This window comes from Nomascus leucogenys, chromosome 10, assembly GCF_006542625.1.
Source record: "Nomascus leucogenys isolate Asia chromosome 10, Asia_NLE_v1, whole genome shotgun sequence".
Lineage (NCBI taxonomy): Eukaryota > Metazoa > Chordata > Mammalia > Primates > Hylobatidae > Nomascus > Nomascus leucogenys.
This window is the reverse complement of record NC_044390.1, coordinates 97,261,709-97,333,463: the sequence shown is the minus strand read 5'-3', so window position 1 is coordinate 97,333,463 and position 71,755 is coordinate 97,261,709. Positions and strand designations below refer to the sequence as shown.

Here is a 71,755-nt window from a genome sequence, read left to right as displayed (position 1 = left end):
AAGATAGTATCTTACAGAAGATAGGAATCTATTTCCCTCTCATGTGAAAGCAACCTGCAGGTGGGCAGCTCAGGTTAATATGGCATGTGGAGAGTTTCAGGGATCCGTGGACTTTGTGGCTTTTATATCTACTATTTCTAGGGTGTGGAGCTTGACTTCCTAGTCCAAGAAGGCTGCAGGACCTCCAGTCCTCTCTTCTGCATTCCATGTATTCCAAGCATGAGGAAGAGGCAAGGAAGAGGAGGTCAGGGGCCAGCAAAGTTGCCTTCTAAGACAGCTTCACGAAAGCAGCCTCATGTTTTCCACTTTTATCTCAATGGCCAGAACATAGTCACACAGATACCCCAAGCTCCAGTGAGAATGGGGAGTGGACTGTTCTCTTCTAGACAGCCAGGCACTGTCAAGGAACTGTCTCCAAGCTGCTGACCAAAAACAGTGAGAGATCTATTGATGAAACTCCTTAGGCAGCTCCAGGAGTCTTGGACAACTCAGAGCCCTCAGTTTCCATATACACACATGGAGTTATACATAGCAAATCTTATGTTTGTTGTTGATGTATGTTAATGAAAGAAAAAGACTTAAAATATTGCCACACAATTACCAAATACTATTTGAGAGGAAGCTTCTCTTTGTGGAGTTACTCCACTGAACAGATGAGGAAACAGGAGAACAGAGCATTAACATTTGGCAAGTCTTCTTAAAATAATGCATCCAGGCATTGAACACAGGTCTGTTAACATAACAAAATGAAAGACAATCAAGCATCGTATGCCTCCTTGTGAGACAACACCTCACGTAGATAGATTTCCTGTTTAAAAAAATCGAGTTTCATGAATCCCACTGCTCCAGCTTCCAATCCACAAAAAAACACAGAGGACAGAGAAAAGTATTACACAACGCCTCATAAGGACATGATTAGCAAAATCAAAACTAGGAAACAGGACAAAAGAAACTGGTTGCTTCCACAAATGTTGAAAAAAAAATGGCTGGGAACTCCAGAGATGAAAACAAAAGATAGTACAGCCAGTCAGCAGGTGTGGAGCTGTTCAGCTCCTGGTTCAAACTGACAAGTAGAACCTAAAATCAAAGAGACTTGGTTTGACCCCACATGACTTTTAGAAGACAACCAGAAATTTGAATACTGAGTGGATTTTTGATGATATTAAGGAATTACTATTTTAGGATAATGGCGTCATGGTTATATTAAAGAAAGTGTCCTTATCTGTTAGAGAAACATACTGAAATATTTATGAATAAAATATGATTTCTAGGATTTGCTTCAAGATAATAGAGGAGTGGGAAAGTGGATGGAGGTATAGATGAAGTCAGATTGGCTGTGAGCTGACAGTCATAAAGCTGAGTGACTCACTATTCTCTCTCGCTCTCTCTGAAGCTGGGAGTTCATTATACTACTCTATTCACTTGTGTAAGTTAAAATATTCCATAATAGGCTGGGTGCAGTGGCTCACGTCTGTAATCTCAGCACTTTGGGAAGCCAACATGGGAGGATTGCTTGAGTTCAGGGGTTTGAGACCAGTCTGGGCAACACAGTGAGGCCCTGTCTCTACAAAAAAATTAAAAATTAGGTGGACCTGGTAGTGCACCTGTAGTCCCACCTACTCTGGAGGGTGAGGTGGGAGGACCACCTGATCCTTGGAGGTGGAGGCTACAGTGGGTCTTAATTGTGCCACTGCACTCTAATCAGGGTGACTGAGCAAGGCCCTATCTCAAATAAAATAAAATAAATAAAATATTCCATAATAAATAAAAATACAACAAAGTAGAATGATTTATAATTCTTTGGGCATATACCCAGTAATGGGATTGCTAGGTAAAATGGTATTTCTGGTTCTAGATCCTTGAGGAATCGCCAAACTGTCTTCCACAATGGTTGAACTAATTTACACTCCCACCAATAGTGTAAAAGTGTTCCTATTTCTCCACAGCCTTGCCAGCATCTGTTGTTTCCTGACTTTTTAATAATCTCCATTCTAACTAGCACGAGATGGTATCTCATTGTGGTATGCACACGTATGTTTATTGCAGCACTATTTACAATAGCAAAGACTTAGAACCAACCCAAATGCCCATCAATGATAGACTGGATAAAGAAAATGTGGTGCATATACACCATGGGATACTATGCATCCATAAAAAAGAATGAGTTCATGTCCTTTGCAGGGATGTGGATGAAGCTGGAAGCCATCATTCTCTGCAAACTATCGCAAGGACAGAAAACCAAACACCGCATGTTCTCACTCATAAGTAGGAGTTGAACAATGAGAACACATGGATACAGAGAGGGAACATCACACACTGGGGCCTGTCAGGGGGTGGGGGGCAAGGGGAGGGAGAGCATTAGGACAAATACTGAATACAGGCAGGGCTTGAAACCTAGATGACGGGTTGATGGTTGCAGCAAATCACCACGGCACATGTATACCTATGTAACAAACCTGCACGTTCTGTACTTGCATCCCAGAACTTAAAGTAAAATAAAAAAATAAACTCAAGAAAAAAAAAAGTACAAGACAAAAACTATGAGTTCTTCCAAATGAGAAGCTCTAAGCCAACTTTCTCAGGTACTAGGTAAGGCTCAAGTCAAATACGTAGCCACCCTAGCTAGCCCCTGATGGACTCCCCCAGGCCGCCTCTGTGGACTTGAGAGGTCAAGCTGAAGACTCGTGGTTGCTGCTGCTGTTCAAGGAGAGAAGAGCCTGGGTCCAGCCAGGTTCATTGGCAAGTGTTTCTTCCACATTCACAGGAAAAACTGGGCAAGATAAGATGTTCCAAATACAAGCCCTGAGAAGTGATTGAGCTATAGAAATAATCTCAGAAAAATGTTCTCACTCATACTGGGAGAGTGGCAGGGAAGGAGGCAGGGGCCACATACAAAAGAGACTGTAGTTCCTTCTAACGGCAGTTAACAGATAGTGTCTAAAACTAATACTATATCATGATGTAATGCTAAAAACACCTTTTTAAAATGGAAATGGACCAGAGAGAGCTGCAATAATCCAGCATGCTTTCTCCTGGGAAAGCAAACAGGGAGTCGTGAGACTGTATGAGAGAGGAAAAGCGATGCTTCTTAAATTATAAGCACTGGATACTCTTAATTATGTGTATATTTTACACATATTCAAACTTTAAGATGAATGTTAAAAAAACAAAACAAAACAAGCAATAGCAATAACAACAAAAACCAGAATGTGGCCCAACCTGTAATAAGGGGAAAATTCCTGGACTGAACATCCTCTTACTATTAACAAAGTGGCTAAAAACAAATAAATTAAATATTTAACAGAAGAAGCTAAGAAAAAATAAGAAATTAATGAATAAAATAGGTGAAATGGAAAAAAATTAGTTGTATAGAAAAAAATTAAGGAATAAAAAACAGAATTGATAAAGTAGAGAACCATAGCTTTGAATAGATTAAGATAGATAAATCTCTCGGCAAACTTGAGCAAGAGCAAGAGTGAGAACAAGAGAGAGAGAGAGAAACTAAATTGTTCATGATAGAAATAAGACAAAATACTTAGTGATATGGCAGAGATTTATAAAACTTAGAGAATGCCATGTATACCCTCATACCAATAGACACTTATCTGGATGAAAGGAGTAATTACCAGAGTTAAATAAAGAAGTAGAAAATCTGGATAATAATTATTTAAAAATGAGAAGGATGTCAAAAATTTACCATCCGACCCTATAGGAACAGGTAAATCCTCTGTGATTTAAACTATCCTGAAGCCTAGAAAAAATACAGAAAATTTTCTAGTATATTCTACAAGACTGATAAAATTCTGACACCAAAATCTAATTAACAGTATTATATACATATTTAAAACATACAACTATAAATCCAAACTAATATTTTTAGAAATGTATCTAACAAATAGAGAAAAAAACCTTCCCTCAGAAATGAATTTGTTTACCATTAAGGGCTTGTTTTTACAATTGTTGAACTTCCCAGAACCTTTAATATATTAAGATAGAGTTTTAAAACTTTTGTGTGCATAAGAATCTCTGGTAAAGCTTGTTAAAATGCAGGTTTCCAGACCCAAATCACAGATTTTTATTGAATAAAGCCTGAATATCTGAATTTAACAGATACCTAGGTAATTTGGATTCAAGTGGTAAAAACACCGCACTGACAAGCATTGTAAATCTCCAAGAGGGGCATTCATTATACAGATGCTTCCCAGAGTGGTTTAATAGAATTGCCTTTGTCAGAGCTCCAACTAAACTTCCAGAATTATGGTTCTTGACAAACAGGTTAAGAAATACAGATTGAGTTTAATCACTTTTGCAAATAAGAATAAAAAAACTCAAAATTTACTATCAAGAAATTGAATCCATCAGTGTATTAAAGAATGATATACCATGACTAAACTACTTTTATTCCAATAATAAAAGGATGAAATAACATCGGAAAACTTATTTAAAAATAAATTAGTATGTGCATTAGTTATCTACCATTGCATAACAAATCACCTCAAACCTTAGCAGCTTAACACAATAGATATGTATTTTATCACAGTTTCTGTTATGTACCCAGAGCAGCTTAAGTGGCTGTAGCTTAGAGTGTCTTTCAAGAAGTTGCAGTCAAGAAGTTGATGGGGCTGCAGTCATCTGAAGGCTCAAATGGGGCAGAAGACTGGCTTCCAAGATAGCAGCCTTGGAAGGCACCCATGGCTGTTGGCCGGAGGCCTCAGTTCCTGGCCGTGTGGACCTTTTAGGACTCTTTGAAGGGTCCTCACAACATGGCAGCTGATTCCCCCGTAGCAAGTAATTCGAGATATTTTACAGCCTAGCTCTGGAAATCATGCTCTGTTATTCCACATCGTCTATTGATTACACAGGTCAGCCCTACATGATGAGGGAGAGGGCTTCATGGTGTGTGAATGCCAGGATTTGAGAATTATTGGGCATTTTATTGAAGGCTAACTACTACAATAGGTTAAAGGATAAAAACTATGATTCAATCATTAAATGGGAAAAATTCTGAGGAAACTTGATAATTATTACTGTTTTCTCTTGGCTATTGACAGACGGAAGTTCTAACAGTAAAAGATATATAACAATAACTAGTAAACATTAGATAAATTGGTGAAACGTGAAACGCAGTTACAATTAAAGATAGCAACAAGTGCTATCTGCTGGTACCAGGGTTTTTCAACATTGTTCTGGGCTTGCTAGGTAATTCAGTAAGGTAAGGAAGAAAGTAATAGTTAAAAACAGTGAAAAGAAGAAATAAAATTCTTACCTATGTATTTGATCTCTCTCTGAATGAAATTATAAGACTATACTGAAAAGGATAAAAGAAAACTCAATAGCATAAAGTTGTAAATTAATAAATTTAGGGTATATCCAATCAATATTTTAATGGAGCATTTAGTAATATGTCATATTTATTAAAGGTTACTTGAAGAGAAAACTGCAAGAGAATAGCTAAAAATATGTTCGAATAGGAAGTATTATAAGGAAGACATATTTTAGCAGATATTAAAAACACCCAAACAATAAATATATTGACAGATGCCCACACAGGTCACTTAACAGCACGAGAGAGTCTGCAATCAGGACAACGAACTTCGGTCTAGACCTCTTACTTCTGGAAGTGATTCTGTACCTAACCCCAGATTTACAGCTTTCTATGCCTAAGGATGTATGGGCAGAGTAGTCTCTAATAACAAAAATCAAAACAACCTTGGTGTTCACTGAATGAAATTAAAATACGGATCTATTAAAAAGAATGTAGTTGATTTGGCATATTCTGCCCTGGAAAAACAGTCACAGTATATTGTTAACTTTTCTTTTAAAGCATGTTGCAGAAAAATATGCATATTGTGTTGCCTTTTATTTAAATAAACAAAGGAAAAGTTCTGCAGGGACATAAAGAAATGTGTTAATGTGGGAAGAAATCTTTCACTTTCCACCCCATATAAATTTGTCCAAAAATGTGTAAACCTTGTTTTATTTCTCTGAACTCTGAAAATTGTTTCAAGGTAAGTTTCCAATTGAATTTTGTTTGGTCTTTTATATAGAACCTGGTTCCCTTACTGACTTGGGGGCTGTATTAGACTGTTCTCACACTGCTCATAAAGACATACCCGAGACTGGGTAATTTATAAAGAAAAAACGTTTAATGGACTCATGCTTCCACATGGCTGGGGAGGCCTCACAATCATGGCAGAAGGCGAATGAGGAGCAAAGTCACATCTTACATGGCAGCAGGAAAGAGAGCTTGTGCAGGGGAACTCCCATAGAACCACCAGATCTGAGACTTATTCACTACTACGAGAACAGTATGGGGGAAACCACCCACATGATTCACTTATCTCCACCTGGTCCTGCCCTTGACACATGGGGACTGTTACAATTCAAAGCAAGATTTGGGTGGGGACACAGCCAAATCATATCGGGGCCCTCTGTGATTTCTTCCCTAGTTTTCTGTTTGAGAACGAGGAACCCCAAGGTGTCCCTTCTTGTAGCATAGGACGTGAGAGCAAAATCGAGACAAAGATCTCGTCTCACAAGGAAGGCCCATGCAAATATTTGAACAGATGTGTTTCTTGCAAGAGACCTTTAATAGTTCCTGATGAAATGTATCAGATATGTGGCCTCCCCTCCCTGGGCCTCAGTTCCCTTGTCTGTTCAATAGAGGGGGCACTAAAAGACTTCCAAAGTAACTTCTCTATCCATCTAGCTCTTTTTGTTGCAAGTGAAAGAAGAAAGAAAGCACAACTCAAGTTGGTGTAAGGCGGCATGGGTAAGTTATCGATTACCAATGCACATAATCAATCAATCACACACTCACATGCACACCTTCTCTCTCCCTGCCTTCCTCTGTCTATTACACCCTCCTCTCATGGTGACCAGATGGCTTCCAGAAGTTCCTAACTTGCTGTTAGTCTCAGAGGTAGGTAGGTAAATCTTTCTCCCCCGTCATTCTAAGAAAAGTTCTGGACTGAACCTCACTGGGACAGACTGGGTCCTTGCCCATCTCAAAACCACTCACAGTGCATAGGGGACAGAATATGCTGATCAACTCGGGCCTGGGGCTTGGGCCTTTTTCTTGGCTACAGGTTGGGAGAATGCACTGATTTCCTGTCTTGCAGTACTGTGTGTGATAACATGAGTAACAGCATCATCCAAAACAAAACAAGGACTTCGTAAAAATTAAAACCTTTTATGCATCATCAAAGGTGCTTGCCAATACTGTGAAAAGACAACTCACAAAATGGGAGAAAATATTTGAAAGTCATATGTCTGATATAGGATTAATATCCAGAATATATAAAGAGCTCTTACAATTAAACAACAACAACAAACATTCCACGATCCAGGGACAGATCCATAAGGGAATATAGAGATGCACCCAGCTGAACCCTACTAGGGAGAGCTCTAGCTCCAGAATGCTCTGTGGCGTGGGTGAGGCTGACTTCTCCCTCTGCCTGCTCCCTGGCCCACCTCTCCTCTCTGCAGAGGTTCACCACAGGGATCCTCCTCACAGAAGTCAGGCCACACTCTACCTCCATCTCACCGTCTGCCTCCAGGGAAGCCACTCGGCAGCACTTTAAGCTTTCAGATGTTTAAGACTTTCAGAGGCCAGATGAGGTCCTTTGAGATTTAAAAACAAGAACTTCTTGAATCTGGCTTTACAGATGGGACTTCCTCTGGGGAACGCATTCAAGATGACATCACAGAAATGTCCCTGCCTACTTTGTGTTGCTGCTGATCTCCTGGCCCAAGATGCACCCTAGCCTGGCCTGACAGCACACACCTTCGCAAACAGCTTCCTGGCCTCACCCTGACTCTACAGCTGATGGCAGGCTGGGCGTGGGTGGAAGGAAGCATGAAGGTGACTGACAGACAGACCAACTTGTCCTTCACGCCAGCCAGCCATGTGTGGGCCTGGGTGTGGGATATCGGGAGAACCACAGCCTCTTCAAGCTCAGCAAGATCAAAGGATCTCAGAACGTTTTCATCAGCAGCTCCTTCTGGTTTCAAGCTCATCTCCTATGGCTGTAACCCAAAGACGAGGTTCGGCCCCTGTTGTCAGGGGCCTGTCCCCTTCTCAGGATGTGGCCATTGGACTAGACATGGCTCCGTGAGTGTTCTCCTGGTCACTGTAATTGATCTAGGGATGGTTGTGGGACTAGATTAGAACCAGTCAGCTGCCATGAGGCTTTTTCTGGGATGTCTGGGAAAAGGGTCCTGTCTTTCCTGCTGGGCTGGAGGCTTCAGGCTGTCAGGGCCGGAGCTTTGGGTATCTTGAGTCTTCCTGGAGCCCAAGAGAGCATCAGTGCTGGGGAGCAGAGCTGGGAAACGGGGAGACCCTCACTGCGGCAGCCTTCCCAGAGTGCTGGCCCCCAAGATAGCTCTGATGCTGCCCTGTGTGCTCACGCAAATGAATCACTTCCATCCCACCCTCTATAAACTTAGGTGATACAATGGCCATGGCCACTGGAAGAGGCCCTAAGGAATGCACTCCCCTCCTCGCTATTTCACCGGAGCTGAGCTGGCTGCTTCTGGGAGTGGGGAGGTTTCCACACTGGGCTTTGATCTGTCTGGAATTGATTTCTTCCTCGTAAGCATCTGAATTTGTCAGTAACCCTGGTCGCCACAGCCTTCACAGATGAACACCCTGCCATGGCAGGAACCCTTGTGTGTTCTCTGTCACACACGCCTGTCCCATCCTCACCCTCAGTAGAAGTTCAGACGAGGTCAGTTGATGAACTTTTTCCACCTTTCATTCTACAGACAAGGAAATCTGCTCCTACCGGGTTGCCAAGCTTATTGGAGGTCAGGAATAGTTACGAAATAAATGTTGCGGCATTTCACCAGAGGCCTCACCGCCCAGAGACCCTGATTTAATTGGTCTGGGGTGGGGCTCAAGCATTACTATTGCGTCAGTCTCCTACCCAGCCTGTAATAAGTCACCACAAATTTAGTCACTTAAAACAACCCGGGGCTGGGCCTGGAAAACAACCCGGGGCTGGGCCCGGTGGCTCACGCCTGTAATCCCAGCACTTGGGGAGGCCAAGGCGGGTGGATCACCTGAGGTCGGGAGCTCGAGACCAGCCTGGCCAACATGGTGAAACCCCATCTCTACTAAAAATACAAAAATTTGCTGGGTGTGGTGGCATACACCTGTGATCCCAGCTACTCAAGAGGCTGAGGCAGGAGAATCGCTTGAACCTGGGAGGTGGAGGTTGCAGTGAGCCGAGATTGCGCTATTGCACTCCAGGCTGGGTGACAAGATTGAAACTCCATCTCAAAACAAAAACAAAAACAAAAACAGAAACAAAAAACACACATACAAAAATGAAAACAACAGTAAATCCCCACAGATTCATTATCTCGCAGCTCTGAGGGCTGGAAGCCCAAAACAGGTCTTGCTGGTCTAAACTCAAAGTTTCAGCAGTCTGCATTCCTTTCGGGAGGAAAATCTGTTTCCTCAGCTTGTTCAGCTTCCAGAGACTTCCATAATTCCTTGGGTTGGAGCTCCTTCCTCAGTCTCAAGGCCAGCAAAGGCTGGTGGGTCCTTATATCACATCCTTCTGACATTTCTTCCCTAACCACCCTCCATCTTGCCTTCTTTTCCATTTAAAGACCCCGTGATGACATCAGGTCCACCTGGATAATCCCGGATCCTCTTCCTACTTTAGGTCAACCGATCCGCCGCCTTTGCCTGTGACCTAACATAGTCTTCAGTTCTGTGGATCAGGACCTGGATGGCTGCGGGGGTCATTATTTCATTATTCTTCCCATTACATGTGTATCTTAAAGCTCTCAAGTGGTGCCAGCGTGCAACAGAATAGAAGCTGCATCACAGATGCACAGATGAATGTTAACGTGTCTGTAATAAACCGGTTGCTTTCTCTTTCTGGTAGAATTCATTAAGCTGTTAGGGTTTGCAGAAGAATTATAGATTTGGGAACTATTGCAACGATAAGGTGAGGAGTAAAAGCCATAATGCGAAAAAACACTTTTTGTAAAAGAGAAGGAATCAGAAATGGCTGTGGAATGCTCCCTTGTCTGCCCATTTTTAAACTTGGAGAGTTTGGGACATGAAGGTGCCCTCATGGTCGGTCCCCTAAGCCAGGCTCTTGGATTCATGGATGGAGAGCTGCAGCCTCAGGAGATGAGGTCAGTCCCCTGGCTTCCACACGGGGCCATTTGTCCCGACTCCCAGTCCAGTGACAACAGGAGTTAGCCTTTCCCTTGGCCTCCACTGCCAATTCCGGACCAGCGCTCTTCCGCCCTCGTGTGAAATTTCATACTCCTTTGATGTTTGATTTTATCTTGGGGCGGAAAGTGTGCCTGGGGCTCTGCCAAGGGGATGCTGGGCTGGAGCTGTTTCTGGGTGATGATGGCCCAGGAATCAGGGAAGGTCAGAAGCACCACATCCATTGGAATGGGCAGAGGGCAGACTGGAGTGGACTCCAGGGCACCCAAGAGCTCCCAGGCACTGGAGGCCTAGAGGTTACCGGGGGATGGGACAAAAGTGCTGGGAGGGTGTTGGTTGGACATTGAGGACCACACCCATCAGCAGGGAGGCCCTGTGAGGTTGCCCCGCCCTCCTGCCCTGCGGCCCACAGGGTTTACTCCAGCCCCATCCTCCTCTCCTCACCCCTGCCATCAACCAGCCTCTTGTCCACCCCTCCCTATCCATGCATAACTCAGGGAGCTGGCTCAGTCTTCTTCTCTGTACTGGGTTAAATAGTGTGCCCCCAAACTATGTTCCCCTGTAACCTCAGAATGTGATCTTACTTGGAAACAATCTTTGCAAACATGTTAAAGTAAGCTGAATTCATGCTGGATTAGGGTCTGCCCTAAATCCAAATGACTGGCGTCTTTATAAGAAGCAAGGACACACAGAGACACACAGAGGAGAAGTCCACGTGGCAACAGAGGCAGAGCCTGGAGTGATGCCTACGCGAGCCACAGAACCTCGAGGATTGCCAGGGACCCCAGAAGCCAGGCCCACTGGGAGGAGCCAACCCTGCCACACTGGTTTCAGACTTCCGGCTTCCAGAATGCTGCGAGGACAAATTCCTGTTGTTCTAAGCCACCCAGTTTGTGGTGTTTTGTTACAGCAGCCCCAGGGCACTGCTGAAGTCTCCGTCCCATCTCCTGCCATAGTCCCGGGAGGTTTAAACATCCATACAGACTCGCTGCCAACAGCCACAGCTCAGAACTGGACCCTCCTTCACTCCACTGGTCGACATCTTACCTAACTCCAGTCACCCACACCTGAGACACATGCTGGGTCTTGGCACCACCTGGAATAATTCCACCTGGGAAAGTTGTCAGCCCAACTCCTTCCCCTGTCCTTTGGGCCTTTCATAATGTTATTCTGGGTATAAATTATCTCCAACTTCAAGGCAAAAGATTGGAATGATTCTCTCCTATGTCATTGGTTGCAAAACAGAGCGTTTAAATACGTCTTAACATTTCTGATATCAGGATGTGCCTGGCAACAGATCACATCCAGCAGCAATAGTGACATATTGACCTTCCCTAAGACATCAACAGAGATCAAGTATGCAGCAGCTTCAACAACGCAGAAGAGCCCTTGAGACGATGGTGGGGAACTCTTCCAGAGAAGGCAGACTTCCCTGTCGCTCCTGAGCACGTGTAGTTCCCAGGTGGATGGAAAACCTGAACATGGGTGATTCTAGTCTCAAAGTATTTCAGAGGAGTCAAACTCTGAATGTGAAGACATTTGCAAAATCTGAACCAATTAATTCTGTGCCTTTCTTTTCTGCATGCATGGAGAGATGTAGGGTATGAATCTCTATGTCTAAGTGTGGAAGGGCACCTTTAATATGCATGTAATATGCATAAAGGGCAAACTCTAAGTGACACAACTGTAACCCACCATAATGTAAGTCCTAACATAATTTCTTTCTTAGAAGAATACAAAATAATGACCGAATTTACAAGTGATGTCTTGGATGAATTGAAATATGGTATTCTCCCAGCAGCATCCCTGAGCCCTTGCATAGCTTCTGCCAGCCAGACCCGCCCAGAAAAACCCAAACTCTGGATGAGTGGATGCTTCAGGAGGAGGCTTCCTAGCTTCTTTGTGTGCACCCATCCCTGTCTGGTCTCATCCACCCCACACCCTTCCTTGGGGTCTCCAGGGGCTGGCAGCTCCCGGCACACACTCCATGATTACTTTGCTTTGCTACTGTCACTTGGTCTGCCTAGAATGAATTCTCATTTTCTCACCTCCTGCTGTGACCCCCTTTACAATGAGAGGGGAGATGGCAACTCCTGCCTTGTGCTGGCTTGGCCAAAAACCCTGGAGTCGTTCCTGACATCTCCCTTGCCTCAAGGTCCACCTCCTGTTGGCCGGTTAATCTTATCAGCTGTGTCTTCAAAAGACGGTCCCCATCCAATTACTTCCCACTCACACCATTGCTTGTACCTCAGTCTCATCCACCATTTTCCGCACCTGGTTGGGGCAGCCACCTCCTGGCTGGTGTCTGTCCTGCCACCACTGCTGCCCTTCAGTTTCATTCCCTGTCGCAGCCAGAGAGAGGCTATGAAAACATTAGTCAAGTCACACCCGTCTTCTGCTCATAAAACCTCGGTAGCTCCCATCTCACTCAAAGGAAACTCAGAGAGCCTTCAGTGGCCAAGAAGCCTCAGCATGGCGTGTTCCCTGTCCTCATCAGGACCTCATCTCCGTCCTCTCCCTCACATTCATTCTGCACTGGCCACACTGTGCTTGCTCACATTGAGCTTCCCAGGGAGCCCCTGCCCCAGGACTTTTGCATGTCTGGTCTTTGTCTGGAAAACCCTTCCCTGATGTGCCATAACTCATGTCATCACATCCTTTAGAGTTTTACTCCAATCCCACCTTCTCTGTGATGCCTTATCTTGCAATCCTCTGTAAAATTGCAATAACCCAACCATAGTTTTGCTATTCTCTCTCTTTATAGTTTTCACACTTATCACGAACATATCCTATATGTTAAAAGCACAAACTGTGCTTTTCCTGAAAGCCAGAAGCTGCCTGCTTGTCCCTGGGGCAATCTGAAATGCAGGCACATCACCCAAGACCAGCAGCTCCCAGAGTGTGGCTCACGGACCTGAGGCACCAACATCGTCTGGGCTCTTGTGGCAGGTGCACATTTCCGGGTCCCTCCCAGACCTCCCGACTTGGGCGCTCAGGACTGGGGCTGGCATGCTGTGTTCTAGCCAGCACCCCCGGGATGTTCTGATGCTCAAGCTTGGGGACCACTCAAAGCAAACCCATGTTACATCCCACACTGTTTATTGCTACCACCCCCTCCCCCAAGAACACAAACTCATGACAGCAGGTTGTGTTCAGTCGTTTATCCCGGGGCTAGGCCTGTGCCTGGCAGGGAGGGACACTCAGTAGCTGTCTGTATGCACGTCGGTGGGATGAATTTCCTCTTAGACCTGCATACTCCTTTCCATCCTCTGCTTCTTCACTCCAGCACCGTCTCCACTCAGCAGCCCATCCCACCCTCCCCGGCCTGGGCTAGGAATTCCTCTTTGATGTCTTCATAAGACCTCATTCATATTTCCAGCAGTCACAGACCTTGTGCTTTTGTAATGATCTGCTTCCATGACGGAACATAAGGAAACCACTCCCAGTGCAGCCTGGCCACAGCAGCCCTCGCTAGGAGGAGGCTCTTATCATCGTGACCGAGTGCCCGCCTCTCCGCTTCCCACAGGGGAAGCCACTGGGCAGTTGTGCTCAGCAGATGACCCTTCACACAGAGGGGCCTCTACATCCCTATGACATGATGGAAAAGTTGGTTATCTGATGTTCCTCTGACTCCGATCACTGACAGAGCCCCATGCACCTCAGAAGGTTTCTCTCCCATGTCTGTGCTTCGTAGAAAGTTAACACACAACAGACACCTGCTAAACTGAATTAAGTGCCCGCAAGTTTTCCGGGTCTGTGGCTACTGGCGCCGTCTTCCCAAAAGTCTGTTTAATACCATTGAACGGATAGCCCTCCTAGAAGTTTTTCCCCACACCTGAGCTGGCCACAAGTTCTCCATCCTCTTGGTGGCTTTGAAAATCCCTTCAGGATTCTGAATGAATACTTCAAGAGTGTATTATAAATTCAGACACGTCTACGGGGCTTTAAAGTGCCGCAGCGGGAACCTCTTACTGAGGCAACCTGGGGGTAAAAGGCTTTCCACCTTCCCAAAGTGGCTCCACCCGCAGCATTTTCCTAGCCTGAAGTTAAAGAGGAGGAGGAGGAGGAGGAAGAGAGACCACCTGGCTAAGCCTCTTACCACCCCTTCGTCTCTCAAGAGGCAGCTGTTTGATTGCTACACTGTCACGCAACAGAACACAGTCACCTGCCCGTCTCCTCCGTGGGATCAGCCTCAGGTCTCACTGTCACCACGACTTTGCCCAAAACACAGTGAGCTACAGACTTAATTAAATGCATATAGACACAGAGTGGAACGATGGCCTCAGGGACGGGATGGGAGGTGGGGTTGAGGGGTTGGCGCATACTGGGCACAGAGCTTTAGCTGTGCAACAGAAAGCGTGTGGGGGCAGCACGGCGGTGATGGTTGCACAGCCACGTGGCTGCACGGAACATGACTGAGCCGTAGACTCACAAGGGATAAGGTGGTAAAGTCTGTGTTACTGTGCTTTGGGTATTTTGCCACAATTTTTTAAAAACCTTAATTTCGTAGATGTGTTGCATACAAGCAGGAGATACAAAACCCAAACTGTGATTTTCCTGAAAGCCAGAAGCTGCCTGCTTGTCCCTGGGGTGATCTGAAATGCAGGCACATCTCTCGAGGCCAGCAGCTCCCAGAGTGTGGCTCCGGACCTGCGGCCGCAACATCGTCTGGGCTCTTGTGACAGGTGCACATTTCCGGGTCCCTCTCAGACCTCCTGACTGGGGCACTCCAGGCTGGGGCTGGCATCTCTGTTCTAGCCAGCACCCCCGGGATGTTCTGATGCTCACGCTTGGGAACCACTGTCTCAAAGCAAGCCCGAGGCACTCCCATGACATCCCAGCAGCTCCTGCATCTCACGCTATGCAGGGAGGAGGGGTGCAGAGAGCAGGGAACACACTTGGAAGCAAAAGAATCTTAATGGTGCATGAGACCCCCCAGCATCTTCCTCCCTGCACCGGGCCCAGGGCCCGGCTTACCTGTGTCAAGCTGTGCTGTGATTCCCCCGGCATCTGCTCAAGTTCCAGGTCTCTCTTGAAAATGAACACACCTTTCTCCTTCCAGGCCTTTCTGCATCTGAGGTTTACCCAGCACAGGCCTAGGTGCCTCAGGTCTGAAATTATATAAGGGGTGACAGAAGCGTTTCAATGTCGGGACTGTGCTCCCTGTCGATGCATATTAAATATGTATATATGTTTATTTAGACTTGCATCCGATTACGTGGTACAAACATGAGTAGCTCAAATATGGTGGGGGCCTCCACGGAAGGAAGAGTCACTTTCTGTTGAAAGAGGATATTTAAACAAGCAAAGAATGCCTTCTAAGAGACTTGAGATACAAACAACCCAACCTCAAGGTTATCTTGAGTGACTCTCCCTTGGCCTCTTGTTATGGGATCACTGGGTTCTGTTTCAAGCTCTGGACAGCCCTGAGCCCTCTGCGGCTGGGATCTCCTGCCAGGGGGGCTGGGGAAGACCCCTCACAGGGGCTCTTTCACATCAGAAATCACACAGATCACCACAGGCCCAACTGCCTTCAGATATGTTAGTCTTTACCACACACACACTCACATTCACATACACAAACATGCTCACACACACTGTTACACACATTCACACTCCATACACAAACACGCACCGTTCACAGAAACACATGTCCACACACTCTCACACTCACACACCCACACACACTCACATACATAGACACAGGCACACATATTTATACTCACATACACAAAAACATGCACGCGCATTCATATACACACACACCTGCATACACACTCATATACACACACATGCCCCCCCCACTTCCCACTTTCTCACATTCACATACACAGATGCACACACATTCATACTGGTATATAAAACACACACACACTCTCATACACACAAACACAGGCAAACACATTCATACTTATATACACACACATTCATATATGCAAATACATGCCCATACACACTCTCACTCTCACAGAGCCCCATACACACATACGCAAACAGACACACATGTTCATATCATACACACGGACACAGGCGCACACATTCGTATCACACACAGACACACTCACACAGCTGCATTAGTTGTCTGCATTTAAACACTAGGAGGCAGAGCCCTGCAGGGAGAGGCGAGCAGGAAGAGCAGGAATCCCAGGCGCCACGCATGAGGAAGGGTGCAGTGGGATCTGCAGACGGGGGTGACCCTCGCTCCGGGTTCCTCCCCACATTCTGCATCCAAGGCGCCCTCCATCTCCCCCACTCTCACCCAGTGTGTGGATGTCAAGTTTGAGAACTCGGAAGCTGCAGCCACACCTGGCTGGCCCTCCCACATGACCACAGGCTCGTCTTACTCCCCCCATAAAGAAACTATAGATTTTTGTTTGTTATTTGGTCATCTTAAAAAGTTACCTATTAAATCATTGCAAAATTAAGTTTTATATATGCATAGAATTTTTGAAAACATAATCCTATCATTTTACTTGTACATACATTAGTGTGTATTTATGACCTAAGAAGCCTTTTTGAAACATGCCACACTACCGTTGTCATGTTCAGAAAAGCATCAGTAATTCAGCAATGTCCTATAAGACCCAGACTGTATTCAGTTTTCCTCAGCTGCCTCAGAAGGTTTTTTTTGGTAAAATATGATTTCCGCGTTCCCCTCACTTATAAGCTGTTTATTTCTGTATTACAAAAGTGACAGATAAAAGAAAATACAGAGATTAAGATGCAAAGCCACATCCCTCAATCCCATGTCGATTGATCTTCACTGTCTGTCCTGGAAAATAACCATTCACAAGACTTCTAGGTGTGGCCTTTCATTTTGGAAAATACTCAGAATATTCTGAGTATTTGTACAAGTAAATGAGCGTATGGTTTTTTTGCACAAACAGTCATATTTATTTACATTCTGCTCCTTGCTCTTTGCCCCTTGCTGTGTGTCCTGGAGACCTTTCCACCAGCGTGCACACAGCCCCTTGCTATTACTTTTAATGGCTTCACCCTAATACAAAACAGTGTGCAAACCACTTGTGAAAGTCTGGTTTCTTTCCGATTCTTTGCTATTACAAAAACCAATGCAGTCAGCCTGTTTGTCCTCTCATCTTGGTGCAGATACGCAACCATGTGTGCAGGACAGGACGCAGGGACCCCTGCTGTGTGGACTGTGGTTCTGACGAAGAACTCCCGGTGTGACAAGGAAGGTGTCTGCCACAGAGCACAGGGTGACCGTCCTTCCCATGATGTGCAAATCCACCCTAGCCGTCTTCTCACCGCATCAGCACATCTGCCAAGGTCACGTTTACAAGAGTTTCCACACCTCCAGTGCTGGCCTGAATTAATCATTTATGATATTTAATAAAACACACATCAAAAGCATCAGCCTTCTCATTGATGATGATTTTTTAATCATAACACGAGGTGAGGAGGATTCCTTAGATGTCTACAGTAGCTCATTGATTGAAAAAGTTTGAGGCCGGGTGCAGTGGCTCATATCTGTAATCCCAACACTTTGGGAGGCCAAGGTGGGAGGATCACTGGACTCCAGGAGTTTTAGACCAGTCAGGGCAATACGGCAAAATCCCATCTCTACAGAGAATATAAAAATTAGCCAGGCATGCCTGTAGTCCCAGCTCCTCAGGAGGCTGAGTTGGGAGGATTGGCTGGGCCCGGGAAGTTGAAGCTGCAGTGGGCCGTGGTCATGCCACTGCATTCCAGCCTGAGCAACAGAGCAAAACCCTGTCTCAAAAAACAGAAAGAAAAAGTTTGAGAAAAAACTCATAGGAAGGATCTGGATGCCTAATAACCATCTTACAGCTGGTCAAATAACATATTAGGAAAGGTCCCTTGTTACCACTGATCATTAAAATTGAAACAAGGTGATATACATTTGGAAGGACTTATCAATAACATGAGCTCAAAACCCCGGAGCACATTGACCAAGATTAGTTATGGAGTTCTGTCTTTTGAGTATTTCTTGAAAGTGGCTGTGTTTAGAGGTTGGATACAGTCTTGTTCAGAGACAGCATCATGAACTACACCACATCCTCGGGCTCCTCCTGTTTTCCGGGGTTTATACTTTCTATGGATTCCTGAATAATCAGATTTCTATCAGAAAGTTAGCTTTTCCTGCATGCATAGGTTTCATGCTATATATCCGCTAAGATTGGCTGTTTAGAGAAGACAGCACCACACTGTTTCTTACCCACGCTTTCTTGTCTTCCTCTCCTCTTTTATTTTTCTTGAGATGGAGTCTCACGCTGTCTCCCAGGCTGGAGTGCAGTGGAGTGATCTCGGCTCACTGCAACCCCCATCTCCTGGGTTCAAGTGATTCTCCTGCCTCAGCCTCCCAAGTAGCTGGGATTACAGGCACCTGCCACCATGCCCGGCTCATTTTGTATTTTTAGTAGAGACGGGGTTTGACCATGTTGGTCAGACTGGTCTCGAACTCCTGACCTCAAGTGATCCACCTGCCTTGGCCTCCCAAAATGCTGGGATTACAGGCGTGAGCCACTGTGCCCGGCCCTCTCCTCTTTCTTAACACCTGAACTCCTTGTCCACAGTTATTCTGTGTCTTGCTAACTGAAATGAATATTGCATTGAAGGAGTTAAGCTGATGATAAGGACACAGATGGGGAAACATGATTTGGAGGTGACAGGAGTGTGAGCCTGCAGAAGCCGACAGATGGACATGGCATTCAGGTGTGGAGAATATCTGCAACGTGTCCTGAAATGCAAATGCAAAAATCCAGGCAGCCTCTCCCCCTGGACAGCCATGGGGAAGGGGGGAAGCAAGCTGGATGCTAATAGAAAATCCTTCCCAACGCTCTCTTCTGGCTGCGAGCACACTTGCGAGAAGGAAGTGGGTCAGGACAAAGCTGCTGCCTCCCGCGGATTCATTGTGACAAAAATAGCCCTACGGATCCCGTTGCATTGTGTGCACCTCACTATTCTTCCCCATAGGACCCCGGGAGCCACGGTCCCCAGAAAGCTCCTACATGTGAGATGCTGGTCAGTCCACATAATACATCAAAATAGGAGTCACCTCAGCCCCCAAGGATTTCAAATGGGACTGGCTAGGGTTTGGAGGGGATATTTTTTGTCTTGTATTGTTTGAGGTTTTGCTTGGCTTGGCTTTCAAAATGGCATGCTGTGTTGGTTTACAAGAAGTTGACTGCACCAGAATCGACATTTTAGCTACATCAGGTCAAAGGTCCCAGAGACCAAATAAGGAGACCAAAACGAATCCAAACAAAGCAGACCAAATAGGAATCCTTTGTCCATTGAGAAAACTTCTAGAAGATGCTTACTGAACAGCCAGATTTTTCTAGCTACTCCTGAGAAAGTCATCTAAAGAGGAATACTGCCAAGGAAATTAGTTGTCTCTCCAAAGACAGAGCGCCCATATCTTTTCACGCTTGCCTGCTCCAGGGCTAGTTGCCATGGACTCAGGGTAAAAAGGACGAAGATAGGTCAGGCATGGTGGCTCCCACCTGTAATCTCAGTGCTTTGGGAAGCTGAGGTGGTGGATCGCCTGAGGTCAGGAGCTCGAGACCAGGCTGGCCAACATGGTGAAACCCCGTCTCTACCAAAAATACAAAAAGTAGCTGGGTGTGGTGGCAGGTGCCTGTAACCCCAGCTACTCGGGAGGCTGAGGTAGGAGAATCACTTGAACCCAGGAGGCGGAGGTTGCAGTGAGCCGAAATTGCACCACTGCACTCCAGCCTGGGCGACAAAGTGAGACTCAGTCTCAAAAAAAAAAAAAAGACGAAGCTCATGGAATGACTAAGATGCAGAGGGTCCCAAGATGAGCCAGAGACTTTCCCAGAATTGGTCATTCCCATCTTTATGGAAATAGAACCTCCTGGGTGTAAGAGGAACACCTGGCTAGTGCCTGCAGCCACAATCTCCCTTGCAGCCTGGTGCGGGGACACACAGGGAGGCGAGCAACTCCCTGGAATCCTCCTTTAAGGAGGAGCTGGTCTGCCCTGCACCCTCTATTTCCCTTCCCCCTTCCTGCAGTTGTTATGCCTATGGGTGGTGGTGAACAGCTACCACAGGAGGGCGAGAGCGGCATGCCAGGGAATGGAGGGGCAACAACATGGCGGGAACCTGGTTCCCTGGATAGCCTCGTAGAGCAGAAGCACCTGCCAGCCCTGGCCGATGCACCTCTGTACATTACAAGTGGGGAAAACAATAAAGTCAGATATTTCTGTCCTTGTCCTGTGGTGTCTCCTTCAGCAGCTTCGCCTGTATCCTCACTGAAATACAGGAAAAAGTAAGAACAGCCCTGGATCCCGCTGCTCACTCCCGGGAGAGTGGAAAGAGTTGCGGGCCTGTCTGTGCTGGCTGGCCGCATGTGACTTGGGGTCTCCGCCAGGTCTTGCTTCATTTCTGAGCCATCAGTATGCATGTGACACCCCCACCCAGGCCCAGCTGCATGGCCGTGATGCCTCAGCCCCTCATGTTTATAAAAATCTGTCAGATTGTTGGCTGCTCCTACAGCAACACCAATATTATGTCAAAATAATTCTGAAAAAAATTTAAATATAAAAAATAAAAGAGGTTCTCAAAGGGTGAGCTGGGGACCCCTGGTGGTCCCCAAGACCATTTTGTGGGATGTTAGACGTGTTTTCACTCTCCTTCTTCCAGGAGTGCAGCAGAGTTTTCTAGAGCCCACATGACCTGAGATAACACCACAGACACAGAGATGAAATCCAGTTGTCCTTGATGATGCCAGACATGAGGGAGGCACGCACACATCGGCGACAATGCCACTCTTCTAATACTTTTGCTTTGGAAAGTATAATTCGTTTTCATGAAAAAGATGCTTTTGCAATTACATGCAAAGGTATCATTATTGTTATTTTTAAACAAATATTTTGAAAACTGTCACTGTTAAATTCTAACAAGGTAGGTGATATGTTCTCCAGGAACGAAAAACTCTTTAGGATCTCCAATAATTTCTACAACTGCAAAAGGGTCCCATGACCCAAAGTTTGAGAAGCGCCACTCTACACCTAGGGCTCCAGAAACCCTTTGATTCTATTTACTCTGCTTATAATACCACCACTACCAACCTCCATATACACATATGCACATAAACACACGCATACGCACACACACACATTCACACCAGATACATGCACACACACACATGCATATACATATGCACCATATACACACATGAACACATCACACATGAACGCATACACACACATTCACACACATATTTACACCTTATACATACATGCATACACACATGCATGTATATACGTATGTACCATATACACATAAATACATATAAACACACACACACATACATTCACACCTTATGCAAACACACACAGAAGCATACATATACATGTGTACTGTATACACATACATATAAAACACACATACACATTCAGTCCTTATACATGTGCACATACATATATGCATGCATTTACACATGCACCATATACATATACATAAACACACATGTAAATACATGTAAACACATACATACACCTATATACACATACATATACACAGCACTAGCACAGCACATACACCCATGCATGTATATATCACACACATACATGTACATACACACCACCCATATAAACACACACATACACCCATGCATACATACACATATACACATACATACCCATGCACACATGTCTACATACACACACACAATCAGCCATTTCTGACTCTCCTTTATAACAGGTGCAGATCTTGGTCCAGAGGATCCCCACGAGATGCCCCAGGGACAGGCACTGTCAGCCTCATCACATGGTCATCCCCTGGAAGGACAGCTCAGCATGGGTGCAGGTATTTAATTGGTGGTAGCTGCTCTGATGAGAATGGTAGGTGACTATTCTAGTGCTTTCACTCAAACTCCCTTGCTCCTGCCTCCCCATTTTCTCATTAAGGCACTGATGGGATGCATAGACCCATGCCACGGGCAAAGCCATTTCTGCTTCCTTCTGCTAAGCCTTTTGTTCAGAACGGTATCTGGCACAGCCCCCAGGGACTTTTCCAGACTTCCCTGTGGAGGACTAGGAGACAGGGGAAAGGAGAAAACACCCAGTCCTTAAAACTCAGCCTGACCACAGCCCATTGTCATAGCTTTGTACCCTCCAGCAAATAGATCCTTTATCAAGCCACTTGGGGACCAACTACAAAAACAATAGATTAGACACGAAGACAACCCTAATACGTTTTTTATCATTATACTTTAAGTTCTAGGGTACATGTGCACAACGTGCAGGTTTGTTACATATGTATACATTTGCCATGTTGGTGTGCTGCACCCATTAACTCGTCATTTACATTAGGTATATCTCCTAATGCTATCCCTCCCCCTTCCCCCACCCCACAACAGGCCCTGGTGTGTGATGTTCCCCTTCCTGTGTCCATGTGTTCTCATCATTCAATTCCCATCTATGAGTGAGAACATGCGGTGTTTGGTTTTTTGTCCTTGCGATAGTTTACTGAGAATGATGGTTTCCAGTTTCATCCATGTCCCTACAAAGAACATGAACTCATCATTTTTTATGGCTGCATAGTATTCCATGGTATATATGCACCACATTTTCTTAATCCAGTCTATCGTTGTTGGACATTTGGGTTGGTTCCAAGTCTTTGCTATTGTGAATAGTGCCACAATAAACATACGTGTGCATGTGCCTTTATAGCAGCATGATTTATAATCCTTTGGGTACATACTCAGTAATGGGATTGCTGGGTAAAATGGTATTTCTAGTTCTAGATCCTTGAGGAATCGCCACACTGACTTCCACAATGGTTGTAAACTAGTTAAACCCTAATACCTTTCAACAGGCTTAAGGCCAGGGGCATGCTTTCTGACCACGGCAGAAGCACACTTATGAAAGTTTAAATGAGAAACTCAGTTTTCTAACATTAAAAACTCGCCTTCTAAAGGTCTCCTAAGTAAACAGGAAATGGATATTTCAATTGCAAATATCAGAAAAAGAATTACAGAATACTAAAACTTATAGGATATGCTATTTCTCATAAACATTTTTATCACCCTAAATGAGTTCAATATTTAAAAAAAGAAAGCTCAGAGAAAAATGAAAGACATATTTAAGTCAAGAATTGACTTAATATAACAAAATCATATACACACACACATATCTCCAAGGAATATACTATTATAAAATGAGGTATACATGCAAATAAGAAAATAATTGAAGTAAAAAGGAGAAAGACATTGAAATAAGCAAATCAATGAGTAAAGAAACCAAAAGAATTTATAAATATATTTAAGAAATACACGATATTCAATTTTCAAATAATCTATTAAAGCAGAAAGAGAACCAAACGTTTCTCTGCAGCACACGTGAAGCCCCCAATAGGTTTCCACATTCTTTAGGAAGACTGAATAAGGTTCTCAGTATTATCCAAATGAATAGAGATAACACATTTTCATATTAAAAAGTCCCATGAGATTATCTGACAAGTTTTAAGTTTCACCTTAAAAATACATGCACGAGGGTAATAAAAATATGTAAGAGAAGAGTAATGAGGAGGGGTCGCTTCCCCTCATTTTCCCCTAGGATCTCGTATAGAGCTTAGCACATTGTAGATGCCAAATAAGGTCGTTGAATGAATAAAAGAGGGACCTGAATTACCAAAATACGTAGATATTATAAAATTAAAGCAATGTATTATTGATGCAGTGGTAAAAAAATATTGGAATTGAGTAGAAAATTCAGAAACTAAGTATGGATATATATTTACATGTGTCACCATTCGAAATTGAGATAATACTTTTGAAATAATAGAACAACAATTTGGGAGAAATTCAAATTATATTTCCTATAACTACAGCAACATTACACCAATTTTTTTTTAGTATTTTAAACATAAAGAATAAAATTGTTAAAACATAGAAAAATATAGAGTTACTAGAAGACTTTATATTCAGGACACTGGAGGCAGAACTAATATGAGAAAAAATGGATTGATTTAACTCCATGAAAAATAAAATATATTCTGTATCAAAAAGACCTTAAACAAAATAAAGTGACAACACTGGGAAAATTACTTATGATGCATAGTTTTGTTAAAGCAGTAAGAAAAAATAAACGCTTCAGTAGAAAAATGGGCAAAAGTCAAGAAATGACTCAAAAGCAAAAAAGCCAATAATTTATAAACAAATGAAGAGATGTTCATCCTCATTAGTGAGCAAAGCCTTGCAAATTAAAAGATGCCATTAGCACTAAATGGAAAAAATACAGTTAAGAACCAATGTTAAGAGGTTGTGAGGCAGGTGGAGTTCATATACACGGCCAGTGAGGGTTCAAATTGATTCATCCTTCTCGAGGGCATCTGACAATTTGAACATGAAGCTTTATTAACGCTCAAACTCTTTGACCCAGCAATTCCACTCAGGAATAATCCCACAAGCTCATAACAGCTGCATATATAGTAATACCCTTTATATTTGGAGAAGAAAAAACAAAGAAAGCAGCCTGAACACCTACTAGTGAGAGATTCGTTTGATAAACTATAGAAGTTGTATTATGGAATACATTAAAGCCATTTAAAATGATGGCATATAGTTGTTTGGTAACTGGCATGGAATAAGGTTTGTAATATATAATATCAAGTGGAAACATTATAAAAGAGAATGGTGACATGAACCCATGGTGGTAAAAATGATAAATCTATGTAGACATGCACAATAGAAATCTAGAAATGTTATCAGATGACAGCTGAATTCTCTATGCTGCAATTTTCCATGCAAATACATATTACCTTAGGAATGAGAAAAAAAAATCACCGAAATAAACACCTTTATTTTACTTTTCATTCTTTGTCTTTTGGACATGAGGTTTGGAAGATGGTGGTTATATCTACAGGGGACTGTGAGTGAAATTCTGATGGGCACGTGGTTTCCAGGCCATATACCTAAGGAAACCGGGTGCCAGGGCACACTTCCCCCATGCAGGGGAACCCAAAGAGGATGGGGAAGGACAGGTGCTGGGGAGGAAAGGGCTACACGTGGTCCAGGGTGCACTGGCCCACTTCAGGCTGCTGGGGCCTGTCCTATGTCTGGAGATTACAAGGACAGCAGAAGGAACGTGCCTTCGGAAGAACATATTCTAAGGACCATGGGAAGATTCTTAGATAATTAAGACAGTACTGAGGTGGCGTAATGAGAATTTTCATTAAAATATTTACGAGCTAGGCCAGGTGTGGTGGTTCACACCTGTAATCTAGCACTTTGGGATGCCGAGGCAGGTGGATCACATGAGGTCAGGAGTTTGAGACCAGCCTGGCCAATATGGCAAAATCCCATCGCTACTAAAATACAAAAATTAGCCAGGCGTGGTGGCAGGTGCCTGTAATCCCAGCTACTCTGGAGACTGAGGCAGAAGAATCACTTGAACCCGGGAGGCAGAGGCTGCAGTGAGCTGAGATGGCACCAGTGCACTCCAGTCTGGGCGACAGAGTGAGACTCTGTCTCAAAAACAAAAACAAAATATTTACAAGCACCAAGACTTTCATATTCTCTGCAAAAATCTCCTGTGCTGTTAGTGGAAAGCGTAAAAGTACCTCATCCATTCTGGAGGGCGATCAGGTGAGACTGTTTCTATACCAAGCATCGCCTTTATAGAAAAAACAGTCCACGGCCTTGAACCTAGGAATTCTACTTAGAGGAATTGGTCCCAAGGAAATCCTCCAAGATGGCAGCACAGATTTCACTCAAAAGTATAAACTATACATCATCATTTTAAACAATTATGTGGAAAGTAAACAGAAACACGGCAATGTTATCTCTGGGTGAAGGAATTTTGAGCGATTTTTACTTTCTTCTTTTGTCTTATTTATATTTAAACAGTTTTTTTAATTTTATAAAGTAGTGGCTTTCTACAGAAAAACAACCCCTGCAGTGTAAGTAATTTAAAATCTTCTGTCAAAGAATTCCATCTTTTAACATGGTTTAGTTGGTTTTCCTTTCTGTTACCTTTATTTCCCATCGCTTCTTTTCTCTTTTCTTTTCCCCTCCAGGTAGAAAAGCAGGAGCAGGAAGTGGGTGAGAAGAGCTGCCTGGCTTTAGATTTACAGAGCGCATCCATCAAAGACTAAAGCGAGGGCTTGGCTGACTCACCCTTTTCCTGCCTCTTCTGCTGGGGGGTCCGCTAAGCTCCCAGGAATCCATGGATGATGCACCTGTGAAGGAGACACGTCCTCCTTGGGGGACACGTCTGTCTCATCTCTTGCTTTTTTTCTAATCAAATCCATTGGTTCTCAAACTGTAACGTGCCTTGGAACCCTCCAAGAGTTTGTTAAAGCAGATCTTGGGGGCCCGCCTCCAGGGCTTCTGACTCAGCAGGTCTGAGGCGGGGCTGAGTCCGCGTTCCTAACCAGGTCCCAGGTGACGGTGATGTGGCTGGCCAATCACACACACCCATCCACTTTGAGTGAACCTGAAGGTCTCGCACTTTGAGAGCCACAGGTGTAAATCAGTGGAAGGCTGCGGAGAAACCAGTCATTGTTGGAAGCTCACCCAAATGAATTTTAACCTTTCAGGCAAACAACAACAAAAGCAGTAGGAATAATTTTAAAAGTTTTGCCTCAATGAGGAAAGCAAAACAGAAAAACATTGCTACAGCAGCAAGTGTGCCAGTATCAGGTCTCACTGGCGTCTATCTTGGCGAGGCAGGTTGGATAGAGACTTTCAAAGAGATTTGACACAGAAAAACATACACTAGCCCCCGTCCCTGCAAATAGTTCAAAACCAAAGCAATTCTAACATGTGAGGTAAGCATAAGGAAGTCCGGCAAACCGCCGGCACCTGCCATGTTAACTTCTCTTCGATGCTCCTTTTGAAATGCCAACTTCATAAAAATAAATTCCTGGCATCCCTGCTTTTCCATCATGCATCCCAGGCATGCTACTAGGTGGCCTATTGGGTAACACAGCCCTGGTCAGAGAGGAAATCTCCGCTGTGACTTACACAGCTCCGGAGAGAAATGCGCAAAGTGTGTTCGCCTGGCCTGAAGTCAGAGTCAGGTTTCTGGTGTCTCGCTTCCCGGACTCGTGAAGGCTGCATCAAGGTCAAAGCCCTCAGCTTAATCTCTTGCTCAGTTGCAACCTAGGCTGGTACAGATAGCGGCCCCTCCTTGCCCTGCAGCCCTCCACACAGAGAGAGGCTGCCTTCCTGAGGGGACTGGCTTGCCTGTTGTCTGGTATAGAGCCGGACAGTGTTCATGTCCCACGGAGAATCTCCTACCAGATTTGGCCAGCAGAACTCGCTCCCCACCCAAGCTCCAGCCCGCTGCCGGTTCCGGCTGCTTGAACTTGAGCTGCCCTCTGTAGAGAGCCATGAAGGCAGCCTAGGCAGGGAGGCGTGATGTCGGGGAGAGGTGCCTACAAGATGCATGGGCCAGACAGAGGCTTCTGCAGGGAGGCGTGATGTCGGGGGGGGAGGGGGCGGGTTGCGGGGGCGTGATGTCGGGGAGAGGTGCCTACAAGATGCATGGGCCAGACAGAGGCTTCTGCAGGGAGGCGTGAGCGGGGGAGAGGTGCCTACAGATGCATGGGCCAGACAGAGGCTTCTGCAGGGAGGCGTGATGTCGGGGAGAGGTGCTACAGATGCAGGCCAACAGGGTCTGCAGGAGGGTGAGCCTACAAGATGCATGGGCCAGACAGAGGCTTCTGCAGGGAGGCGTGGAGCGGGGAGAGGTGCCTACAAGATGCATGGGCCAGACAGAGGCTTCTGCAGGGAGGCGTGGAGCGGGGGAGAGGTGCCTACAAGATGCATGGGCCATACAGAGGCTTCTGCAGGGAGGCGTGGAGCGGGGGAGAGGTGCCTACAGATGCATGGGCCAACAGAGGCTTCTGCAGGGAGGCGTGGAGCGGGGGAGAGGTGCCTACATGATGCATGGGCCATACAGAGGCTTCTGCAGGGAGGCGTGGAGCGGGGGAGAGGTGCCTACAAGATGCTGGGCAACAGAGGCTTCTGCAGGGAGGCGTGAGCGGGGAGAGGTGCCTACAGATGCATGGGCCAGACAGAGGCTTCTGCAGGGAGGCGTGGAGCGGGGGAGAGGTGCCTACAAGATGCATGGGCCAGACAGAGGCTTCTGCAGGGGGGGGGGGGGGGGGGGGGGAGGCGGGGAGGCGGGGGGAGAGGTGCCTACAAGATGCATGGGCCAGACAGAGGCTTCTGCAGGGAGGCGTGGAGCGGGGGAGAGGTGCCTACATGATGCATGGGCCATACAGAGGCTTCTGCAGGGAGGCGTGGAGCGGGGGAGAGGTGCCTACATGATGCATGGGCCATACAGAGGCTTCTGCAGGGAGGCGTGGAGCGGGGGAGAGGTGCCTACAAGATGCATGGGCCATACAGAGGCTTCTGCAGGGAGGCGTGGAGCGGGGGAGAAGTGCCTACAAGATGCATGGGCCAGACAGAGGCTTCTGCAGGGAGGCGTGGAGCGGGGAGAGGTGCCTACAGATGCATGGGCCATACAGAGGCTTCTGCAGGGAGGCGTGGAGCGGGGGAGAGTGCCTACAGATGCATGGGCCAGACAGAGGCTTCTGCAGGGAGGCGTGGAGGGGGGAGAGGTGCCTACAAGATGCATGGGCCATACAGAGGCTTCTGCAGGGAGGCGTGGAGCGGGGGAGAGGTGCCTACAAGATGCATGGGCCATACAGAGGCTTCTGCAGGGAGGCGTGGAGCGGGGGAGAGGTGCCTACAAGATGCATGGGCCATACAGAGGCTTCTGTAAGGAGGCGTGATGTCGGGGAGAGGTGCCTACATGATGCATGGGCCATACAAAGGCTTCTGCAGGGAGGCGTGGAGCGGGGGAGAGGTGCCTACATGATGCATGGGCCAGACAGAGGCTTCTGCAGGGAAACCTGGGATCACAAAGAGGAGGGAAACGGCACCCCGGCCGGTAGTGTGGCCAGTGTGTACTGACCTCACACCCTGCAGGCCGTTCCCGGGACCTACAGTGTTATCATTGCATTGTCGACGCCAGCCATTTTGCAGGGAAGGAGGCTGCCCATCATCCAGACCTCTCTTCCCAAGTAAGTCGGACTTTTGGGAAGAGTCATACTTTTGGGAATCCATCCTCACGATTACCTTGGGAAGGAGACCCTACTTCCCGCTACAGAAGTCCGAAAGCTTCTCTCCTTTCCCACCCCGCTTAACCGAGGAATGGCAGCCGGTTTAGGCCTAGCCAGTGGGACAGTCTCAACTAGAGTTCTTGGGGATCAGGGCAGGAAACTGAGGACAGCTGGGAATTATTATGTTAACTGTAGCCACACAGAGCACGGGGCAAGACTATCTGCCCTACGGTTCCTGGTTCCAAATTCTGGACTTCTGGCCTCCTGTTCATGTCCCTTCCCCTCCAACCCCACAGCCCCACCCCTTAGCTGAAAATGGCTGGAGAGGGAGTTTCTGTGGCTTGCTACCAAGAAACCTGTCTGATACAGCGGGGTAAGGCGGTGTGCTCAGAGGGAAAACGTGAGGAACCGAGAAGATGGAGCAATTCATACGCCCATGGATGAAGAGGACTTTTAAGAACCTCTTGACAACGACTGTGCTTCCCTGGCTTCGGGATGGTCAAATGTTCACCTCGACTTTGCTCTGTGGCCAGCATGTCAGGCACTGGCAATAAAGAGGCTGGACTGAGGGCTGAGGGGACTTTGGCGTTAGGCTGCCAAGTTCCAGAAAACAGCTGCTGAGCCTTTTGAAGTTAGTATTTCATTACAGACCCAGGTGCAGTTGTCTCTGTCTGTTTGCCCCTAAATGTCTGAGTCAGCTCTAGGGATGGGCAGGGTGGGGAGGGAGCGGAAGGGGCTGCGTTTCGTCCTGGTCCTCCTCCATGAAGTGCACTTCCCGAGGGCTGCATTGGAGAAATGGCTCTGCCTTCAGGATGCTGGTGCACATTCTCCTTGCTATCCTCATGATCTTTAGCCTATCAGCAGCAGGTCGCCTGTGCTGAGACAACAGAGCAGGGCTGAGCAGCTGGAGCCAGCTCCTCAACCGCCCTTCAGCAGGCGACGACTGCAGACAGCTAAGATGGGAGAGCGGACAGGGAGGGTGGGGCCCCATCTCTGGAAGATGCCATCGTGTGACTGATCTGAGACAAATATAGGCCATCACATGGCAGGACATGCCCTGCGTTTCATAGCCTAAATCCCAAAGCCGAAGGGACTCTGTGCATGGTTTTATTTTGAGATCATGGGACGAGACTCCCTCCTCAGCCCCCTGGAGGACCTGCCGTGCGGGAGGCACAGGGCGAGCTGAGCGTGGCAGTTATAGGAGTGTGTCCTCTACACCCACATACGGGCTGCCTCTGTGCAGCCTTTATTGTGTCTCTGAAGGAAGCTACACCCGGTGGACACAGCAGAAGCCCCTTGGCCTAGAGTGACTTGCTGTCTGCGGGGGTTGAGGAAAAAACAGGGAAAGGTGACCCCGGACCATCCCAGATGCCACGAGGCACTGCAGGGAGGCTCCGGAGGCCTGTGGCTGCCCCTGGTGTGTCTCTGGGCCTTGGTTTGAACGAGGCCCCAGGACTGCGCCTACCAATTCCTGAGGCTGGGGGAGGCAGCGTTCTTCATTCGTTCCCTGCCCCATGCTACTCCCCAGCCAGATAATTGTGCCCATAGACTGAACACCTCTTAAACCAGTAGAAATGTGGTCCCGCCCACCAGGGGAGCACAGACGCTGTGAATGTGTGAACTCCACTGCGCGTGTCAGGGCTCCGGGCAGAAGACCCGCAGACAAGCAGACCCGTTGGAGACCAGAGACCATGGATCAGGATCCAGATGGTGGTGGGGGGGTCTCAAAATCAGCCAGAGCCCGGTCAGCAGCATGGGATGGGGAGCCGGCGAGCATGCCATTGCAGACCTCATGGAACCCCTATTCCCTGGAGACAGGAGCGAAGAAGACAGGCTTACAGATGGTGCCAAGGGTCTGCGTTGAGTTGATGAACAGACGAGAAAATCATGGCTGGAGGAGGCAGGGGTGGAATCCCTGCCACAGGTGGGGCTGCAGCCATGTGCAGCAGGGGCTGCTCTGACAGTCACATTTACGGACCTACTTGGTCCTCTCGGCCCCAGGACCCAGGTGCCATAGTGTCCTCCTCTTACCAATGAGCCACGCAAATGTTCCATCCTTGCCCAAGGTCACACGGCTAGCAGGTGGCAGGAGGCAGGATTTAGACTCAGCCTGTCCAGCTTGAGAATCTGTTCTAACAGCCCTTCTCTACGCACACTTTTGGAGACGTGTGTGAGTTTCCTGCCATAACAAACCACCGCAAACTAGGTGGTTTCAAACAGCAGAAATTTATTCTTGAACAGATCTGGAAGCCAGAAGTCTGAAACCATAGTGTCCACAGGGTCATGCCCTCTCCAAATGCTCCAAGGGAGGGTCCTTGCTGCCTCTTTCAGGTTCTGGTGGCTCCAGGTGGCCCCCAGCACATGGCTGCGTCACTCCAATCCCTGCCTCCATCTTCGCACAGTCTTCTCCCTGCGTCTCCGTGTCTCAAATCTCCTTCTCCTTTCTCCAGTTATGGATTTAGTGCCCACCCTAAATTCAGAATGATCACATCCCAAGATCCTTAACTTACTTACATCCACAAAGGCCCTATTTCCAAATAAGAAGGGTCACATTCACAGAACCAAGGATTAAGGACCTGGATGTATCTATTGGGTGGCATGATTCAACTGCTTACAGGGGGGTTATTTATTAAGATTTTTGGGGGAAAGAAAACGAGCTGTGGTAAACAGAGGAGGGACTGGGATCGAGAGAATAGGTCCAAGGGTTTGCACAGGATATTTGGGGCCACAGGCTGAAGTGAAAGGATGGTGAGAATAAGCATGAACTTGGAGCCATATGGAGTGGGGAAGAACCATCAGGTGACCCTCCAGATCTTCAGGGAAGAATGAGGGGTTCTGGGTGGAGCTCGGCCTGGGGCAGGAGGACCCACTGGGAAATGGGATTGTCAATCATATGGGACTGGAATGACCCACAGAAGCAGAAAATGCTCAGCTGAGGTAGAAAAGCATGATTTTCTACTATGGCCAATCTGTTCCAAAGGAAAAAAAATCTTTCCCACTGGTCCATGACATTTTGGAAATCCTCCATACAGAACTGTCTATTCTCTACATCAAACGAACCTACTATCCAACGGAATGAAAACATCAACCTTAAAAGAGAGGAAAATACATGTCCCACACAGAAGAAGTACACAAATGCTCATAGCAGCGTTATTCACAATGGCCCCAAAATTGAAATAATCCAAGTGTCCATCAGAGGATGAATGGGTAAACAAAACACGGTCAATCCCCACAATGAAATATTATGCAGCCATGAAAAGGAAAGTATGGATTTGTCTGCTGCATGAACGAATGCTGACACATTCTCTTAAGTGGAAGAAGTCAGAAGGACCCCACACTGTATGATTTACAGGAGATGATATCCAGAATAGAAAAATCTATAGACAGAAATTAGATTTGTGTTTGCCTAGGACTGAGGAGGGGAGTGTGGGGGTTGACTGTGAAAGGCATGGGTTTCTTTCTGGGGTGCTATGAATGTTCTAAGATTGATGGTGGTGATGATTGCATAATTCTGTAAACACACCAAAAGCCATGAAATTGCACACCTTCCATGGATGAATGTATGGTATGTGAATTATAGCTCAGGAAAGCTATTAAAACCTAAACCTTTGTACATGGCTGGTAGGAATGTAAAAATGGTCCTGTTGCTGTGGAAAACAGTTTGGTGGTTCTTCAAAAAGTTAAAAATAGGATTATTATATAAACCATCAATTTTATTCATAGGTGTATACCCCCCAAATTGAAAACAGATGTTCAAACCAATACGTGTACACATGCCAACGTAGAACAGTTCACAACAGCTGGAAGGTGAAAACAGCCCAAATGTCCATCCATGGATGCATAAACCACAAAGCATGATCTGTCCATATGAAGGAATATTATTCAGTCATGAAAAGGAATGAAGCTCTGACTGACACTGCAACATGGATGAACCTCAAAAAACATCATGCTGAGTGAAAGATGCTAACACAAAAGGCCACACACTGTGTGACTCCATTTCTATGAGCTATCTAGAAGAGGCAAACCCGGAGAGACAGAAAGCAGATGAGTGATCGCCAGGGGCCAGGGGAGGGAAGAATGGCAAGTGACTCATTACTGGGCAGAGGGTTTACCTTGGAGTGCCGATGTGTTAGAACTGCAGAGAAGTGGTGGTTGCACACTCTGTGAATGTTCTACGTATCACTGAGTGATACACTTTAAATGTTTAACTTTATGTTGTGTGAATTTCACCTCAATGAATTATTTAAAGAAAAATCGACCTGAAGAATAATAACTGTTTTGCTGCTGACTGGTGGCCTTGGCTGTGCAAGCATCCTTTCTTTTTCCTACTTTTCCTTTAACCCTCATTTCTCCTTCCTGGAAAATGAGAATAACAATATTTTTGTGGGGATGGAAGGAGATCTTATGTATTAAATGCCTGATAAGCTTTCATATACTTGTAATGGTAAGAGTTGTTTGTTTTTTTCCCCCATGCCTAGCAGTATTCAATAAATATCTGTGGGAATGAGTTAAATAGCTTAAGCTGATGGGAAAAGATGGTCTATTGGGGTTCCTGCAGGAGACAGGTGGCTCTCAGAGGGCAGATGGTCTGTGTGCCCCCAGAATTCATGTTTTGAAGGCCTGGCCCCCCGTGTGATGGTATTAGCAGGTGAGGGCTTTGGGGGAGTGACTGGGATGAGGCCAGGAGAGTGGAGGCCCCATAATGGGATTGGAAGAGAGAAGTGCCTGACACTTCACCCACACACGCTGAAGATAGGCAGTAAGGAGGCTGCCATGTACACTCCAGTGATGGAGCCCTGATGGGGAACTGAATCAGCACATTGATCTTGTATGATTGATCTTGTGCTGCCTCCAGAACTGGGAGCAGGAAAGGTCTGTTGGTGAAGTCACCTAGCCCATGGTATTTTACTGGAGCAGCATGAGCTCCCTAAAACAGACGGTTTCCCTGGAAAGGACTTAAGAGAGGGACTCTTGATCAAGGTGTGTGTGATGGTTAATACTGAGTGTCAACTTGATTGGATTGAAGGATATGAAGTATTGATCCTGGGTATGTCTGTCAGGTTGTTGCCAAATGAGATTCACATTTGAGTCAGTGGGCTGGGAAAGGCAGACCCACCCTCAATCTGGGTGGGCACCATCTAATCAGCTGCCTGCTCCGCTCAAATATAAGCAGGCAGAAAAATGTGAAAAGGGAGACTGGCCTAGCCTCCCAGCCTACATCTTTCTCCCATGATGGATGCTTCCTGGATGATCCCTTGAACATCGGACTCTGAGTTCTTCAAGTTTGGAACTTGGACTGGCTCTCCTTGCTCCTCAGCCTGCAGATGGCCTATTGTGGGACCTCGTGATCATGTGAGTTAATACTTAATAAACTCCCCTTTATCTATATATCTATTTCATTAGTTCTGGCCCCTCTAGAGAACCCTGTCTCGTACAGTGTGGGTAGAGTTAGGAGAAACATAAGTGAATGGCGAGGCCCAGAGAGAACAGCCAAGTGGGTGTCACTGCACTGGAACCAGTCTGATGGGGCCCGGGAGGAGCTGGGCAGCAGAAGCCTCCTCCAGAGAGCTGCAGCCACGATCGAGGAGCCACAGTCCACAGCAGCCGGAGCTGCAGGGAAGGGACGGCCCCCATCCTAGGCCTGGCCAGGAGGGAAAGGGCGGAACCCATGCCTTGGAAGCTCGCTCTCTCCCCGTCCTCCAGTCTCCCTTGCTGGTACCACTCCGTTGGCCAAAGTGGACCCAATCTAGAGGTCAGGGGTCCCTGAGACATGCGGTGTGTGGGGTCAGCCTTCTGGGGGCAGAGAGGAAGAGAGGGGATTGGAAGGGACAACGGGAGAAAGACCTACACTGAAGCCCCTCTCAGACCTACCCAGGGCTAAGGATGGGCCGCCGGTGGATGCACAAACCTCCTCTTCCTCTGTGCTCCCTCCACCTCCTTCTACACCCACAACACCGAACACAGACAGAGGCATCCAGGTGATGCTAAATCGTTGCTGCCACTTGAGTGCACTCTGCTGTGCTCGGAGCTGCACCTGTGCCCTGGTCAGCAGGAACTGAAAGGTATTTCTAGGAACCGTGTGCTCACCCCACGCATCTTGCAGGCCTGCTCCTCGGTCAAGGGTGGCCCAGAGGGACAGGTTTTTGCTGTTTCTCACGTCCTGGTGACCAGTCTTTCTTGTCTCTGCTGATCACAGGCAGAGCTACAACATAATTAGTAGGTGGAGTAGCCTCGGAGAACATTCCGGTTGTCAATTTTATGTTTTAAAGCTGGGAAATCCGTGTCTCTGGGTGGCCCCCGTGGTGTTCCTCGCGCTCTTCAGTCAGCTCAGAACTCGCCGTCTTTTTTAAGTGACTCAAGAAATTACGTGGGCCAGCTGCACAGGCATACGCAAAAACCCAGTCTTGACAGCGTCGCTGGACCCTTTTTTTTTTTTTCTTTTTTTTTTTTGAGATGGAGTTTTGCTCTTTCGCCCAGGCTGGAGTGCAGTGGTGCGATCTCAGCTCACTGCAACCTTCGTCTCCCGGGTTCGAGTGATTCTCCTGCCTCGGTGCCTCAGCCTCCCGAGTAGCTGGGATTACAAGCACCCGCCACCACGCCCGGCTAATTTTTGTATTTTTAGTAGAGACGGGGTTTCACCATGTTGGCCAGGCTGGTCTCGAACTCCTGACCTCGTGATCCGCCCACTTCGGCCTCCCAAAGTGCTGGGATTACAGGCGTGAACCACCGTGCCTGGCTGCTGGACCCATTTTTAACAACTCTCAGATTCGTGAAGGTTTCCTAAACGAAAATCTTAAAAAAAAAAAAAAAAAAAAGTGTGTTTCTATCTTTGCAGTCCTAGATCGTGAAATATTTCTCCAGAAATATCCTCTCAAGCAGAAATCCCCACGTCTCTGGTTTTACGTCTGTATACCTCCTAAGTATTGGAGCTTCTACTTCTTTGTCCATCTGCTGAAGCAGATAATCTGCTCCATCCATGATGAAATGTAAAGCCTGCAGATGCATAAATCTCTTGAAAACAGGTGAGAGAAAGGCCAGGCAGCCATACTCGGATAGACCACTGAACTTAACGAGCCCTGTGCTTCCTGGGCCCTTAATCTAAATAAGAAACATACTGAAAGCCATAAAAGCTACGGGCCTTTCTTTGAAATCTCAATTAAAACCAACACAAAACAAGAATGCTGAATGTCCCTATCCAGGACCATCTCTCAGGAATAAACTTTTAAAAACTCAGTAACTTGAATTAGAACCACTTCCCTCCACCCGCGTCTACAATTCTTCTGCCGTTTACTGAAAAATAAATAAATCTTACAAACTGGGAAGGATGGGCTGAGAGAGAACACAGTTACATCTACCATCTCAAAACCGTTTTTCAAATCTTTTCAGTCTTGGCGAAATGCCAAAACATGTTTTGACATGATTCTTCCCCCCCTAATTTATAACCTATGTGTATCTGCAAGGAAATTTAATCCTTATGTTTCTGATTCCTTTACACTTAACTCATCAAATGTTACTGTGGAAGAGCCATTTGATGTGAAGGGGCCTTAGAGCCTTTTTTATGAGGCCTTTTAAACCTGTTCCCCCTTAGAAACAGGAAGCCAGGTTTTTCCAGGAGTAAACAAACTCAGCTCACAAAAAGTGTCCCTCGTCCGCCTGGAGACCAGATCCGGAGTCCTCCAGCGGCTCCCAAACTGTCAGCACATTTGACAAAATTGCAGCACAGCAGCCTCTTTCAAGGAGAAGTTCCTCTGGTTAAAAATCAGCATGCCGCAAAAGGCAGGGACAGGATCATTGTGGCAGGAAGGAGTTAATTATTCTATCTAGAATCAACTTCTGTTGCCATTTTATGAGAAAACAAAAGATGGGGCATCCGGGGCAGGAGATGAAAGGAGGCCGTTTCCGCTCTTTCTCTTTGTGGATTTAGGGGCACCCTGTCCCGGGTGGTAAGAAAGGCCACAGGGTCCTATCCCCTTCTCCGATTGAGAGGCAGGGACTTACTTCCCTCTCCTTGAAGTTAGGCGGGCTACGTGACTGCTTTGTCAAAAGAGCATGGTGGTAATCCCAGCACTTTGGGAGGCCGAGGAGGGAGGATGGCTTGAGCCCAGGAGTTCAAGACCCCATCTCTACAAAAAACTTTAACAATTAGTTGGGTATGGTGGCACATGCTTGTAGTCACAGCCACTCGGGAGGCTAAGCTGGGAGGATCCCTGAGCCTGGGAGGTTGGGGCTGCCTGGTGCAGTGGCTCACGTCTGTAATCCCACCATTTGGGAGACTGAGACAAGGGATGGCTTGAGTCCAGGAGTTTGAGACCAGCCTGGGCAACATAGGGAGGTCCTGTCCCTACAAAAAAAGTTAAAAATTAGCTAGACATGGTGGCACACACCTGTGGTCCCAGCTACTCAGGAGGATGAGTTGGGAGGATCACTTGAGCCCAGGAATCAGTGAGCTCTGATCACACCACAGCACTGTACCCTGGACAGCTGAGCAAGACCCTGTCTCGAAAGAAAGAAAAGAAAGAAAGAAAGAAAGAAAGAAAGAAAGAAAGGAAGGAAGGAAGGAAGGAAGGAAGGAAGGAAGGAAGGAAGGAAGGAAAAAGAAAAAAAAAACAGCATGGCAGAGGGGGTGCCCTGGCCAGGCCCATTTTCTTTCTCTTAAAGAATGCTCTCTCTGGGCAGAGCCAATTGCTGTGTAAGAAGTTTAACTACTCTTGATGAGTTAATGGGTGCAGCACACCAACATGGCACATTTATACATAAGTAACAAACCTGCACGTGGTGCACATGTACCCTAAAATTTAAAGTATAATAATAACAAAATAAAACAAAATAAGTTTAACTACTCTAATAAAATAAAAATAAAATAAGTTTAACTACTCTGAGCCAGCCATGCTGTGAGGAAGCCCAAGCCACAGCCACGTGAGGAGGCCCAAGAGGAGGGGACATCATGTGGGGTTTGGGGGAAGAGAGAGACCAAGGGGGCAGCAAGAGGCCAGGTCTGTGAGTGAAATGAAAAGCAGAAGTGGATCGATCCCCCAGCCCAAGCCACCCCAGCCATTGCCAAGGCAGCCAGAGACAAATGACCCAGCCAATTCCTGACAACATTCCTGACTTGCCAAATTGTGAGCCGAATATGAATAAAAGAGTCATTTTAAGAACCTAAGTTTTGAGGTGTTTCACTGTGGAATAACGAAGAACCTGAACACCCTGGGTGAATCCACTCCCCTCCCCTGGCTGGTCTCCTGCCTAGTGAGGCAGCTGCTTTTGTGACAATTATATTCCTTTCTCAGTGGGTTGCAAGTAAGAGAAAACCCCACGGAACTGTCTCTAAAAAGTAATTTATGGACTGAAAAGCACGGGAGAGATTTTCTCCAGGCACTGTTTGATTCAAGGTGCGTAATGTTACCATGGCTTAGTGTCGGAGTTTCTGAAAATAGCCCCACTCCAAGTGTTGACCTCCTGGGATGGGGGCCCTTGAAATAGTAAACATGGCAGAGGCCCTTTGAACCCGACATCCTGTGCTGCATGACCCAGAGGAAGAGAGAGTGTCTGTGCCCACCCATGCTTAAGCCTCACGCTGATTGGGTTGGCTTCCGTCAATGCCCAGCTTTGTGGATATCTCAATGAAGTGAGCCAGTGGAGACGGGGTGGGGACCGCATTCCCTCAGCTATATGGATCCCCAAAGAGAAAAGGGGTGAAATGAATATTAGGATAGCAACCTGCACATGCCCACTCATGAAACAGACACCCTTTTAACACTTGCTCTGGAATAAGTAGATACTGCAAAGTCTGCGAGCCTTCCTTTCTTTCCTTTTTGTTTTTTTTTTGTTTTTTGTTTGTTTGTTTGTTTTTGTTGTTTTTCTGGTTTTTTTTGAGATGAAGTCTCACTCTGTCACCCAGGCTGGAGTGCAATGGTGTGATCTCAGCTCACTGCAACCTCTGCCTTCTGGGTTCAAGCAATTCTCCTGCCTCAGCCTCCTGAATAACTGGGATTACAGGTGCCCACCACCATGCCCGGATAATTTTTGTATTTTTAGTGGATACGGGGTTTCACCATGTTGGTCAGGCTGGTCTCAAACTCCCGACCCCAAGTTATCTGCCCACTCAGCCTCCCAGAGTGCTATGATTACAGGCGAGAGCCACTGCACCCGGCCTTCCTTTCCTTCCCCATCCCCTTCCCTTCCCTGCCCTCCCCACCCCTCCCCTTCCTTTCCCTCCTCTCTTCCTTTTCTTTCTTTTTATTTTTTGAGACAGGGTCTCACTGTGTTGCCCAGGCTTGTCTTATTTAGGAATTATATAACTTGCTTAGTTTAGTAACGACAGGGCAATATTTGAAATGTTTAACAACTGATTTGGCACAGGGGCGTGGACAAATTCGAAAACAGGCCAGACAAAACAAACTGGAGGAGCTGCCCTGGTCCATCCTGTCTGAAAATCAGCCTGCTTAGCAATGCCATGTGGCCATTTTCCCATGTTAATAACATGGTTCTACATAATTACTTTAATGACTACATGTTACTCTATTTTAAGGATTTTCCATAATTGGCTTGAATAGTCAGTTTATCGGTATATATTTAGACTGTTTCCAATTTTCAATACAACATTTATTTGGAAGTGGAATTGCTGGGTCAAAGGACATGTATACTGACTGCAAAGGGCACTAGGTACACATCACACTTGTTCTCCAGAAAGGGTGAGCTACTTTATGGTTCCACTCGTGTGATACAGGGAGTCCATTTCTCCATGCCTGAGCAAAATCCAGGTATTATCCGCTTTAAAAAAAAAAAAAAGGTACCGAGATGGCCAGGGGCGGTGGCTCACACCTGCAATCCTAGCACTTTGGGAGGCTGAAGCGGGCAGATCGCTTGAGCTCAGAAGTTCAAAAGCAGCCTGGCCAACATGGTGAAAACCTGTCTCTACTGAAAATACAAGCAAATTAGCCAGGCATGGTGGTGGACACCTGTAATCCCAGCTACTTGGGAGGCTGAGGCAGGAGAATTGCTTAAACTGGGGAGGCAGAGGTTGCAGTGAGCCGAGATCATGCCACTGCACTCCAGCCTGGGCGACAGAGTGAGACTCTGTCTCAAAGGAAAAAAAAAAAAGACAAACCTGTAAGGCACAAATAATCCTGTTTTTATACATGCACCCTTGGATTATTAGACATGAGCTTAAATAACTTTCCACAGGTTTATGGGTCACCAGCATTTCTTCTAATTTGAATTGCCTACTCATAGACCCAGACAAGAAACTCTAGTTTTTGTCTTTTAATTTAGTTTATGGAGATTTTGCATTTCTATTTTTAATTAACTGATTTCTTACATTACAGAATTTTACATTTTCATGTAGTGAAATTATGATTTTTAAAAAACGGCTTTAGCTTTGATGTCATGCTAAGAAGACATTTTCCTGGTAAGTTTATGAAAAATATTTGCCTGTAATTTCTTTCTATTGAATGAAAATTTTAGATAACGTTTTTCCCTGATGACTGTATTATTTTTATGTTTAAATGTTTTATCAATCCAAAATGTATTTTGGTGAAAGGTGTGAGATGAGGATGGAATATTACTTTCCCCACATCCAAGCTAAGCGTCAACAGTGTTGACTGAATAATCCATTCTTTCTTATTTATTGGAAATGCACTTGAGACTCTTTCTGGATTTTCTATTTTGTTCCATTATTTTGTCTGTTTTAACACTGGGCCCATGCTATCTGTTTCTGCAGACCCACAGTGTACTTCACTGATAGATTATGTCCTTTCTTATCCCTGTTCCTTTTCCTTGACTACTGCTCAAATTTTATGGATTTAATATTTTGTGGAGTTCCACTGAAATACACATTTTAAAGTTGCAACTGCATCATGTTTAGGAATTAACTTGGGGATAATTGACATATTTACAGGCACATGACATGAGCTTCCAATTATTTGAGCCGATTAGTTATGCTCTGCAGTAACATCTCCACACTGTCTTCCAAAACGCTTGCACACCCCCTCTGTTAATTTCTAGATAGTTTGTGCTTATTGTAGGCATTGCAGATGTGATCTGAAATTTTCTTTATATTTTCAACTAGTTACTGCTGGCGCATGAGGATGCTATTGATTTTTGTAGCCATGTTTTGTCCTGGTCTCCTTATGAAACGCTCATCAATTCTATTTCCAGCTAAGTCGCTTTTCAGTGACAACAGCTGCAAATAACGACAGTTTCCAATGGTTTTACCTTCCTTTTTCTTTCCTCTTCTTCTTGGACTTCAGGGTTAATCATGTTCGGGGTAGTGACCGGTAATTGTAGATAGCCTTGTTTTGTCCCTGGTTTTAGTAAAAATGCTTTTAGTGTCCCATTATCTTGTATAACATTTGCTGGGTGTCTACTGATGCCACTCCTTGTTACACGCTTTGTGGAGAATTGTCTTTACTTGGGCACATTCTTCCTTGACAAGAATGGAGACCATGGTAAACACATTCAGGGGACAGCCAGCAAGATGAAACCAAGTTATCTGGGCAACAGTTTTAAGAATAAAACGAAAGATCCAGGGAGCACATCTGACTCACTGGATCCCCTGAGAGTTGCAGGTTGGGTGGTCTGTGCCTCTTAGGAAAATACACCCGATATAGCAAATTAGTCCTGGGCATCTCAAACCCTACTGTGCACACAAATCACTGGGGATCTTGCTAAAAGGCAGCTCCTGATTCAGTAGGTCTGGGTGGGACCCCAAATGCTGCCTTTGTGATAAGCTCCCATACATAAGGGGCTTTCCCATGGAAAAAGAAGTAGACTTGCTCTGTGAAGCTCTATGTGGCAGAAGTAGAGATGATAATAGAAAATAGTTACAAGGAAGCAAATTTTAACTCAACATAAGAAATTGTTTTAATTGACAGCTAGTCCACTATAGGACACCCAGGAAGTGATGCCCAAGATGCGTCCATATAATTACAGCCAGGAGTAAGTGGGGGCGTTCTGAACTTCAGGTGGGTGGCCAAATAGATTCTTCACTCAAAGAGGTCAGGAGAACCAGAAGCATCGACATCACCTGGGAACTTACTACAAATGCAGAATTTGGGGTCCCACCCAGACCTACAGAATCAGGAGCTGCCTTTTAGCAAGAGCCCCAGTGATTTGTGTGCACAGTAGGGTTTGAGACACCCGGGACTCATTTGCTATATCAGGTGTATTCTCCTAAGAGGCACAGAACACCCAACCTGCACCTCTCAGGGGATCCAGGCAGTGTTGGTTACTTGGCATAACAAGAATCCTGGGGGTGCAGTCACTTAATGAGTGCTCACGAGGCTGGCTCTATCTTGCTTACCTGTCATCTCAGAATTTTGGCTTTGGTGTTGGGCGTATTGCCTCGTGGTCACAAAATGGTTGCAACAGCTCCGTATGTGATTCTCAAACACCACATTATGTGCAGAAGAAAAGGACAGGTTTCCTCATCATTTTTTTTTATCATGAAGAAGAATCTTTTTTTTAGAATCTTCCTTCACTCCCACGTGCACACCCCCATTTTTTTTTATCTCACTAGGAAAGCTCCCCTCTCATCTCACTGACCAGACTGAGTGACATGCACACCCCTGACCCAGAGGGATTATTTTACCTGATTTTTTTTTTCTTGGCTCATCCCCTGGGACATGTGTGAAGCTTTTTGTCTTGGAAAGAATAAAGCCTTTAGAAGGTAGAGGTGAGTTAAAAATAAAAATACTACATTTCCAACTTCGTTTGATGCCTCCTTTCTATTGCATGTTTTTTTGCTCTGATACCCTCTGTTCACTCAAGAGATAAGATTCAGCTCAGAACATTGCTGTAGTATTGGGTTTGTTTCTTTTTAATTGAAAATGGTTACAATCATGACTGCCATGGAAGAATGTCAAATGTTATAATTGGCCTTGTTCTCTTGTTCTCATTGCTTTTGTTCTGTCCACTTAGACCTGAGTCATCATGATAGCAAATCAGAATCGCAACTTCTTCATGGCTATCTCATGTTCTCTTTACCCTGTGCCATGTGTGGAAAAGTAAGGTGGCACTTAGATTCCTAATACTTAAAGTGTCTTGGGAAAAAAAAAAGTTTTGCTGACCTAAAATGCCTCTGTGTTTAGTTCAAATTTGAGCTTTCTGCTGTGATCCTGGAATCCAAAGAAACCGAGGTGATGTTGACCCAAGTTCGATAAGACTGTTTCAGATGAGCTACAGGAAGAGAGGCAGTTCGCAAATGAATGATCTTATTCAGAGCCAACAACATCCAAGGGTTTTATGAGAGGCGAAAATAGTGCAGGGAGAGCGCGGGAGGTAAACAGGTGCTGCTGCCCTGGGGGCAGGGGTGGAATGGGGAGGGCTGGGGTGGGGAGAGAGCTGCACCACCCCATGAGCTTGTCAATTCTGATCAAAGTCAGCACCTGCAGCTCCCGATCACCATCACCCCCTTGGAAAATGGGTGTTGATTCATCATGTCAAGGTTGATTACTTTGTAGTTCTGCCTAAAATACTTAAAACATTGTTAGGATAGGTTTTAGATGTTTTTTTAAGTGCAAATATTCCCTAAAACGCCAGAAGTTGCATCCTTTGAGGACATCTGTTGCAAGAGACCACCTGGGAACATCCCATCCCATCTACAGAACCCCTGAAGCCCCCAGCGTCTGGGAAGGAGATGGGCGTGTGGCAAGGGTTGCTGTTATGAATCCCTTCCTATAAACCAAAGGCCCCTGGAGGGCAGCCTGGCACCAAACAATGTATATAAAAACAGAAACATTCAGAAAGTCTTAGAATAACAAAGCGACAGGCACTGACTTTGGGGAAGTCCGGATGGGCTGCGGACATTGTGTGGGATCCAACAGTGTCATTTTCCTAGGAGTGTCCCCAATTACAACAGCTCACCTCGGCAGCTGAAACTTATTCTTTCAGATTTCAAACGTCTCCTTCCCTCCTCCCTCCAGCTTGGCCTTCACACTCTTAATAAAACATTAAAAAACACCCCACACTATGCTGCCTGAGTGTGTTTCGCGAGCTTCCCTGAAGTCTGACCGTTTTTCTGCATTTCCATATTACAGCCATCTTTATCCATTTGCGTATAGAGGTGTCCGTGCATGAGGTCTGATTTCCTGGGAAGTCAGCTATGATGTTATTGTGTTCAAAGGGAAAGACAGAGAATATTTTTCACTGCTGTAGAGGCTCTGTGCCTGCCTTTTAAACTTGAAAGATCAGTGGGTTTTCTGTGGAACCTGAACACAGTATTGGAAAAAGTGTTTCTGTAAGAAAAAACTCATTTTCTTTAAAGAGCCCTACTCATTAGCTTACAGGATTTAACTTTCTTTGTGGGGAGGGACGAAAACATAAAAATAGATCACTTTATTGAGCCTTTGCTCTGTGCCAAGCAGCCTTCCAAGTACTTTACACAAATGGTTTTATTTAATCTCGTACCATGTCTCCTAGGGCTGTTGTGAGGAGTAGATGAATTAATAAACACAGAGAAGTTAAAGCAACGGAGCATGTAATACTCGTTCAACAAGCATGAGCTATTTGTGAGTGACAGTCCAGTGAGATAGGTACCATTATCATGCCCATTTTACAGATGAAGAAACAGAGGCAGGAAAGTTCTGGTATCTTGCTCAAGGTGAAGCAATGTGTAAGTGGTTGAGTCAACCTAAAAACCAGCTCATAGAGAAGGCAAGATATAGTTCAGTCCTAAAGGATGTTTATATCTGCACATCCTTTAAGTGTAAGATGCCAGTTTGCACTCCAATCTGTTATCATTTTCTATATTTCTTTCTCCTCCTTCTGAGAAAATAATCTAGAATGTAGGATAATATATATGGCCTCAGGAATACTTCTTGATTTTTCTCTTCTGTTTCTCTGTCTTGAAGCAGCATCCCCAAAGATGCTAGTGGAGAATTTAAAACTATGAGCTCTTGGAGCTGATTTTAATTTTGCTCAGGTAGCCCAAGGGTTAAGTTAAAGATACAGAGGCTGAGTTATCATGGGCAGGAGTGGATCCTCCTAAGTCACTCCAGTAAGACCCTTGCTGCATTCCCCCTTAGCGCTATCTGGATCACGTATTTTGACGTTGGATAAGGCCATTTGCATAATCTCCTCTGCCAATCCTCTTATAGTAAAAATGGCCACCCAGCGCCCAAGTGGTTAAGGGGCTGCTCCCAGTCACAGCTCCCCTTGCAACCTCCTCTTTGTTCACCTGGCCCTGAGGTCGGCCCTCCTCCCTCCTCTGTCCCTGGAGAGACCCACTTGCTTCCTGAGGTTAACCACAGCTCCAACTCTCACCATTTCAAACACCTGCCTGTGACCATGACCTCATCCCAAATTCTCTACAGACACCTCGATGGCAAATAATCCACACTGCACTCATCTTCGCTTCCGATCACACTGCCTGTCCCTCACTGGTTTTCTCCTGTCTTGATGAATGTCACTTTGCCACCAAAGTCAGAAACGGTGTGGTCCTCCCTGACCATTCCTGCTTGCCCCTTCTCTACATAAAACCTAATCCTGGTTCTACCTTCTAAGGACCTCTCCATCCACCTGCTTCCCCCCAGCCCCACTGCTAGCACCCTCGCGGCCGCTGCAAAAATGCAGGCTGCCGCGGCCTCCTCCCTTGGGCTCCCCCACACTGGCCAAGTGGCTTTTGCTCTTTGCCATGCAACCTTGCTCCCCTTTTGCTTGGAATAAAGGTGCAGCGGTGCTGCTGTGAAGATGAAATGATTTAGTCAAGTCCTGAGAAACCAGAGAGGTGGGAAAGCCTGGTGGCCAGAGGTGCAGGTCTGGAGCCCCACAGCCCAGGTTTGCGTGCCAGACTCTCTGCTCGCTGCCTGTGTGACCTTGGGTAAGTGACACAACTTCCCTGTGCTCCAAATTCCTCGTCTGTCATATTATGAGCATGAGAGCAGTACCACCACCGTTTGTCAGAGGATTGAATGAATGCATGTAAAGTGGTAAGCTATTGTTCATTCATTCATTTATTCAACAATTGCTTACTGAATTGGGGGTTCCAGATCTGTTATCAGACCACCCAGTTCCTGTTCTGGGTCTTTTACTTGTCATGTGACCCTGGGAATTTACTTAACCTCTCTGTGTCAGGGTCTTCACATGTAAAGCGGGGCTGATGACAGTACCTCCCTGAATGCATTGAGGATTCACTGAGATCGTCCCAGCAATCTGTTCAGCACACAGCAAGTGCTGTCAAGGCTGTGCTGCTAGGATTACTATTGTCACAGCAAATGCTGTTATTGTAGTTATTTCTTACTACGTCCAAAGCCCTCTGCAAGGTGTGGGCTTACATGGGGGATCATGAGCCAGACCCAGTCCGGGTCCCAATGGAGTTTGTTGATTCTCTGTTGATAACTTCTCTTGCCTTCTATAGGACCCTGCAGCTTCCCCTTGCTATGACCTCACATAGGCTGAATATTCTGCCTTGTATGCATTTAGGGGCCCCATGGAAATACATCTACTTTTGGGACTCCTGCCCTGATGCCTCACAGAGGCGCATATAAGATGTGCCATGCAGGTCTCTCCTGCACACTGCAAAACCACAGACCAGGTGCCAGTTCTGTTTCTCAGCCTTAGCATGTGGTGGGTGGTGATTGGCTGGAGGCTGGAGGAAGGAAGGGAGGGATGAATGGGTGTAGATCTTGGACAATTCCTTTTTTGGGCTTCTTCTATGACTCCACTACTGCCATCCAAAACAGGTTGCCATTTTTCTAAAACTAAGGCCGTGGGGCACAGATGCTGAGAAATCTCCAAATTAATGCTATCAACAATTACTTTGGAAACCCCGTACTGAGCTAAAGAGAATCTAAGGACTAGTGATATGTGTTTGCCTCTTTCTTTCCTTCTTTCTTTCTTTTTCTTTCTTTCCTTTCTTTCTTTTTCTCTTTTTCTTTTCTTCTTTCCTTCTTTCTCCTTTTCTTTCCTTCCTTCCTTCCTTCACTAGTGATGTTTGCCTTTCTTTCTCCTTCCTTTCCTTCCTTCCTTCCTTCACTAGTGATGTGTTTGCCTGTCTTTCTTTCTTTCTCCTTCCTTCCTTCCTTCACTAGTGATGTGTTTGCCTGTCTTTCTTTCTCTTTCCTTCCTCCCTTCCTTCCTAGTGATGTTTGCCTTTCTTTCTCCTTCCTTCTTTCTTTCTTTCCTTCCTTCCTTCACTAGTGATGTTTGCCTTTCTTTCTCCTTCCTTTCCTTCCTTCCTTCATTAGTGATGTGTTTGCCTGTCTTTCTTTCTTTCTCCTTCCTTCCTTCCTTCACTAGTGATGTGTTTGCCTTTCTTTCTTTCTCCTTCCTTCCTTCACTAGTGATGTGTTTGCCTTTCTTTCTTTCTCCTTCCTTCCTTGCTTCCTTCCTCCCTCACTCCCTCCCTTCTTTCTTTTCTTTCTTTCTTTTTTTTCCAGCTTTCTGACTTTTAGGCCTTCATGCTTCTCCTAAAACTCACTCTGTATGTGAGGGAGGGTCAGATTTCAGCTTAGCAGAGAGAGAGAGAGAAAGAGAGAGAGAGGAAGACCTTGGAGCGTTTTTCTTGGAAGCTCTACAGCTGCTCGTTGCACTGCTCACTGTTAAACTCACCCAGCTGCGCCCAACCCAGCCACATGTCACAATCCCTTCACATTCGTAAACAAGATCAGTCATTTCTGGGATGGATCCACAGTGAGACACATTCAGGGATAACTAACAACAAAGGCTCTTAGGTATGTTGTTGAATATGACTTTCCTTGGGACCACATTTTCGAGCCTACACACCTGAGCATGGGCAGGTCTGAAGCTGCTGTAGTCCAGGAATTTTAGAACCAAATGTCTTTGGGTTATATCTAGCCTTGTGGCTCACAGCAGCATCCGGACAATGTTACCCTTCTGGGCTTTTAGAAAGTTCTATTCCAAATACGTTATTTTTATTTTCCCTAAGAGTGACAAAAAGGAAACGCTATACCCATACATGCACAGAGACATCAATATTTCTATGTAGTCTTTTGGGGGACTAGGTGAAAACAATCAACAAAGAAGTTTTATTTGGGGGCATTTCTGAAGCTTTTCTGCATTCTTTTTTAATGCACTGAAAGCTCTTTGGGATGTTGCATTCTTTTACTTTGCCTACCTAGCTGGTGTTTCTGTTTGTCAGACTTGATCCCAAACCACCGATCTGCCTGTTCCTGTGCCCTGCAAATATTCACGGCCATGTGCAGTAGCCCCTCAAAACCAACGTAAGTCTGCTTCCAGCCCTAGTGTTGATGGGTGAGCTTATGTTTACCAGGTTGAGTTTTTGAACACCCTCTTCAGCAAGCAGACTGCACTGGCTCCAGGCTCTCCTCCTCGTTGCTAAGCGTGTCATCCCTGCTCCAAGGTTTCCAGAGCTCCTTGTTTAACTGGGAGCTGGACAAAAGCATGGCCCCGGGGGCAACTTGGCTTGCTTTATATTAATAGAGTCCTCACCACAGTAGGACTGCCCTGTGCCCTTGCTTCCTTCTGGCTGGAACTTGAGTGTAGCTGGGCCTTTGACCAGCAGACCTGGGCCAGTTCTTTACAGCTACCCAGTCCTAACAGCAAACCCTGGAGAAGAACCAAGTACCATGAAGTTCCAAAGCTGCTTAACTTCCTCTTAAGGATTCACCACCCTTAGCAGGTATTTTATCCCGTCCAGGTCTATAATCTGTTTTGTAAATGTCTTCATGGTTCAGAGTCACTGCAAAGCCAGCACACTTCGGGCTGATGTATACAGCTCTGTCTAGGTACCATTTGAGCCTAGCAGGTCAATTGAATACAGATGATTTAATTCTCCTAATCGGTTGGCTCTACTCTCTGAATATATTAAAACAGGCTAATCCAGGCTCATAAGTGGGTCCACGCTTAGTGGTGAGGCTCTCCTTGGTGACGTGTGTCTACAACTAAGCCCTCATGTCCAGCTACCAACAGTCACAGAAACGACTTCTAACTTCACACATTGCCTGCCTGCAGTTCGTCTGAAACTCACAAGTGAATGATTCTTCCAATCTTGGAATCCTCTGATCTTCGATTTTATATAGATAACCAGTACTTCCTGGCTAGAAGCACACCCCCAGAATTTGCTTAAAAAGCAAAGGGAGAGAGTGTCCTGTAGTCTCTCCACACACAGAGAAGGGAAACCTCACCATGAACCAGGGACTAGCAGCAAACTAAAGAACATATTTTATTTTTAATAAAATAGTGGAGCATGAAAAATATCATATATTACAAATATACACGCGCAGAAACCACTCTTCCCTGGCACTGTGAAGAGAATACACTAGACAAAGTTTGTCTCTGCCAACCTAGTGCTTCCTGATCTGTTTGTGGAAATCATTTGTTTAACAATAGAAAGAGTCAATAAGCCCTTTGGGTAACTTTTGTATGATCCTTCTCCCTCTTCCCCCCTCCTTTCCACAAATCAGTCCAAATGTCTATAACATTGGCTTGGTTTCCATTAAAAAGCCACAAAATGTAGCACTGAAGGGTTTCTGAGGGCCGGGCCTCTTAGTTCTTTTGTTAGGAGATTTCTTTTGTTGTCTTTATATACAGCAAAATACTTGTTTCTCTTTTTATTTTCAAGGAAAGAGAAAAAAAACATGTATTGCACATCGTTTGAATTCACAAATGTGAGGTTTGATGGAGGTTTCTGTCCTGCAGAGAGACTATTGGTGAAGGCCAGAGTCTATTTTAAGCGACTCCAAGTCCCCTGGGGTGTGAGGCGGGCCCCGGGTCCTGTCTTTCCTCTGCAGGGATGCCGCCCAGCACTGTGGCCTTCCTGGGGGTGGGCCCTGGGGATGGCTCATTTGTTAACCCAGGGGAGGCTCTTGAATTTGCAAAGCAGTTATCTGTCCCCTTATTTGTAAATGGGTAGCAAAGCCAACTCAAATACACAGATGTATATTTACGGAGGGCTCTAAACACAAGTTTTCTTCTGAGGGCTGAATCAACTACTTTACCACAAATAAGTTACACAAGAGGCTTCTTCACTGGGGGAGCTTCCCTTCTCTGGAAAAACAAAACAAAACAAAACAAAACCCTTTAAGTACATTTTTCCTTTCAGTGTATCACAGCATCCTGAATTTCAGGGTAAACACTTTTTTATGTATTTCTCTTTTGCTTTCATAAAAAAAAAAAAAAAAAAAAGAAGAAGAAGAAGAAAGAAAAAAACAACCAAGAAAAGCACCACATCTTAGCTCCGGGCGCCCCTGTGCCCTTCCCTCCAGCCCTGTTCACACGCAGGTGGGCGGCTGGGCAGGGATTTCATATTTCCCGTGGTGAGTTTTCTGGGGATGCTGGGCTTTTTTGTAAATCCCACCGCTGGTGATCACGCTGGCCGGTTTTCTCCGGCTCTTCTTCTTTAACCTACGGCTGCACACCTGCTGCCAGGACTGCAGAGTCTTGGAGGTCCAAATCCACATCCCGCTGGTGATCCCCACCACCAGCAGCATAAAGATCTTCACCATGAAGATCTCCACGGCGGGGATGGAGGCGGCCATCAGGCAGTCCAGGGTTTTGGTCTGGTTGTTCATTTTGCACTTGTGCTGCGCCGCCAGGATCTTCCAGTAATCCATGTTGAGGCGTTCGTAAAAGTAGCAGGCGATCACACAGGTGGCCGGCACGGTGTACAGCACAGAGAAGAGCCCGATACGCACCATGAGCTTCTCCAGCTTGTCCGTGTTCTCGCCGCCCGTCTTCATCACCCTCCGGATGTGGAACAGGGCCACGAAGCCCGAGAGGATGAAGGACGTGCCGATGACCAGGTAGCAGGCCAGGGGGATGAGCACGAAGCCGGTGAGCGCGTTGACGTCCATACTGCCCACGTAGCAGACCCCGGTGAGCTCGTCCCCCGCCACCCTGCGCATGACCAGGATCAGGATGGTCTTCACCGCCGGGATGGCCCAGGCTGCCAGGTGGAAGTAGCTGCTGTTGGCTTCGATGGCCTCGTGGCCCCACTTCTTGCCGGCGGCCAGGAACCAGGTGAGCGTGAGGACCACCCACCACAGCGAGCTGGCCATGCCGAAGTAGTAGAGGACCAGGAAGACCAGCGTGCAGCCGGTGCTCTCCAGTCCCTCCTGGATGACATAGAGCTGGCCGCTGTCCCGGTCGCAGGCGATGCTCTCGGCGCCGGCGAAGAGGCGGATGAGGTAGCCCACGGAGTAGACGCAGTAGCACATGGAGAGGAAGATGATGGGGCGCTCGGGGTAGCGGAAGCGCGCCGGGTCGATGAGGAAGGTGAGCACGGTGAAGGCGCTGGAGAAGAAGCACAGCACGGCCCAGATGGCCAGCCAGACCACGGCGAAGCGCTTGTCCTCGCGGCTCCAGTACACGTCCACGCCGGGCGTGCAGAGCGGCGCGCACGACGCGCTCTTCTCCACGTGGTGGAACTTGCCCGGGTTGTCGCAGCCGCCGCGCCCGGGCCCCCCGTCCTTCAGCGGGTGCTCCTGCGCGCTGTGGGGCCGCTGCGGCCGGAACAGCGGCGGTAACAGGCCCGAGCCCCGGGTGGGCTCGTCCGAGCCGTTGTTGGGCGCCTCCATGCACAGGTAGTTGGGGTCGTTCTTGTTGGGGAGTTTCCGGCAGTCCAGGGAGTCGGGCCACTTGAAGTTGAACTGCTCCATAATCGGGGAGCACTTGAGCCGGGCCTGCTCGCACATGACCCGGCAGGCGGGGATGGGGGTGGAGACCTGCTCGGTGCACATCGGCGCGTACAGCGAGCACAGGAAGAAGCGGAGGTGGCCGTGGCAGCCGTACTCTACCAGCGGCGCGAACTCGTGCAGTTGGATGGCTGCCTCGCGCTGGTTCTCGTGGCCCATCAGGTTGGGCATGCGAGTCATATTGTAGCCGATGTCCTTGCACATCGGGATCTCGATGGGCTGGCATTTGCCGTCGCCCGGGCGCTCCATGTCCATGGAGCTGATGGCGGCGCACGAGCCCATCACCTGCAGGACCAGCCACAGGCGGGGGCCCGGGCGCTGCATGCTGGCGTTGGACGTGTCCTCGTGGGGAGCTCCGCGCCCCTCAGCGCCGCCGCTCCCGGGCACGGGCTGCTGCTGGCCCCGGCTCTCCACCCCTGCTCGGGCCCCCGCCCATGCCCGCCCCGCCTGGCCCGAGCGCTGCGCACAGCGCCCCCGGCTCGGCTCTCCGCGCCCGACGTCCGCCGAGTTGGGGGCCGCGGCGAAGAGCAGCAAAGTTTGCAAACAATACCGGGAAGCGAGGGAAACCCCCGGAGCTCCCGGCGCGGCGGCCCGGCGCGAGCTCCAACTCACGGCCGCGGCAAACTTCGGCCTCTTCTTGGAGCGCCCAGGTGGCACGTCTGGAGCGGGCTGGCGGCGCAGGCACACCGAGGCCGGGCCAGCTAGCGGCGCCCCCACGGCCCGGGCGGCTCCTCCCTCCCTGCGCCGGCCTCGGCCGGGCCCAGCCGGCAGCTGTTTCGAGGTTTGCGTCCCGGGATGAGAAGACTCGCAAAAAGGCAAAGGGGGGCAGAAAAGCCGAGCGTTGACAGGCCCCGCCCCCGGGCCGCGCGCCCCGCCCCGCCGCTGCTTTGCATGAGAAAGCGCAGCGGCCCGGGACAGCCTCCTGCTCGCCTCCCCGCCGCGGGCTCCCGGGCCCCGCGGGGGCCGATCCCCCTCCCCCCCGCGCCTGCAGCCCAGCCCGCGGGGGGCGCAGCGCCGAGTCCCGCCCGCCAGCCCCGGGACAGCCCGCCTGGCGCGCGGGGCTCTACGCGCTGCGACCCTCCCCGGCAGTCCCGCCCGCCTCTCGTCGCCCTCTCTCTGCCTGGCCTCCAACTTTGCCTCTCGCTATCCTCTCCGCCCGCGCCCCCTTTCCCGGCCGTCCCCGGGATGGTCCCCGGCACCCCGAGGACGCCGAGGTTACGGGAAGTTCGGGGACTGGCGGGAGAAGGGGTTGGGGGGTGGTCCGCGGCGAGGGGCGCGGGGCGCATCTTCTCTTCCTTTTATGGTGAGTCCCGGGCGGAGGGCGCTTTCAAAGAGAGGTGGGATTTGCGTTTTATAGCCTGGGCCATAAAGCGGGCCCTTGCTTGTAAACCTGCCCGCATCTTCCCGAGGCTGGGGAGCTGCTACCAGCCCCGGGCTCCGGGCTCCGGGCTCCGAGGAGGGATTTTCTTTGAAATTTCAAAGAGACGAGCTAAGGGGAGGGGGAGGGGCTCTGAGAATCCGGATTTTAGGGCCGCTCATCCGAGGTCTCCTCTAAGAAGGCGGGGAGGGGGAGGGGCGGGAAGCGTCCCGGGACTTTGAACACCGCCTCCCACCCCGCGGGAAGTGGGGGCTTGGTTTGTACCGCGGTGACCCCCGCCCCCTCCGAAGCCGCAGAGCCGGGGCCTCGCGCCAGCAGGGCTGGAGATGCCTTCTTGGCGGCTGAGTTTATTTATTATAGGAAGTCATTCGCTCGTGGGATATTTATGTGATTTGGCGAGTGATGTGCCCGGCCAGCGCCCTCCTTGGCTACAGCCCCGCAGGAGGACCCGGAGTAGGGTGGGATGGGGTGGGTCGTGGGAGGAGCACGTCAGCGCCTGCCCGGGGACCCCCAGCTCCCGCGAGGACGCGGAGGCGCGCACGCCAATCGGTTTTCCTGGAAAGTGGGGAAGGAGCGTCCTGAGCCGGTCCTCTGAGCTCACCCGCCTCGGATTGGGGCGGGTCTGTGACGGGGTCACTTAGGACACGACGTCCCCCCCCAATTCCCTTCCCCCGCCCAGGGCGTTCGCGGTGGGCGCCCGCCCCCAAGCCCCACCGTTCCCAAGGATGCGCCAGGTGCTTCCCGTAGCGTCCTGGGTTGACCCTTAAATAAACAGCACCCCTAGGAGGTGGCCGGCCCTCTCCTCCCAGGGTCTCTCCGGGTCACGATCTTCCAAAGTTCGGAAACTCCCAGGATCGCGTGTGCGATCTCCCGCTACCTCACGGGGGGCCGGGGAGAGGTCAGAGGAGCGAGTCCCGCGTCCACCGGCCTCGCTTACCCCCTGCCCGTTTGAGGATAATTCCAGGGAGCAGGGTGAAGTGTGCGGACATCATTGGAAACCCTGCCGGGGCTTCCCGCGTTGGCGGCGCTCCACCCGGCGTCGGGGGCGGCTGCACGGGCCCCCGCGGTGGGGACGCTGCGCACGGGGCAAGGTCTCCCTAGGAAGCGCCCGGGAAGGAGATGGGGCCCGCCAGGAACTCCCCTCACTGACCAGGTTTCTGCACGCCGTGCAGAAGTGGGCCATTTCCTCGGAAAGTATTGGCTTTTAATTAAAACAAGCCCTACAATTTTTACATCGGTAAGAAACTTGGGGAAATCTCACCTTTCCACTCATTCATTCATCCGTTCAGCAGACATTTGAGGGCCCAGAATCCCAGAATTAATAGGCAGGTTCAGGCACCCACCCTTGGGTGCCTGTCCCTGGATGCCCTGGGTCTCACTAGGAGGTGCTGGAGGAAGTCGGGATGAGGGAGAAAATGAAAAAGAAGGTAGAAACTCCGGGCAGTTAGAACACCACCTTCAACTGTGTTATTTCCCAAGTGAAAAATCGCATGATTTTATTTTTGAAAGACTGCCATTTTTATTATGATGGTGTTTTTTTTGTTGTTGTTTTGTCTAGTGAGTAGTTTTTCAGAACCTTGAAATTAAAATTAATTCAGCGGAAATCACTTGGCTTTTCTAGAACTTTCCTTGCAAAGGTCCTTCCTGGGCCCTATTTTCCTTCTTTTCCTTTTTGTGTCTCTCCCTCAGCAACTATCAGAAATATTTAGTGCAAGAGTGAGAGCCAAACGCCGGGAGCTGGGTGTGAGCTATTTGAGAAAGTGCCTCCTAATTGATCTTTTCTGTGCTGTTTTAATTCAGCCATGTTCAGGCCCATTATTTTAGCTATAACCACTTCAGATTGCCTTTTTCTCTCGTTTTTTATAAAAATGTCTGCAGAAGTGCTTCGCCCTGTCCAGCTGAGATGGAAACCAACAAATAGACTTTATTGTAGAGAAGTGAGGGTTCTGAGAAACCAGCAACTGGAAGATAAGTCTGTAACTAATAAATGAAAAGGCTCTTTTGATGGCCCCAGCTGAAAAGATATTTTATTTTATTTTTTTTCCTGTGTGTGGGATTTGAGATGTGTGAGTCTGAGGAGCAGCCGGGGTCCCCCGCTGCTCAGCCCTGGCTGGCAACGGACCCCCCTCTGGCAAATGTTATGGAGAATTGGGAGGAATTTTATGGCTGTCTTTCGCTCAGCTCTTTTTTCTTTTGTCTTCTTTGAAGAATGACTTTAGACATTTTATTTACATATTTAACCATGGATGAAAGAGGGAAAAGAAAGCTTTGGAGCTGTCGTGGGAATAGTGATATGTTTAAATTAATGGAAATCTTATTAGGCTTCTAAAATTTTGAGCAAAGGTTTTTAATGAAACTTTATAATTAAACATGATTTCACATACCGTGCAGAGACAAGGAATATGTTTTTACCCCCAACCACCTAAAAATATCTATCGGAAAGCTATCAGTAAACATTATCTACCTTCAAGTTCTTGCAAACGTTCACCAGGGAAAGTGTGAGGTTTTTGAAAGAGAATATTTCAGGAGTCAGGCAGTGTTTTGAACAAGAACTAAATATTTTTTTGGAGGTGGAGGGGAGTTGAAAGGGAGGCCCAGTTTCATTCCATTTAAACTCACAAAGTCAAAAGTATAGAGTACTTTGACACGGATATTGCTAAAAATCAAAGTTGTATCTTTTCTTATTATGTAATAGTCAATGGAAATTATAAGCACTGTGCGAGGTTTTCTGAAATGGGATTAGAGAAAACCCAAATAATCTCTTTAAGATAAAAAAGTACTGAGTCTTTCAGCAATAGAAAGAAATTAAACCACAAGCTTAGCATGTTACAAGCTAACTGCAAGAGTAAACTCGTGGAATAGGAAGAAAGCTCATAAACAGAAATAAAATCGTGCTGGTGAATGTTGAGATAAAAAGTGGTTCAGGCTGTCGTAACGCCTTTTCAGTAGCTGCTGCTTGAATCATCTCTCTTGGTACATTCAAGTGTGAGGATCCACGTAAGTGATTCTTGTGTTTCTTCTCTCGTCTTTTCGTGTCGTCAATATTTGTATTTAGTCCGGGACATTTCCAATTCTACTTTCAAGTATAAGAATGAAAACTGATCTATTTACCAATAATTGCTTCACATGCAGGGAAGCCTGATGTGAATAGGCCTTATTTTCTCTGACCTCATCTAGTATCAAGTTTCTGCAGAAACTTATCAGATATAAAACATGCACAAAAAATTATGTTTTCTGATCAAGTAGGCATGCTCCCTGTGGCATGCCCCCATCTTTTTCTCCAGGGAAAATACCTTTAGTGATCTGAAGTGATACTTAGCAAAGAAAACACAGTTTGTACCACCAGAAAGGCCATGCAAGTTGCAGCGAATTCAACAGGCGCAAAAGTTTTAATTCTGCCTAAAAACACTGGTCGTGAGATGTGGAGCGTTTGGGGGAAGGTGAGAAGTGAACCCCGAAGCACCCCCGTCCTAAAGTGGATGAGTGGGTTGTCCAGTGTGGCTCCAGCACACTTTAGGCAGCTATTCTAAGGCCACTTCCCTTGAAATGTGGTTTGAAATATTACCAAAGGTTCCACGGGGTGCATTAGTGTGAATTGCAAATCAGAGCATTGATTTAATCCTCTTTCAAGGCCGGGCTTTGGATCGCTGGCGTCGACTGGCTCCCCACTGCTCCTGGCTCAGGCGGGACCATTCAAGGGGGCAGCTTCCCGCCTCTATTCCCACACTCCAAAAAACAACACGGCAGACAGACACCCTCCAACTAAATTAGATTAAACTCCTTCTCTTCCACAGCGTATTAGCCTTTTTGCTGCCCAAGCCTCCTTACGCAGCCCCTCCTCATTTAAAGACACAGATTTCTTTTTCATCTCTGCAACTGCAACAACAACAAACACAATCATATATATATATATATATATATATATATATTTTTTTTTTTTTTTTTTAAAGGACAAAGCCAGCCTTCTATCTAAGTGCTCTTACATGACAAGGACATTATCTGTTTAAAATCCAGGAGGGCTTTGCCTGCCTGTTCTGAAACTCAAATTAACCCTTAACCTGGGGCAAACCTAGAGCTTATTCACAGTGCTTCAACCTGTAATTCTGTACTGGACTCTTTTTGGAAGAATTATATGAGAAAAGAAACATCACAGAATTCCAGAAACACGACACAAAAGAGTGTGTGCGTGTGTTGTTTTGGTTGGTGTTTGTATTCCAAACAGCTTGAGCGTGCAGTTTATCAGAAGCGCGTGCCCATTCTGTGAGTTCAGACTTCCTACCTGGTCTTAATTGCTTTGCTCCTCGTCCCCTCCCTGAGCTGTTTGGGATGTGCTGATTTAATTACTCACCTTCCCATCTGTTTTCTTTCAGGTTCCCTCCTGCACCCTGGGACCCTTTTCTTTTGCCTGTTCTGGGAGCTGAGTGGGTCAGATCATCACAGGCCTGTGGCCCCTGCATGGGTGACAGAGGAGGCAAAGATGACACAGAGAAACTGTCCCTTCAGGGACAAAGCGGGGACACCCACGAGCCTGGCTCTGCCTTACAAAGAAATGAGAAAGAAGCCTGTTCCTGCTTTTCACCTTAGGTGGGCTCTGAATCTGCAGCCACTCACCAAACACGTGAGCAGCCCCACACCACAGTGATGAGCTGAAGAGGGAATGACCCAGATGCGTGGGTCTGAATCCCCCTCTTCCACTTTCTAGCCCTGTGACCTCAGATATGCCACTTCTAATCGCTTTGCCTCAGTTTTCTCATCTGCAAAATGGGACCAGCAGAGTTCCCGCTTCCCAAGGCACGATGAGGATGATGTCAGCATTGATCGCAATACCAAGCACCAAATAAGTGCTCAGTGATGAGTAGCTGTTATTATTGTTGAAACGCAATATAAATGGAAGGAGAGTGCACAATAAGGAGAGGCACTGGAATGTGACATTTGTGGGGAGGAGTTTGGGGACATGTCAGTGTCAGGCACACAGTAATACAAGCCGATAATCAAGGCAAGCAGATAATCAAAAGGCTAACAAGAGCCAAGGCTGACTAAGCATTTGACAGGTGCTGCCTTAAGCCTTGATAGGAAGCAGCTCACTGCCTCCTCACAGGTACCCCAGGAAGCTGGTCCAGAGAAGATTTCCATTTCAGAGAGGAGGAACTGGCACTGGGGAGTTCGAGTCACTAGACCCAGGCCACAGGGCTACTGAGGGTGGAGCCAACACCATTCCACTCCCCCAGGGGCTCAGGTGCCTACGCCTGGCCTTCTGCCTCTCCACGGAGATGCAGGCACAGTGGGTACTTGTGATGGAGCCTGACTTTCAGAATGGGACCCCATTCTGCTGTCCTGTCCGGAGCCAGGCAAAGATCAAGTCTTGGTTTATGGCTTTGTTCAGGGACTCCGGGCCTGGAGCGAGGCTGCCACTTTCCTGTCATGTTGATATCCCCCACGATGGTGTCTGAAGGGATTCTTTAGAGCCACAGACAGGGAGGAAATGATGGAAGAAGCAATGTGGGAGGTATTAATGTGTGTTGGTTTACCCATGTCCTCGGCTGTGTGACCCCAGGCAAGTTACTTAACCTCTCTGAGATTCTTTCTGTTTCCTCTGCTGTAAAATGGGAACAATGGCACTTACTTTATCAGGTTTGGGGTAGGGATTAAGTGAGATAACTCAGTAAGCTCTGAGAACCGAGTCGGCACATAATGCTAGCCCTGTGGGATTCCCTGGTCTGTAAACTTTCTGGTTAGTTGTCTTTTCTTTGTTAAATTGATTTGTCTTCACTGGCCGGAAGCCAAGATGGTTTACTAATAGCATCACTTACAAACCTTTCTCTTTTCTATAGGGCTGCTACACTTGTGTGTCCCTTCTTCCTTGAATTTAACCAGGAGTGAGCAGTAGAGACCTTCTTCCCTGTGAGAAGGAGGTGAAGCAGGACCTGAAATCCCGTGCTCAGCTCCCACAGCCCCCGTGTCCAGGATGAGTCCTTTGCTGAATCAGCGGCAGACGCCACCCAGAGCCCGTCGGGAGCCTTTCCCTGTTCTTCCAGCATGGATCTGAAACTCCATTCCCACTTTCTGCAGCCTCCAGAGATAGTTCAGGTTCCAGCCTCATGTGATAGCATGAAGAGAAACTGTGGTTCCAACAGCTGTGTGTTCTGCTCCCCTCATCCCAAACGACAATCTAAATGCACAATTACACTTTTCTCTAAGGCCCAAAATAGGATGTGAAAGATCGTTTTGCTATCCCTGAATGCCTGTCACCCTTGTTTCATAAGGTAACATTGGGGAAGGACTTGGCCACTGCCCTTGCAGCTGAGAAACCAACTTTAGGAATAAAGACACTCTCTCCCCTTCTGACAAATGTCCACTCTCTCCGTGTCTGACAAATGTCCACTGTCTCCCCGTTTGACAAATGTCTGTCCATCTGCTGGCAGGTCAGTCTCTCTCTCTGATATATAGATTATATATGTATACGTATATATGTGTGTGTGTATATATAATACACATATATACATATATACACACACATATATTCACATATATAATATATACATGTGTATATATACTATACACATATAATCTATATAGAGAGATATATATAGGTTATATATGTGTACACATATGTGTGTATGTATATTATACACATACATATACACACACACATATATACACACAGACATATATATACACACGCACACATATAGAATCTAATTATGGAGCTGCACTTCAGCTCACGCATGTCACGCGCACACACGCAGGCACAGCCATTAGCTTTCAGAGCTGACACATTAGGGGGCTGCATCCCCGGCGTCCTCACGTCTGAACGATGTGTGCTCCTGGTTGATGCGTCCACTAGGCTTCCTCCTACTCAGGGCCCCCTCCCCGGCCCCTTGTCCTGGAGCCGTCTTACTTTTATTTTGTTCGTTGTACTTTTTCTGCCCGTCGATTGTCTTACTTATCTACTTATGTGTTTATTTTCTGTTCTTCCTCCAGCAGGAAGTCAGTCCCAGAACAGTTGTTCTGCTCCCTCCCTTCTAATAAGTACTGTGCTGAGTGTGCTTGCTTTGAAATCCCATGCTCAGCTCCCACAGCCCCCGTGCCAGACAGTTAAAATAGAGCAGCGGATAGAAGGACAGATGTCTCCACCCTCATGGAGTTCACCTTCCAGTAGGAGGAGGCGATAGGCCGGGGTCCGCACATGTGCGTGCTAGAGCATGTTCCACAGTGAGTGGCGTGTGGGGCAGGTGAGCAGCTCAGTGCTGTCCAGAGGGCTGGGAAAGGGGGGTTGCAGTTTTCAGCAAGATGGGCAGGGAAGGCCTTGATGAGAAGGAGACCATTGAGCAAAGACACCAGGAGTGGGTGCAGAGAGCTGAGGGCACTTCTAGAAGTGCCTGCTGGGATAATGGGGTGTCTGCCACGCCACGGCCCTGACGTGCCACCATACCTGGGGTTTTTGAGGAAGAACAATGGGGCCAATGGCTAGAAGTCAGGGCATAGGGGCCAGCGTAGGTGACAGGAGAGGTGTGCGGAGAGGAAGTGGGAGGGAAAGAAATCGGGCCATGATGGTGTCTATGGGCCTTTTGATTTTGACTCTGAGTGAAATGGGGAGTCACAGAGGGTTCCAGAGAGAGGAGAGCCATGCTCTGACTTCAGTCTTCCCAGGACGCTTCTGGCTAGTGCGTCAAGGACACATAGCAGCAGGGAAAGAGAGAAGCAGAGAAACAGTTAGGAGACAGCCACAGTGGTTCAGAGAAGACAGGTTGGTGGCTTGGACCCCAGAGGCAGAAGAGGCCACGGTCAGCAGGGATTGGATTCTGCTTAGAGAGCCACCAGGCAAGCCTGGGCTGGCTGTCCATTTTGACGGAAAACTCCTTCTTCTTCTTCTTCTTTTTTTTTTTTTTTTTTTTTTGAGACAGAGTCTTGCTCTGTCACCAGGCTGGAGTACAGTGGTGCAGTCTCGGCTCACTGCAACCTCCGCCTCCCGGGTTCAAGTGATTCCCCTGCCTCAGCCTCCCGAGTAGCTGGGACTACAGATGTGTGCCATCACGCCCAGCTAATTTTTTTTTTTTTTTTGGATTTTAGTAGAGACAGGATTTCACCATGTTGGCTAGGGTGGTCTCAATCTCCTGACCTTGTGATCCGCACCCCCCAGCCTCCCAAAGTGCTGGGATTACAGGCATGAGCCACCGCACGCTGCCAGAAAACTCATTCTTCTACTCCATCCTACAGTTTTCCCTAAGAGAGAAACAGTAAAACACCACCACGACCAATGGCAAAAAGCTGGCACCCACTCCGCAACTTTTCATATCTACACGTTTGTACAGCTTTATTTTTAAGCATTCTGAAATTCTTTGCAGGAGAGACCCCAGCGAGGTTTAGGGAGTCCTAGGGTTTGCGGAATAAATGAAGTTTCTCCCTAGAATTAGGGAGGGTAGAGACAGGCAGAGAACTGACAATCCTAACAGCTGCTGTCTTCAGAGCCCCCGTTTCTGAGAGCTGCTCGCTGAGTGCTTCTAGCGAGTTAAATGGTGTTCGCCCAAAAGATGTGTTCACGTCCTGATCCTGGGAACCTGCGGCTGTTATTTTATTTGGAAAAAGTTCTACGTGACGTCTCTGCAGAAGTAATCATGTTAAGGATCTTGAGAGGACGTGACCCTGAATTATCCAGCTGCGCTTGAAATCCAATGACTGGTGATGTTGTGAGAGAAAGACAGAGGGAGATTTAAGATATGAGACAAGGCCGCGCCGAGACTGGAGTGATGTGGCCATGAGCCAAGGAATACCTGGAGCCGCCAGAAGCTGGCAAAGGCAGAAGGAGCCTCCTCTGGAGCCTTTGGTGGGTGTGCAGCCTGGCAGATATATTCATTTTGGACTTCTGGCCTCCAGGGCTGTGAGAGAATACACTTCTGTAGTTTTAAGCCACCCAATTTGTGTCCCTGGGAAGCCCAAATAGGGGGAGACCTTTTGCCAAGTGGTCTCCAAGTGTCACATCATCGAATCCTTCTCCCGGGCTTGTGCCATAGTCTTCCCACTTTAGAGAGGAGGAAACGGAGGCTCTGGGACACACAGCCAGTCAATGGCGGGCCCCGACTTTCAACCCAGCGTGCATGGGGTCAGAGAACCCACTTTCCCCGTGGGGCCTGCGGCCTATGCCAAGGATGCCTGTTCATCTCTCCTGGGCCCGGGAGTGGTTCTTCTGGCCTAGAAGGCAAGGGAAGCCAGTCTTGGTTTCAAGGTTGCCCATTGGTGGAGTCAAGCAAAAATGGTGTGTTGCTCTTCTTCCTCAGCTCAGCCTGGGAGCACAGCCTTAACATGTGCTCAGTGGATCCCAAGACAGCAGCATGGCAGTGCCAGCCTGGCAGCCTTAGCTCCTTGCAGCTGTGCTTGTGAAGGGAGCAGTGAGTGACTTCCCTCTGTGACCACCTTGGGTCCTAAGTTTCATTGGGGCTGGGATCCATGCATCTTGCAATTCGCTAGGAATTTCCCGGGCTTTCCCTCCCTTTCCTGTGCAGGGCACTGGGTGTGAGGCATCACACCCGTTCTTCTGCCCACCGGCTTCCCCCTAAGAGTGTGAGCTGCATAAAGGCAGGAACCAAACAGGAGCCTCCACATGTTCCCAGTTCAAGGGCCGTGTCCCATGTATGTTTCTTCAATAGTTCAACTGATGACTTATTCTTCACGGACACCGCACACACTCGGCCCTGCTGTCGCCGGAGCTGGGAGGTGTGGAGCTGGCTCCTGACCTATTTATACACCGAGAAGGGACGTGGAAAACAGGAGGAGTCCCAGGGCTCCAATGCAAAGAGCAGCCTCTTCATTCCCTCTGCCGTGGCCGTGCAAGGGACAGCGCCTTGTTGGACTGTGTCCTCCACCCAATTATCCTTAGCATTAGTTTGCTGAGGATAATGGCCTCCAGCTCCATCCACGTCCCTGCAAAGGACATGATCTCATTCCTTTCAATGTCTGCATAGTATTCCATGGTGTATATGTACCATGTTTTCTTTATCGAGTCTATCATTGATGGGCACTTCTGTTGATTCCATGTCTTTGCTACTGTGACTAGTGCTGCAATGAGCATTCGTGTGCATGCCTTTATGGTGGAATGATTTCTATTCCTTTGGGTGTATACCCAGTCATGGGATTGCTGGGTCAAATGACATTTCTGCCTCTAGGTCTTTAAGGAGTTGCCACACTGTCTTCCACAATGCAAGCAAGACATTATCGAAAATGTAAAGGGGGCTACTAATTACGCTGGGGCAGGCAGGGCAAACCAGGACCCTGCCAGGCGAGTCTAGGCCATGGCCCCACACCAGAAGATGAGGGCTGGAGACTCCTGGAGAGGAATCTGAGTGGCGAGACCACCTGCATTCATTATGTGTCAACTCTGCCAGGTGACAGTCCCCAGTGAGCCCATCAAACGTGAACCTAGGTGCTATTGGGAAGGTCTTTGGATGCCATTAACATCTACCATCAGTTGGTTTTCAGTAAAGGAGATTATCCTCAAGAATGTGGGCGAGTCTTGTCCAGTGAGCTGAAAGGCCTCGAGAGCAGAACTAGGATTTTGGAGGAGAATGAAGTGTTGCCTCCCGAGCACAGTGTCACCTCCTGCCTGGAATTTCCAGCTTCCTTTTCAGACTTCGGACTTGCCTCCAAGCTCCCTGAATCATGTAAGCCAATTCTTTGCAATGCATCTTTTAATATATTTATATCCTATTGCAGGTTGTGTTTCTCTGGCTGGACCGTAACTGATGAGGAGGACTGAAATTCCAGGCTTGGTTGTATAACATATGAGTGAGGTCATTTGGGTCTGGGGAGCCGGGGGGTCCTTCAGGTGCGTGAGTGTGACCTGCACCAAGGTGCCTGGCTACCTGGGGCGAGGAGGCTGCCATCCAGCCCACACCCCACTCCCAGGCCTTGCACCCTGGCATGGGTCTGTGTCTGGCTCAAGGAAGGGTTCCCTCCTCCCTCCAATGTGCACAGAGACCTTGAGATGCCATGCACCTAACCCTGTGCCCCTCAGAAGCCTCCTCTGAGAGGGGGCACCTTTTCCTAGTTCTCACAAAGGCTAGTGGCTACCTTGTAGATAGCCTTGGATGTGTTAGGACACTTTTCTGAACATGGGTTCCTTATCTGTAAGATGGGAGTTGTATCCTCAATGGGTAATTAGAGATTATTCATGGGGAAGGCCTATCACAGTATCAACCACAGGGACACTCACAAGTGCTGATCTTTGCTGGTGTTGCTGCATTTGTTATTGAATGCATTCGTTAGGAGTCTTGTTAGTAAGTGACAAAAATCCAACTCAAATTGGCTTACACTAAACAAGGTTCCTGCGTCTGGGAGTATAAAGGGTGACGCTTTGGCAGAGGCTGGCTCTGGAAAACGAGGACCCACATTTGTGTCCCACTTTCCTCTGTGCGGCGTCCTTCTCTTCAAGGCTTCCCCCAGTTTGGCAAACACGGCCCCAGCAATGCCAAGCTGAGAGCATCCTTTTAAGAAAGACCCTTTCCTCCATGTGTTTTGGCAAAAGTCCCATGAAGCAGTATGAATGGCCCAGTTTGGGTCATGGGCTCGCCCCTAAACCAGCCACTCTGGATGGATTAGTTCCAATTGGACAGGCCATGGTCTTGGACTCTTTAGGTGAGGGTGGGAGGGTGTTGGGGGGAGGGTGTGGGAGGGAAGATTCATTGAACCTCATCTCTACTACATGGTACAGCTCCCTGGAAGAAAGAGGGGCTCCATTACCAGAAGGAAACAAGGAATTTTATGGGAAACCGCATTATCACTACCACAATCTACTATGTTATACATAAGAAATGCATCTCAGTCTTTGCACAGTCTTGAGAGGAGTGCAAGCTGAATCCAATTCCTAGCATCTGGGTCAGTGTCCCTCATGGGGGAGCTGCCTCACTTAAGATTCCTTTGGATAGGTAGGGCAGAAGACCAAGCTACGCTGGATTATGAAAAGAAAGAGAGAAATTCACTGGCTCACGGAATTGAAAAGCTGAGATCCAGCTGTGCTTTTAAGCCTGAGCCATTCTCCAGCTCTTGGCCCTGCCTCTCACTGTCTTGGCTTCACCCTTCGCAGACTGCCCTGCAAGGACCAAGGTGGAGTCTCACTGGACTGGCTCAGGTCATGTGCCTAGTTCTGAACCATCCACTGTTTCCAGAGGGATGGGGTATCCTGATTAGCCAGGAAGAAGTCAGACCTCTCTGAGCTAACTGTACTGAGACTCGGGTAGAGGGGGTCCCCCAAAAGTGAAGTTGGGCACTGCGCTTCAGGAGAAGGGTGATCACTGGTTGCTAAGCAACCGTAAAGTAGCCAACATCTCCTGTGAGTTGGGGTTTGCGCCTGTGATAGACAGGTGGCACTCGGAATTTAGATGCAGTGCATCCAGTGCTCAAGCTCCCGGCCTTTGTCTGCTCCGCACTTTTTCCTCTGCCCTTTGGGCTAAAGCCACTGGGTTTGGGACAACAGAAGGGGAGAGCTGGTACCTCTTCCCTTTTTTGCCCAGGAAAGGTGTTTCTCCATCATTTCATGGATCAAAGTCATTAAATCTGAGTAATTCTTACAAACCAGATCCAGGAAGAATCTAGGAGTGGGCTCTCTATAGGTTAGAATGCTTCAGGCTACAGGTAACGGAAGACTTGACTGGAAATGCCTTCAACAGTGAAGGGATGTATCATTTGCTAGAAGGAGAAATTCTACAGCTGGGACGGTTCCAGGGTTGGTTTCTTTGGAAACTCAGAACTTCATCGAGGCTCTGGACTCATTTCTTCTTTCTGCTGTGCCATTTCCAGCCTGTTGACTTGGCCTGCGCCAGCTGTCCTCTCACGCTCATGATTGCTGCCTCTGCTCCTGCCATCACATACACAAGCAGTGCCTGTTCAGTGGAACAAAAGGAAATCAAAAAGAGGAATCACATTGTCCTGTGTCTCTACGATGTTTTTTTTAAATCATGAAAACCATTCCCAGAAACCCCACAACAGACTTTCTGTTTCATCTCATTGGCCGGAACGGCATCACAGGAGACTACTGGGATTGGCGTAGACTAGCTAGGATGCACCGTTAGAGCCCATGGAGGATGACAGACATCTGAGCAGAGCGGGGCCTCAGTGGGCAGGGGAGGACAGGGACTGGCAGGCATCCTTTGGTCACTCAGAGGACTTCCTTCAATCCTCCCAGGGCTGGTTGGCATCATAAACTCAGGATGGCAGCACTTGGATGTCAGTGGTTGCTTTGTCTCCAGTGAGTGCCCCGGGAAACCATCTCTTCTGGTCGCCACACGGCTGTTTGGTGAGCTGCTTGCTGGGGTGAGCTGCTGCTGAATGGGTGTGGTTGAAACTGGAAGGGTGAGGTCCCAAAGCCACTGTCTGCCCCTCGGTGACTGCAACAGGTAGCCCCCCCCACCAACTTCCACGCAAATCTGTGGGGATTGGAACAAGGTATCAAGGGGAACAGGGGAGTCAGGCCACCAGGGCCCCACTGAGGAAGGCACCTGTTGCACCATATTTTGGCATCTTGAATATGTATCCACTGGCCCAGGGAGTGGCTTAATTACCAGTGTAATAGCAGGTCCACTTACAGCTTCAGGTTTCATAGAGGAAAAAGCATCATTGCAAAATGCTTTTGATGTGGTTAAGCGGTGAGGCCACAGTGAATTTTCAGTGCTTGGTAAAGTGCATGGAAAAAGAAAAGCACAAGTCACACTTGGTAGAGGACATTTCCCTTCCTAGATGCCAGGTGTGAAAGGATGCCAGGAATATTCTCTGCTCTTTCCTCCTGCTTCCTGAAGGACTGAGTCCACACTAGCTATTATCAAACAAACAAACTTCCAGGGGAAAAGACTGCAGAACCTATATATTCTTTATAATCAGAATAACAGCTCTACATTCTTTATAATCGCAGCTATACATTCTTTATAATCAGAAAGTGCTTTCCGGCCAGGCACAGTGGCTCATGCCTGTAATGCCAGAACTCTGGGAGGCTGAGGCAGGTGGATCACCTGAGTTTAGGAGTTCGAGACCCCCTGGCCAACATGGCAAAACCCCGTCTCTACTAAAAAATACAAAAAAAAAAAAACTGGGTGTGGTGGCAGGCGCCTGTAATCCCAGCTACTCAGGAGGCTGAGGCAGGAGAATCGCTTGAACTCAGGAGGCGGAGGTTGCAGTGAGCCACGATTACACCACTGCATTCTAGCCTGGGCGACACAGTGAGACTCCATCTCAAAAAAAGAGAAAAGTGCTTTCCACTGTCTTACGGAGGTCCCTGCTGTTCTGCTAACTGCTTCTCAAGCTGAGAGGTAAAGCAGGTGCTTTACCTCTGTGTGGTGCATGTGTTGGGTGCCTGCTACATCAAAACACTCTTCCATTTGCAGAGAAAATCAGAAGGAAGGGAGCACTGAGTGGCTCATGGGCCGAGGGGAGAGACAGCAAGACCAACACATGCCACAGAGCTGCCTTTTATATGAATTCAAATTCTGAGATTTCGGACTAGGGCAATATGACAAATATTCATGGACTTTCACTAGACCAAAATTGGAATAAATGCTACACACACCCCAATTTCTAAAATTAGTAAAAACATGTGACTTTAAAGCAGGCTGCCTATGTTAATAGTAAACCACATTTTCCCTAACGTGGAAAGTCAGTGCCATTTGAGCTTGTCAACAGAAATACAGAACAATTCCTCAGTGATGTGTGCCTCTTTGCAAAAATCAGCCTTGAATTATGCAGGTTTGAAATAGGCAAAATCTTCCTAAACAAATTCTTTGCATACAATACCTCCAACCTCTATTCCGGTATAATGTTTAAACTCTGTGCTAGATGTCCACTTAGTTCTTTCGTTGACCTGAAGCTATTTCATTAGGAGTCAGCAACTATGCCCTGTGATCTGACCCAATGCCTGTTTTTGTAAATAAAGTTTTATTGGCACACAGCCACACCCATTCATTTGCAATTCGCAGATGGTCACTTTCTCACTCCAATGGAGTAGTGGCCACAGAAACCATCTGGCCCAGATGTCTAAAACATTTATTATCTGGATCTTTATAGGAAATGTTTGCTGGCTTTAGAGTGAGGAGTTTCATCACTGGGATAAGCGACTCCATTCGCTTGTACCTACGGAGATTTCTCAGCCTTGCTGCGCCTTATTGCTATAACTCTGTGACATATGGGTGGCCTCCACACCACCTCTCAGCTGTCTGGCCTGAGAGCTCTGTCCAGATGGATTGACAGAGACCAGTACCTGGTGAAGAAGGCAGAATCTGAGAGGAGCCAGGGATGCATTCATTCACCGTTTCGTTCAGTCATTCAGCGAGTGTGCAGCACGCATCATCTCTGTGCAGGCACTGTGTTAGGAACTGCAGCTATAGCCGCGGCCAGTAGAAAGGGCACCTGTTCTCCTTTTGTTTTTTGTTTTTGTTTTTGTTTTCGAGACAGAGCCTCACTCTGTCTCTCAGGCTGGAGTGCAGTGGCACAATCTAGGCTCACTGCAACCTCCACCCACAAGGTTCAAGCAGTTCTCCCACCCTAATCTCCCAAAGGCTGGGATTACAGGCATGAGCCACTGCGCTCAGCTGGCGCCTATTCTCACTAGGACGGATATCATAGTGGGGGAGACATAGGATGGACAAATTGGCAAGGGGGATAAGTCCAGGCACTGCCGTGTGCTATGGAGATAATAAAAGGAAAGTGGGATGGACTGTGGGGCGTGGGGAGGCTGCCTACTTAGCTGAGGTGGTCAGGGCTGGCTCTGAGGAGGTGACGCATCCCTGAGAGCTGAAGGAGGAGGACAAGGCAGCCAGGGAAAGGTCTGGCCGTGAGGCTCTGACTGTGCCTTCATGCTGTTGTTCTTTGTGCCCCGTCAAGGCGCTAGAATATTAACAAGTCATGGTCCCTGTCACCATGCAGGAATTCAGAGGTGGCCTAACAGAATGGTTAGATTTCTTGGGTTTGAATCCTGGCTTTACGGCTTAGGAGCTGTGTGACTGTAGAAAAGTTGATGAGCCTCTCTGAGTCTTGGTTTCTGTAACAGCAAAAGGGGGATAATAATTGTAGCTGCATTATAAGGTTGTTATGAGGACTCTGTGAACAACAGCATGTACAGGCTGTAACACCCACCACATCCACAGGTTTTGCACCACAGCCCGTAGAGTACAGTTCACGTAGACCTCAGAGGTACAGCAACAGTGCAGAGCACGCGCTCAGACAACCCTGACTCAGAGGCGTAGAGGGAGTTCATGTGAGCCAAGCCCAGGACTGCACGGCGTGTTCCAGTGCAGGGTCTAGAACGCGAGGGGGATTCATTTTGGTGTGTGGGGAGGAAAAGGTTATTTGGGAAGAATTCCCAGAAGGGGCAACATTTAACAGTCTTAGAAAGGTGGTTAGGAATTCCTCGGCCTGAGCAAAGGTGGTGGGGGTGCCAGGTGAGGGAACGGCATGCACAAAGGCGCGGTGTCTTGAAGCTCCGTGGCACCCCTCGGGAGGGAAGAGGATCTGCAGGGGTGCCACTGGTGTGTGGCAAGATCAGATGCGGGTTCCAAAGATTACACTGGTAGCTTTGGGAGGAGAGGAGGTGAAGGTGGAGAGAAGGCCGAGAAGCCATGTGGGTATCACTGAAACAGTTCAGGCCAACAAGGGTGATGGCGACTTTGGGAATGAAGAAAGAGGAGAATGATGAAGAAAAAAGGTTGTGTCAATCTAGTCGGGCCAGCCCTGCTCAGAGCCTGCTGCAAAAAGTCCTGTGTGCGTTGGCCGGTCTGTGCCTCCATCAGCCAGGGTAACTCACCTGCATTTAGCTTGAAGCAAGAACCTAAGGCCAAGTCCTTTTTTCTGACCTCTAACGCAAGTGCTCCATGTAGATGTAGCATTTTCTGACTTTCCTTAGAAGCGAGGATGATGCTGGGCCCAAATCTCCACCCTTGGATGTTTTGAACTCTCAGCCTCGGGCCCCTCACCAAAACTGTAACGCTAATCAACTTAATCTCTCTCCTTTGAGACCCCACTAATCAGCGAGTTCTCCCAGCACGGCCTGAAGTCCCAGGCATTCAACGGACATTTGAAAATGTTCTCCACCTGGGGGGTGAGATTCGGGTTTGGTGAATGGAGTTCTGGTGTGAGCCAGGTGCCCCGCATGCTGGATCTGATGGTATCTCTGGCTGGCCGGTGTGATGGCCCCGGAGGTCGCTCAGCACCTGAAATGCGGCCAGCCCAAATGGAGATGCGTGGCAGGGAGAAGTCACCCAGGAACCCAAAAATTCCTCATCCCATTAGTGATCTGCATATGGATCCTACACTGAAATGAGCATCATTTGGATCGTCGAGTTAAATCAAATGTTATCACAATTCATTTTACATGCTTCTCTTTAATTTTTTTTTTTTTTTTTTTTTTTTTTTTTTTTTGAGGCAGAATCTTGCTCTGTCGCCCAGGCTGGAGTGCAGTAGCGCAATCTTTGCTCACCGCAAGCTCCGCCTCGCGGGTTCACGCCATTCTCCTGCCTCAGCCTCCAAAGTACCTGGGACTACAGGCGCCCACCACCACGCCTGGCTAATTTTTTTGTATTTTTAGTAGAGACGGGATTTCACTGTGTTAGGCAGGATGGTCTCAGTCTCCTGACCTCGTGATCCACCCGCCTCAGCCCCCAAAGTGCTGGGATTACAGGTGTGAGCCACCGCGCCCGGCCGCTTCTCTTTACTTTTTAAAAGTAGCTACCAGAAAATTTAAAATCACATTTGTGGTTGGCATTATATTTCTAGTAGACTGTGCTGATCTAGATAAATGGTCCATATTCTTTTTTTTTTTTTTTTTTTCTGTGAGATGGAGTCTTACTCTGTAGCCCAAGCTGGAGTGCAGTGGTGCTATCTCGGCTCACTGCAACCTCTGCCTCCCGGGCTAAAGCGATTCTCATGCCTCATTCTCCCGAGTAGCTGGGATTACAGGTGCACACCACCATGCGCACCTAATTTTTTGTATTTTAGTAGAGACGGGGTTTCACCATGTTACCCAGAGTGGTCTGGAACTCCTGAGCTCAGGCCATCTGCCCACCTCGGCCTCCCAAAGTGCTGGGATTACAGATGGGAGCCACTGTGCCCGGCCCCATAGTCATTTCTTTAGGGCTGAATCTACTCCACACCTGCTGCATTTGGACTGTGCAGTGTTTTAAAGACATTTGAATCTGTGAGTGAACTTTAAAACATCATCATATTTCACATAAAAACCAGAGCTTTCAGCTTCTCAAAAAATCTCCTTCTGGGCACAGGTCGGGCTGCAGGTGATTAGCCACCATGCACTGTAGACAGCACATCTGCTGGGATCCAGTTCTTCATGAGCCCCATGCTACCGTCCCGACCATCCATTCTGTGGCTGGCGCGGCTGCCTGGTAGAGAACAGGTAATGTCTGATCCAGACGCCAGGCTTGGGAGAAAACTTCCCGGTTCATCCAGAATAACCCCTGCTTCTGGGTTGGACAACGAGACAAGAGGGTCTGGATGCTGGCCCAATTG

The 71,755-nt window shown here is 47.6% G+C and overlaps 2 protein-coding genes across 2 annotated transcripts; one reads left to right on the top strand and one right to left on the bottom strand.

Annotated features, from left to right (window-relative positions):
• Positions 1-49,391: 49,391 nt before the first annotated feature.
• Positions 49,392-52,687, bottom strand: FZD10 (frizzled class receptor 10). The gene has a single exon (XM_003276118.2). It carries the CDS (start codon positions 52,207-52,209, stop codon positions 50,464-50,466), a length of 1,746 nt encoding a protein of 581 aa, XP_003276166.1. The 5' UTR covers positions 52,210-52,687; the 3' UTR covers positions 49,392-50,463.
• On the top strand, positions 52,681-59,602 carry LOC101178658 (atherin-like). The gene is made up of 3 exons (XM_030821793.1): positions 52,681-53,188; positions 57,634-57,847; positions 59,095-59,602. The coding sequence occupies exons 1-3, from the start codon at positions 52,681-52,683 to the stop codon at positions 59,141-59,143; spliced, it is 771 nt and encodes a 256-aa protein (XP_030677653.1). The 3' UTR covers positions 59,144-59,602.
• Positions 59,603-71,755: the final 12,153 nt, after the last annotated feature.

Bases quoted from the DNA above. Each gene is read 5' to 3' on its own strand.
- FZD10 (XM_003276118.2), bottom strand. From the start codon at position 52,209: ATGCAGCGCCCGGGCCCCCGCCTGTGGCTGGTCCTGCAGGTGATGGGC.
- LOC101178658 (XM_030821793.1), top strand. From the start codon at position 52,681: ATGAGAAGACTCGCAAAAAGGCAAAGGGGGGCAGAAAAGCCGAGCGTT. The intron at 53,189-57,633 runs GTGAGTCCCGGG...GTTTTCTTTCAG, and splicing joins CATCTTCTCTTCCTTTTATG to GTTCCCTCCTGCACCCTGGG. The intron at 57,848-59,094 runs GTGGGCTCTGAA...TCTTTTCTATAG, and splicing joins GTTCCTGCTTTTCACCTTAG to GGCTGCTACACTTGTGTGTC.